Raw genomic sequence first — 72,089 nt, 5'->3', positions numbered from 1 at the left:
TCATTTCCTTGGCTACTATATGATTCTCATTTCTATGGAGTTACTGAATGGAATAGTACTTACTGTGATTAAGCCTATTTATTATTAATGATGTGATTGGTTTTTTTGTCCTCTCCCTCATTAAAATGACTTTAAATCCTGATCATGGAAGACACAGTCAAATTCTGATCATGTAAGACTGTCATAAGCTGAAATATTTAACTACATTGAGTGAAAGGAATCATTCCTAATACATAAAAGCACAAAATAAAAATCTGGCCAAGTATATCAAAGGTGACCAAACACAAAATTCATTGCTTCATCCTCATGAAAACATAGCAAACTTCAAAGATCAGTGGAGCTTCTTGAAGAAAACATAAATGAGTGGGTAACTGATCCAGAAACAAAACAAAATGAAACCAACCTTTACTAACAAACGTTCAAAAAGCACTGAACTACTCAGAACATAAAAACCATTACAGAGAGACAACATCTTCATTTTAAATTAAAAACTTATGAAATCATAGCCTCATGTGAACAAAAGGAGGTAAAAATAAACAAACCCCAGTCCTACCAAAATAGGGCAAGATATTGAACAGACCTAGGGAAGCAGGTAGAGTCTGGAGGTTGGACACAACACTGGTAAAATTAAATATAATTTTGAAACAATTAATTTCTAAACTTGAAAATTTAACCCTATTTTAGTGCATACTTCTTAAAGTATAAAGAGACTGTTGTTTCAGAACAACTGCAAGTAGTTAATTGGGGTTTATTTCCAATGCAAACACGGTAAAAAAAAAGGTTCTGCTTCTGAAAAGAGTGGCTGCTCTTCCCCTCTCCCCTTTTCCTTCACCCTCAAAATAAACTAAATGCAGCCATTTTTTTTTTGTTTGAAATTATTCAGATAATCATTGGTTTTGTAATCTTTTGCAGCCTATACTTCCACCCAAATTTTAACCTACTATGGATTACCTGAACTTTGGGACATCATCTATATACCATCATATGTAAAAAGCAATAGCAGATTGATGTGAGCTCTTCTGATAACTGTGGCACTTAGGAAATAAAATACTACTCAGCTGCCTGTGGTTCTCAGGAAAAAATCACACAAGGGCACATGGCACTCTAAAGTTGCATTCCTTTCTTCAGCTTGGAACTGCTAGGTGAGGAGTTTTATATACAGACATATAGAACAAAGTCTACAAAATGCTGCTCTTCCTGTCCTGGTTAGATTGGTAATCAGCTTTCCAAGATAATGTTCCTGACCTTCTGTGTCACTTAACACAGGCTTAAAAGACAGCAACGAAGTCAAAGACCTACAAGTCTCGGTAGGATCTTCTTTGGATTCCTGTAGCTGGAGATGTGCAGATGGAGGCTCTCAAAGCCAATCAAGATGCTGAAGTAGTGCGCTTGCTTGCTTCTGGGCTGCACTTTAGAGGTTAATATGGTTAACGTGTCTTCCTAATTTTCTAGAAATAGTTGACTGGTCTTGCTTGCAGATAGTGCAGAATGTAAGGATTCTCCTTTGGATACTGCACATTATCTCAGCATGAGCAATTTTTCTGCTGCCAAGATCCCCTTACTGTGATGAATTTTTAAATCTCCAGCACTTAGACGTCTCCTGGGACATCTTTAGATGGTTAGTTATCTTGACTTTCCAGGTTCCTTGCTTCACCACAGTCATTCAAAGAGAAGCCAAAGATCAGATCCCTGACGACTTAATATTGCTCATTGTGGTTTTTGTATTCAAACATTGTTTCTTCACTTTTTTTTTGTATACTTTTTTTAAGCACTTTCTCTAATTCAATGAAAATTATTTTCTTGTTTCTTAAATCTATTTATATTTTAATATTTACTATTTTCCAGCTTTGAAGAAATGAAATAGTATAATATAACTATCACTTCTTTATTAAAAGTCGGTCTGACGTGTTATGCATGTTTTGTACCATTAAGAAGGCATGATGCTATCCAAAATTTATTTAATTCTTGTTTTTAATGCCCTACACATGGTTTCCAGTCTGGGTTTTCCCATCTCTGATATTACAGTATATTCTATTCTTTCCTATACAGTAAAATGCAGATTATACTGCAGTTCTTTCACTCCAAGTCTAACAGGAACATATTTTAAAGCTGTTACTTTGTTAATCCTTTTGTAGAAGCTATAGCAACAGAGAGAATATTTTTTTTTGTTTCAGTTGGTTGTGGCAGACGTTATGAATTACTGTTTATGCATAACCTTTTCATCAGCAATGTTACAGCAACTTTAAATCAAGTGATAACATAGAACATATTATCTAATGCCTGCACCTGGGTTTTCAGGCAAAGCTGTCCTGACCGTTCTTCACTTGTAGAAAGCCCCAAATGCAGCAGTTGTGCTTTTACACCATCATCTAGTTGCAGTGGATGCAGTGCATCCAAGCAAGTTCCAAAAGCGGAAGCTCTGCAAACTTTCTCATCCTGACTTTGGGAAAATTTAACCTCCCTACTAGCACTGCCTAGTTCAGAATGTATTCTTGCATCCATAACAGTGAAAGTCAGGAGGACTTACACAAGGGGATCTTGGAGAACCCTTATGCACTTGAGCATGGTGTGATTGTTCTGTGATGTTATATAAATGGATAATTTATGGACATGTTATCATCCTTATCTCTTTGCATGGCTTGTGCTACGTGTGCAAGATAGGTAGCAAGCAGAACACAGGCTGACTACTGCTTCTTATCTTTCCTTGGGAATGGTCTTCCCCAAAAGCTCTGGGCTGGTGCTCACAGCAAAACTGAGAGGTTTACGAGGTTTAGCTCTAAGAGAGGTTTACTTTCTTTACATTTCTGAAGAAATGCACTAGACTCCTGTGTATGTCCACACTTCAGAAAGTATTAGAGGAAGGCACTATTGCTACAGCTGGAAGTCTCCATAGCAAGAAGCAAGTTCCAAAAGCGGAAGCTCTGCAAACTTTCTCATCCTGACTTTGGGAAAATTTAACCTCCCTACTGGCACTGTCTAGTTCAGAATGTATTCTTGCATCTATAACATGGTTTTAACCATGCAGCTGCACACCATTCTCCCCACTTCTTTTCTACAGCCTGATCAGGATGGCGTCCACCTGGCATAATGAATAACAAGTACCTCACATGGAAAACATACTCCATTTTTCATTCATTTAAGCATAGTACTTTGTTCCTGTATCAAAAAGAATAATGAATTCTGGAACTCATGTAGAAAATCCTGCTATTTTCTGTAAAAGGAAAATCTCATGCTATCTCACCTGTGTGCATAAGAATCTTGTTACTTTATCAAACTGGAGCTAACAGCAGCCATTTTGACTATATTTCTCAGCAGTAGAAAGGAAAGGTGAGCTTTGGCAGATCTCGCTGCAGTAGTTTAAGGCATGACACTGCTTAGCTATTTAATCCAGTCTCTTCTCTTAAAGTTATTGCTTTCTTCCCTCCAGCCCTCTGGCTGGCACAGGGGGTGGTTGTAATTCATATTCTTTCAGTTATTATTCAGCATCAGCACTGAAGGTGAGTTTGCACTGTGCCACCAGACTGCAATTCAAAGCAACCAGACTACGAGGACACACGAATGGTGTGACCTGCACCAGTAAAAGGCTGCATCACATTGCTTTGGTGCTGTGATATAAAGGGTTTTTTTTGGGAAATATATAAAAACATTCATATACTATAGATTTTGATTATGAGCCTAAAATATGATCTGTGGGACAAAAAGTTTTTTTGGTTTTTTTTTTCCCAAATCAGAGGCATAGAGCTGCTGACACTAGATCAGGATTAGAAAAATTCAGAAGGGAGAAGTTCTTTGGCTGCTACTAACACAGTTAGTTGGATGCAAACTTTAAATCAGGAAGGTGGCTAGAAGCTGGCAGATGGAGAATGATCATTCTGCTCTTGCCATGTTTCTTGCACTCTTTCCCAAAGCACCAAATACTGGCTACTGTCAGAAAGCAGATATGGAGCTCAATGGACACTGGTATTAAGCAGTTTGACAGTGCTGTGACTGCATTCTTTTGTTATCCTTATCATGCTTGTACTGGCATCATTAGGCTAATATGAATACACACAAAAGAATGTGCTTCTTTTTTTTTTTCTGCTGAATTGTTTGCAGTGATTTGTGGCAATAAAGACATGTGCAATGTCATATTCAAATCTAATTCAAAACCAGAAGAGATTACCAATGCCTAATATCTACTCTGGAGGTGTAAAAATCAGCTCAAGCCCATTCCCTCTTCTCCAAAGCCTGGAAAAGCATAATCCATTCTAGAACTATTTTAATTCTGTTCTAGAAGTTAGGAAACAGGACAACTGGACCACTCAGTTGATAAGGAACTGGCTGAATGACCGCACTCAAAGGGTTGTGGTCAACGGTTCAATGTCCAATTGGCAGCCAGTGACGACTGGAGTTCCTCAGGGGTCGGTACTGGGACCAGTGCTGTTCAACATACTTGTTGGAGACATGGACAGTAGGATAGAGTGCACCCTCAGCAAGTTTGCCGACGACACCAAGCTCGGTGTCATGATCGACACCTGGAGGGAAGGGATGCCATCCAGAGGGACCTAGACAGGCTTGAGAGATGGGCTCATGCAAATCGCATGAAGTTCAACCAGGCCAAGTGCAGGGTCCTGCACCTGGGACGTGGCAATCCCAGGCACAAATACAGGTTGGGCGGAGAATGGCTGGAGAGCAGCCCTGAGGAGAAGGACTCGGGGGTATTGGTGGATGAGAAGCTCAACATGAGCCAGCAATGTGCACTGGCAGCCCAGAAAGCCAACCGGATTCTGGGCTGCATCAAGAGAAGTATGGCCAGCAGGTCGCGGGAGGTGATTCTACCCCTCTACTCTGCACTCATGAGACCCCACATGGAATACTGTGTCCAGCTTTGGAGTCCTTAACACAGGAAGGACATGGACTTGTTGAAGCGTGTCCAGCGGAGGGCCACGAAGATGATCAGAGGGATGGAGCACCTCCCCTATGAGGGCAGACTGAAAGAGCTGGGGTTGTTCAGCCTGGAGAAGAGAAGGCTCCAGGGAGACCTCATAGCAGCCTTCTAATATCTGAAGGGAGCCTACAGGAGAGCCTGAGAGGGACTCTTTGTCAGGAAGTGTAGTGACAGGACCAGGGGTAATGGTTTTAAATTGGAAGAGGAGAGATTTAGATTAGATATTAGGAAGAAATTCTTTACTGTGAGGGTGATGAGGCACTGGAACAGGTTGCGGAGGGAAGTTGTGGATGCCCCATCCCTGGAAGTGTTTAAGGCCAGGCTGGATGGGGCTCTGAGCAACCTGCTCTAGTGGAGGTGTCCCTGCCCATGGCAGGGGGGTTGGAACTCGATGATCTTTAAGGTCCCTTCCAACTCTAACCATTCCGTGATTCTATGATTCTAACTAGTTTCCCATGTAACTGTCAGACAGAATTGAAAGTAAAAGTATTTATTGGGATATATCTGATTTGAAATCTAATGTTTGTGACGTGTGGAAATGCCTTAAAAAGCTTCTTTCCAGAAAGTATTATTTCAAGTCAAGCTCTAAATAGAATTGTAAAAGAAAAAAATAAAAAAAAAAAATCTGTATGAGTAATGGACATACTCATTCATTACACAAGAACTTGAGATGTGTATTTTATTGAGGTACATCTCAGCAAAAAAAGTTGGTTTTACAAAAATTCTATCTGAACACGGGGAAAGAAAAGGTGCCAAACTTAACATGTGACTCATTTGATATAACTTGGTAATTGTTCTGCTTTATGTTTACCATTGATAAACCGAGCCGTTCAATCTCTAAAACTCTTAAATACAGATTGGGTAAAAAGATCACTTTTTTTTAAAGCAGCAAAAGGCCACAGTTCTGCAAATGGCTTTGTGCTGGTGAGTTACTGTACCTATGCAGAGATCCAGCAACAAAGAATTGTGTAGAAAAATTTGCAGGATGAAGCTTTTGCTCTTTTACCAGTACATTTTGTTTAAGAATTAAGATTAAATTGCAGTTTATCCATATAATGAATGTTGGTTGCAACTTCTATAATTCCTTGTGATGTCAAAAACCCCATGCTTTTGTGGCATCCATCAAAGCTAGTGCACATTTGGAAACTTTTTTTGGGAGCCGGCAATTACAGTTTCTTCTGCATTCCCACTTTTATTCATTTATCTTAGCAGTTATGGTGTCTTAATAGAAAAATCCACATAAAACAGTTTACAGCTGTATTTGGATGAGAACAATGACATATAAGGTTAAATAGGAACAGACATTTTGAAAATTAATATTTTCAACAATGTAAAATGTATTGTATTAGAACAAAATAGATAAAAGTCTTCTTCTCTTTTGGTATTTTCTTGTGTGGCTACAGTTCATGCCATTATGCAAAAGGACAATGATTCCTCCAGCCTTTATTAACATTTATTGTTGAAGTAAAAATATTCACTTTTCCTGTGGATATTAACATTTTAACATTATAAATGTTTATCAAAACAGTCAGAAACTATGTTTTCTGTTGCTGAAAAAGCATGCAGACCAAATTAGTCCTGGGCAAAGGGTGTAAAACCATTTCTAAGAAGATTAATTTGCTCAAACAGTGCTTATAATCATGAACCTTTTTGTGTTTTACTATTACAGCAAACTTGCTTTTTGGCAGAAATATATAAAACATTGAACTTTAAGTGACCACTGGAGAATATTTGTGGAAAACAAACTGTGAATTCATAAACATAAATATTCCATTCCCATCATCAGTTAATCAGGATATGAAGTTTACCATCTGATCTGAATACACATTTTAAATCAACCAACACAGCACAAATTTCAGCTTTCAAATGCTTGTGATAAACTGCCTCTGCATAGTTTATGGACCAAGAAATACTAATGAGAATTTTTAGGATGTCTGAAGTATATAGATTTTGAGTTGTTTTGGCACTGCCTCTATTAGCAAACAGTACAACCCAGTTTGAGAGACCCACAGGGTGAAACCATTGGTGCTGAGAGTCCAATACCCACATCACATTTTTCAGAAGGTTTAAGCTGGCCCCTGATGAATGAATGACTAATGAGTACTCATTAATGGCTAGAGTGTGTTGAACACACTCCTCAGTCTCTTCTTCCAGGTTCATTACTTTGGAAAGGAACCCAGTTCATAGCTGTGAGACCACTCCAAAATGCAAACCAAAGGACAGAGAAATGGGACAACTGGAATTGCACTCCTGATCTGAACAAAAACAGGGCTGTAAGTGCATCTTATGCCGGCATTGTTTGTTGTCAGAGTTTATAATGTAAGGTACTTCTGTGCAAAATAAAACAAAAAATAATCAATGTTTCTATTTAGCATGTGAACTTCTGAAGCAGTCGTAAGTATCTTTGCGCGAGTCTAAAATACTAGCGCATATATGTACATGTATTTCAAAGAGTATAACTATGTATATGTATTTTATTTCAGGTCACAGTCTTCTTCAAACATAACACATACATTTATAAAACATATTTAAATGACTTTGTGATAACAATTTTTTCCCCCCAATAAAGCTAGAGCTCAGACTAGCTTACTTTTCTGAGAAATGGTGTGTTACTTTAATTTCACAGTATGTACTTTTCTGACATGGAGGAGAGATAATATTATGAAGTTTCTTCTAGGAAGATCTTTAAAGTCAATATCTAAATCACCAGGGTTATACATTTCAAAAAAATAAAAGCCTTGAATTATGTCAAGCAGCGATACGGCACCGGCAAACCTTTGGAGTTAGCAGTATGGTAGATTAGCTTTCTAGCTTTTCACCTCTACAGAAGTAGCTTCAGATTCTGGTGCCAGTTTAGCTCAGAAATAAAATTAGTTTGCAATTTTCCTGCTAATACCTAGTGGTTAGTCTCAAAGAACTGGTGCCTGGTTCTGGATGATTACCAGTGCTAGTTTAATAGAAACTTATCACAAGCATAGCAGGGCTAGTGCATTATTAGTGAGGTGCATTGCATGTCAAAATAAATTCATAGCATCAATAGCTAAAGTCAGTACTTCTAGTCACCGAGTCTCAAAAATAGTGTGCTAACGATTTACCTTAGCATGGCCAGTTTTCAAGAAGTCAGTAAAGAATTAGCATGCCGATGGAATTTCCTTCTCCTCCAGCAGATCAAATTTGAATCATGCTTTGGGAAAAGTATAGGAAAATTTACTGTCTTGATGTACCTCTTCTGTAGATAAACAGCAGTAGTTTTAGCATTCCACAAGGACAGAAAATGTATAAAAAGGTATAAAATTATCATCTGAAGAAATAATTAAAAGTCTGTGAGTGACATTTCTTTCTATGCAGATACTGACACACACAAGCTATTTTCTAGACTTAATCCAGACATAATAGATGGTAGATGTTAATCTCCATGTAAGCATGGAAACCCTTCCTGAACAAAAACTAACTAAACCATATGTTCATGGAACACTTCTGTGTGTGCAAAGGTTGTGGGCTCAGGTTAGTAGATATTAATTCACAAAGCATTCATTTTACCAAATATAGATACATATTCAAAGTTCAGATATTTGTAAGATAAAACTAAAAAAATCACCAAAGAAACATAGCTTCTCTTTTCTATTTATAGAACAAAAAGGAACTCTTATATAACAACTGTGTGAATGGCATCAAAAGTTTTCATTTCTTAAATTTGTTACATTTCACGTCCCCTTGGAAATGTCACTTCTAAGTGACAAAGGTTGATTCCTTCCTTGAATGTTATTTAAAATATTAGCATTTTTATAAAAGCTCACTTGAATCTGCAGTATTTCTTTATGAAATGTAGTATAATCAAATTGCTTATCCAGATCCACACTGCTTTACTCTTTTTGTAATGGTGTGATAGCTGCATTCATTAGAGTTATACTGGTATAAAAGCTAGACAAAAACAGTGAGAAATCAGGACCCTATTCTCTTTAATAACAGATCAGGTTTTGCTGGAAACAAAGCCTGAATGTTTTCTACTTTGCATATTTTAAATTATCTGTACCAAAAAAGGGAATAATGTCTATTGCCGAGACCTGTACACACTATTCATTATGTCAGGAAAGAGAGGACAAGCTTAGTTCATTAAAAAGTTGATAAATTTTTTATTAGACCCTAGCTAGTTAATCCATGAAAATGAACAAACCACTTTTTCTCAAAGTTTAATAGCATGCTTACATCACGCTGTGAAATATGTAAGAATATGCACAAGAGACAGCTCAAGTTTTGAAAAGTTTTATCTTTTCACATAGTTGCTTATCATATGAAACAGATGTAAATATATAGTAGTCTTGTTTAAGATACAGGCGTGCCTTTAATGAATATCTTGCATTATGTTTAGTGTCTTTTATACATTATTTTGATCTATGATTTGTTCTGAGTGCCCTCTACTGAAAAGTAAGATGAAGTGATTAATTATTTAGTACCCAAAGATACAATGCCTACAAAACACTTAGGCACTTGTATGTTATTAAAATATATGTCTACTGATATATGAAAGGCCTTAGAGCAAATTTACTGTTTCAAAGATAAGTGCATTATGCATATGTGTACTTATATTTTTAAAAATAGTGTTTGTTCCTTCTGCTTCCGATTTTCTGAAAAAATGTTTTTTTCATTATCTAGGGTTATATAACAGCAGAAATCCAGTGCATTTGTTAAGTAACAGATATCTCTTGAGAGCTTGTTCCAAAACCCCTGGAAGTCAATAAGAATCTTTTCATTAGTTCAAGTGTGTTTGAATTGGTCCTAAGTAGGTATTGCATTATATGAATCGGTTACACAGAGAACTTCAGGATGGTTCTGCTACTATAGGACAGTAATAAATTGAAGAAAGCAAAAGCAGTGGGTGTTCAAAATTTGGACACTGAGAAACCAGTTATAGATGTGTATATATATATGTTATATGTATATATACTAAAAATATGAATATCTCTCTCTCTACGACAGTTAAAATGAGATGTCCATCTTGAATGCTAATTGAATTCTTACTGTTCAACAAGTTTCCCATAAACCATGGTTCTACTCATGGTTCCCATCTTGGTTCTACTCAACTGAGATTAAACAAAATTCATACTTTAAAGTGCCATGTTATTCTAAATTTTAAAGTGTTGAATGCATCATTGTGCATAGTATTTTAATCAGTATTAACAAAAAACAATTGATCAAAACTGTAGACAAACACCTATTTTATTGGGATAATATAGACATGCATTCTGTTCTTTGTTTCAAAGAAATCAAGTCATCTCAGATACGGTCTAACATTGCTCCCAGCCAAAGGATGTACAGATCTTTTGGTTGAGATGATTGATAAAAACAGCAAATTATGATGCTTCCTCAGCATACAGTTTACTAAGTGTGGGTAAGAGTGAAAGCTCTCTGGTCCTGCCAAGCAAAATGAATGAGTTAGAGATCCCCTGCCAACAGAATGTAACCCCAACTCTCTCCATCATACTGTAATAAATATGATGTGTCACCAGCTCTTGGGTTGAAAGTAAGTGCCTCTGGACTTTATTGGCCAACTTCACTCAGTGCACTGTTCACTAATATATTGGTGTCAATCTCAGCCTCCTGTTCTAGCCTGCCTTTCTACTTTATTTCCTGTCTTATAATTAAGCTATGTTTGCTGCTTATTTTATGTTTTGGGTTTTTTACTAGTCAGAGCAGTCACAACTTTATGCATTCATTTATCTTTTATTTCCCCAGCTTACCTACCTTTTCTTTGAGTCTATCTTTTCAAATGTTTCTCCTTAGTTCCCCTGAAGAACCTCTTCTGGTTTGTAATTCTCAACACTCAAGTAGCTGACTGACAACAACTCATATTCATGCCAGTCTTTCTTCTATTTTACACTTTATTTTCATGAGCTTTGTTCATCAAATATCATGTCAACATTGTGTACTGCAAGTTTTTCTTAATGTTTTATAATAGATTCCTTAGATGTTAGTCTCCATTATGTCTGCATGCTGATTTTCTCATAAAAAACACTTTCATTTCATGAGTTTCACTATCACTTCCATTAAAAGTACCAGCGTAAAACAATTAGTTCACTAGCTTCCAGTCTTACTGACCTCTCTAATGAACTCAGATTACCTTACTATTTAGAAATTATATACTGTTATTTTATTTATGATGTGGAAAATTGCTACAAAGATAATGACTATTTAGGTTTGTTCCTCATGTGTGTAGCATATATACAAGTGCATTTACAAGTGTGGAGGCACACACATTGATTTTAGTCTTTTATCAAGGGTATTCCAGTCCAGCCTATTCCAGTTCATTCTTTGAATGGATTTACCACTTCTTAGAGGGCACATCTATACTCATTATAATAAGTAATTCCACATAACCGCTAGCAATACCAGCTGGATCCATTGATATGCTTCGTGCATCAGTTCTCATCTTCAGTCCAAACTCTGCTGTCATTCAGTCAGCTTAGCAGACTAGGGAATTTCTGGTTCTTCCTAATTGCTATTACACACTGCCATGTAACACCTAGAATACATGGGTTCAGGGCAAAGAACAGACTCCCAAATAAGGTAGTTCCCCTTAGTGAGCATGGGTTGTAATTGCAAAGCCACTATACAGACAGTGGGCTCTCTAAACATCTCAGAGCTGCCAATTGTAACGTGCTGCCCATGTGGACCCATGCATGTTCAGGAAATCTATCACTTTTTGACTGTTAGGTGCATGAGACTTGCATGAATCAACTGTTCATCACACGGACAGATAGTCATTGCCTGGGAGCTTTAGAAAGTATGTAGTCTCAATCATGTTTTGTAAGAGACCGAACCTTGCTCCTGTATGATCTATCAGAATATGCTTTCTCTTACATTAGATCACTCAAGCAACTGAGAAAGGAGGGTGTCTGTTCCCTGGTGAGGATGGGCAGTATGCAAATACCATATCGGTACTTAATAATTTAGTTTCTATAACAATCTTATGACCCACAATGGAGCCTCTGCATATTCTTTTGAGTCCCAGTTACACTCTCCAAAACCGAGGCATGGTTGCTCCACAGGAAGAAAAGTGAGGCAGGGAAAACATAATCTTTTTTAGTCTTTCCTCCCAAATCAGTCCTATTCCCACCCCATCTCCAGCCCTACCAACAAGCAGCTATTCCTCTGCCTTTCTATGGCAGGTTGCCAAAGCAGACACTGTGTCATGAGGTCCATGGAAGGGTTCTGGCTTCCCAGAAAATGACTAGCTGAAGGAGGAGATTGTCTTGGCCTGTGGCTTCCATCATGGATGATGTTCATCAGAGAACAAATCCAAGTACCCCCATGAAATCAGAGAACAAATCCAAGTACCCCCATGAAAGTACTATGCAAGGAACTGGGAAGCTAGTGAAGTGGAATCGCTTTCCCCAGAACCTCTTGGTTCTAGAGTTTCATGGTATACTGCAATATCTTGATGCTTTCTATGGGTGCCGTTATCTTAGAAAGCTGAAATTCTAAATCACAGCACTGGATTTATTGTCCTGCACTGGGATTCATGTGCCTGCCTGAGCTGGTCATCCCTTCACAGTCAATGGAGAAGAATAGGTACACTGAGGGACAAATTTATCTCCTCTTAAGCTAAACAAGTGAGATAAATCACAGTACAGTACCCACTTCTGACCATAAGCTACAAATAGATGACAGTTGAGATATATGCATATACACTGTACATATCTAAATTAGACATGATGAATCCTACCCATAAATTCTTCTACAACAATAGGCCTAGGTCTTAAGCACTCATGAGCTGTGATTTCTAGCTGACCTTTAGCTGATGGGCTATTACAATGGAGTCACAATCTGTTAATGTATTTTAAAAAAGGTTTTAGGCTGCTCTGAAATAGAACCAAACCTCAAAACCTCATCAAAACCAGAATATAGTACCAGTCTCACAACCAGGCCTACAAGCGGATTCTTTGTGGGCTTCTTCCTATTAAATCAAATGATGACTAGATAGGGAGAAAAGTTTGGCCTTATTTTTGTCTTCACTGGGAAGAGAAATTATGTCTACAGTGCCAGACTCAGAATTTGTGTAAGAGCTTTTAAGTTTACAAAAAAGCTTGCTTTTAAATTTTTTCTCCTTTTGCTTTAAAACCTGCATTTTTAAAGTTCCTCTTCTCAGATTTTTCTCCCTAAGGGCATCATTCACTGTTAAGAAAGGAACACTCAATGCTCACAGCCATTTGGCAATGATTCTACCCTAAAACTGTGGTTTGATTTCTGAATTTTACAGTGAAGGGGAGAATAGTGTAAATAGAGTACTCCAGACATTAGTTCTCGGTCAGTTAAGATATGACTGGTTCAAAACATCATTATATTATTTTACCATTACATTTATTGGCTTTGAGTGTGTGTATTGTAAACCATTTGGAAAAAGCTCATATTTTTAAGATACTTGTAGCAACTAATTCTTAAAAAATCTAGGACTGACATTTTACACATATAGATTTTCGTAAGGGACTTTGAAATGGTAAAGCATCCTCTACAACTTTGTCATGTTCTTTCTCAGATATGTATTTTGTGAATGAAGTAGATATTATGACACCTTCCTGTAAGGACACAGAGAACAGATATCAAGAGAAGCTGCCAGTGAAAGTTAATGAACCACACGTCCTAGACGCTCAGATGGACTAGCAAGAATGTTTGGCTCTGCTCCCACCCCTTTAACTTTGTGCCCCACTGTGATTTATTTATTTAAATACTGTTCATTTATATGCACAATGATTGAATGAAAATTTAGAAATCCTGAGATGAAATCTTGGTAAGAATATTCATGATTCAGCTACATCTGAAACATGTTAGTTTACATGCTTGAGTTTTTACTATAGGTGTGCTGTCTTATATCCCAATCCATCCCTACATCTGTGTAAACATCACAAGACTCCTATCAGTGTGGTGGGTCAAGAAAGTTGAAAAAATCAATTTTTTTTCCATAAACATGGAAAAAAAAATATAGTGTACTCAAAATAAAATACCCCTGATATGTCTTTCACAATTTTTAATAGCTGAGCTGTGATCTTTAGGCAGGTTCTGCTGCTGTCAGTTTCTGCAATGCTCACACACTAGATCAAGAAGTTTGTAAATCTTGTACTTCAAGATATGATAATTAATTCAGGACAGGTAACCAGAGTTTGGGGTGGGGTGCAGGGAATCAGCATTCCTGGCATTCATTTATGCCATTTGCAAACCCACAACTATTGTATAAGGAAGAGTCCACCAGGAAATCCAACTTCCCTCAGGCCAAGTGAATGGGAAAAGACAACCTGCCATAGAGGTGCAGCACATTTCTTCCAGTTCATCACACTTGCCAATTTTATCAGTCAGTGCTGGAGGAAAAACTGATGCCATGGCCCTATGTGATCCCTTCCCATCCCTTATGGGAAGTCATGAACACTGCCAGCCCCCATTCCTACCAAATTCTTCAATCTGCAGCAACTGCACTCAGCTTGCTAATGAAAGACCCTAGAAACGGGTCTCTGTACGGTGCTAAGACGTTGTCTTTGAGCATTGTTTCTGGCTTATTCCTCTGACTGTAAACTAAAGGGAGAGCAGTGATTAAGGGCTAGGAAGAAATCCCTGAAATAGCTGATTACGCAAAATTGAAGCTGTGTCAATTAGAATTACCAGAGATTAGTTCCTTTCTCTCACTGAAAAAAAAATAAATTACAAATTATTAGAGAATAGCAAACATCTCTCTAAGCCTAACAGAATTTACCATGACCTAGGTGGGAAACAGGGTCTCTCAGAATCAGCACGTGATATATCAATTCATGATTGGGTGCATTACTATGGTCCCATGATCTAGCCAAACTATTATGCAGCAGTTGATGAAGTGCAAAAGACTTGAGCGTAGCAGGGAGAATGTGATTAATTTTCAATTACTTAAGGGGGCAGCTTTGGCTGAGGATGGCCAAGGAGTACTGCATTCCTGCTGCTACCATCAGACCTTCAAAGAACATATCTCATTGTGCAAATTGCAAACCTGGCTTGTAGGACACCAGACACCCTGTTAGGGCAGCTATTTTTTTCCCCAGCAGAATAAGGGCAGGTGGTAAGGAGAAGAGGAAGATAGCAGGGTGAGACTTATACACAGATGTGTATTAAATGGCATCTCATTGTAAAAATTAGTTTTCTGAGTTCATTTTCCAGCATCTGCTCTGAACAAGAAAAGTGAATCATGAGCCACTGGTTAAGAGCTGAGAATTAAGCTCAGTTCTGACACAAATGGACATAATTTCTGTTGTGAGTAAATGGCATTGTATCCACTTAAGTCAAAGCTGAATTCGGCCAGTAACATACACCAAGCTCGAAACTAGTAATGACAGAGATAATTAAGAAATAATTACAGTGGAATAGAACAATGTCACAGGATAAAGGTCTCCTGCCACTCAACAAATGCTGAAATGAGGCTCATTTATCATGAATGAATGTTGAGGCAGAGCTGGTGTCTTTTAAAAGCATGCAGCTTTACTCTTTTGACAATGCTGAGTAGTAATTATTTGTTTCTATTATGTGGAACTAAATGATTGACATAGATGTAATAATTTTGTTCAGTGGCTATTGATAGCATAGATGAACAGGTGTTCACTTCATAAATAGTTGACCTATTTTATTCTAATTAGCTTGGACAGGAGATGTCTTAATGTATTTTAGCAAAAGAGCATAGTCCTTCAAAACAAATGTTTCTGCTGTATTTGCACTACCACAAATTATTTCAGTGAGTTTTGTATTGCTTGATTAGGACCTAATCATATATTCACCAAATAGTGTTGCTGTGAGAGGGGGATACAACATAATGGGCCGCAAAATCCTTAATTTATTAGGCTTTTTAACAAAATATTTAGGAAGGAAATTTTGGAGCTGTTATAGGAGGCACTCTACCATGAAAAGTACAGAGGAACAAAACCAGAACAAAAATTATAATCACCAAATAAACTGCTTGTGTCTGAGTTCAAGTTGATAACAGCTTTTGGAAATCAGTAAGGAGCAATGCTCATAGCCATCTCACTAGAAGGCACACAGAGACATAAATTCATTAGAATTCATCAGTAAAATCTGGCTGCTTTGAACTGTTCTAGCAGCAAAACATACCTGATTTCTCCAAGGCTCATGGTTGGCTTGTATTACCAGAAACAGAGTGTTCTGAGGAAGCTGGCTTTGAGGAAAAACTATGAAGTCTGCTGAGAAAGAAAAAAATCATGATTATTCTGAGTTCTTCAAACCCACCTACTTCACAAATCACGAGATTATTTCAGCATGACTTCTTATCCACAGCTGAAGAAAACTAATGCCAGTCACAACCTCATTCCTCTATAAGTAAAACTAAGAGAAAGAAGGGAAGGTAATAGGAAGAAAAGAAGGCAACAGAGATTGTTAACATGCTACCATTCAATAGAAATGTCATTTTAAAGCACACCATCACACGCACATGCTTGAACACGTTGCTTCTGTGTGACCTTGTCTTTCTTCTGTTTCAAAAAGTAGGTGAAAAATGATAAAAATGAGAGGCTGTGTGATACGGGTGATACAGCTAACTGTCACAGAGCAGAGACAAGGACTAACCCTTCAACTGAGAAATGGCAGATATAAAACGCTTATTAGTTTCAAAAATACTTATCTGATAAAAAAAAAAATATCAGAGAAGGAAACTGTTTCCACCCCCACTCTTCTCACTTCTTCCAACATATAATTAGCCATCATACAACAGGAGTTACTGCTACCTTGCTCTACTGCCTGTCACCAGTCTAGAGCCTCTTCCTCACAGAGCACCGCATCTTCAACCACTGTCGCACCTGACGTAGGACGGAAGATGAGCCAGATAAAGTCTTCTAAGCACCCTTTACTTCCATCTAATAATAATTGTCTATCAACTTTCAGGGCCCTGAGGGCACAGCAAGGCCAGACCATCCCTGCCCATGCTCTGGAGCTCCCCTCACCCTGCCCACAGCCCAGGTCTCCATATTAGCTCCTGCACGAGGGACACTGCAGCAAAGCCTGCCTCCAGCTTCCCACAGCCCTGCCCTGCCTGGCCATGGGCCCCACCAAGCCAGGCCCACGTTCTGGCTCAGCCTCAGCCCATCCCTGTCCCCAGAGAGGTGCCATTTGCCTGGGACTGGGGCTGCCTCCACTGTCCCTCTTGGCTGCCCTGCCCCTGAGCCACCATCGCTCCAGGGTCCATGGCCCTCAGCGAGCTGCCGGCCTTTCCTGCACCCTGGCAGCAACATACTTACTCATTTTGTGGTCATTAATCAATGAACGTTCACAGCTCTTTTCTATATAACTGGTTAGGCAGGCCTTAAAATCTTCATAGGGGACAAATGGCATGCCAGGCCAGACAGCCATTCCCTTAGACAGCCAGGATGAGCTCTTGGGATTTGATGGCTTCTCGATTGATTGCTTCACTATTCCTTCTGCTCAAATAGCCACAGAAAAGACTATATCACATGCTTATGACTTTGCAGTGAAAAAAACCCAACCAAACAAACCCCAAAGTATTTTATTTCATTACTAGCTAGTAGCTGAGAAGTAAACAATTCACGGTGGATTCAGGACTCTGAGACACCAAAAACTTCCCCATCCCATGTATCACTAACAAAGCATGATTGGAAATAAAATAGAATAGTAATTACTTTGCCCTCTGTCCCCAACCAATTATTCTTGAAGAATTATAACATCTTAAATCTCCATAAATTATTCCATGCCATACATCTTTTAAAAAACATTTCCACAAATCTGCAAACGCTATTTGCTGCTGACTGTCAGAAGTTGCTTCAGCTCTCTGTGCAGGTCCTGGAGGGCTCTTTCTGCTCAGACTTGTAGTCTTCAGTATCAACGACATGCAATTAAGCAAAAAAAAAAGTAACGGTTCCTCAGCATTTCTGTAAATTGAAGACATCTGTTTGGACCAAATGTGGTGGGCTCTCTTTATGATTACAGTTTTTATTCATAGTGAATTAAAAGCTGGAAAAAGCAACCCAGATGAGGGCTGCATTGTACCAGATACTATGAAAGTATGGAACTGAGAAGAGCAAATTGAGAAGAATGGTAGAAAAGAAAAGAAATTTAAATTTTTTTGTATTACTCTAAAACTAAGACAGGGTTCCTGTTCATAAGTGTTCAAACCTTACACAGGAAAAAAAAATAAAGGATACCAGAAAAAGTTACTGTCCTGATGTTATAGTTTGTAACTCAGACTAATTAAGGGTCTCTCTCAAAGACACAGGGACAGCCTGAAGACTGTTGAAAAACAGGAATGCATACCATGGCCCTTCACTGCTGTAGCCACACAGCCTCAGTCCTCTTCCAAGGAGGCAGCTCTGAATATCCAAAAAGCTGGAAACTCTCTCCCAACTTATTTAATATCTGCTCTGATGACAAAATGATGCCAAGCAGTTACCTTTTCATGTCACAAGGAGGAAGGGCGTGATTTCCTGCATTAGATACCTGTGCTAGCCTTTCACCTCATAAGCGGAGGCCAAATTCTTACCAAAATGATCTCATTGTCATTCAACTAGGATGCAAAGAACAGCAGCATTCCCATATCCAGCTGACATAATGTTTCAGTCTGTTATTATGGGCACCTTTACACAGCTCATGGCACTCTTCCTCTCTATTGGCAGGTTAGGAATGTTCCGCTTTGACTGTCTCCTGGATTGCTGTATAACTGTAATAATGCCTGTCAGACAGTCAGAAAGCTCTCTTTTTTTTATTTTCTTTTTTTTTACAGTAGGACTGAAAGGCACTTCTTAATGAAAATTAGAGAGTTAAAATATGCAACTAGACTAAAACAATCTTTAATTTTTCAGGGTTTATTTTGCTGTTTAAAAGCAATTTAAAGGTTAAGGAGATACTATGAGGAAAAAACTGTATCTGAAATTTTGTTACAAACAAAACCTGCATTTGTAACCTGTGTTTTCACTTTCTTCTTCTACTCATAGCTTCTTAAAAGCTGAATGCTGACGTGTTTCTTTTCCCCCAACTCCATTGCTTTTTTGGTATCCTTATTTAATTCTAAATCAAGATACCAAAGCCAAACTCTCAGCTGAGGTAAAAAGACACAGAAATACTTGAAGGTTCCAGCTAAGACTCAGGTGCCATCTTGTTAAAATATAGTGAGTCCTTATGCAAAAAAGTGAACTGGCATGATATACAAGAAGCACAGGGGGGAGCTGTTGAAGACTGGACAAGTCAAGAGCAAATCCTGGTTCTCCCTGGGTATATCTACAAAGCCTCCACGTGGCCGTGCCCAGCAATACCCTCAGAGCCAGCCTCCGCTTGCAAGCATAGCTGCAAATGCAATCCAAGTCTACTTTCTGTTGCAGACATCTTTGGTACACTGCCACTCTAGCTGAATTTCAGACAGGAATTCACTTCATTAAATGGTCAAAAGCTATGAACTGTGGACTATACCATTACTATGGATATTCTTACACCTGCTTATCATCACCTGCAGCAGAAAGACTACTTTTGACCTGATACTCACTACACCAGCCCATTCCTCCTTTGCAAATTACTAGACCTTCACTCATTTATACCAGATAATTTGTGGCCTTACACTTAGTAATGCAGCTTAACTCTGAAAGACATCTGAACCTTATCTGCCTTTAGGCTACCCATATTGACTCAACCTAAAAAATCCTAATACAGTGTTTGTTAAAGGATACATCTTACAAAACTGGGTATTTATCCCATGTTTTTACAGTCCAAAGTATAGTAACCCTAGCCACTGGTTGGATATTGCATAGACAATATGAAAATGACCTGCTTTGGCAGGGGGGTTGGACTAGATGATCTCCACAGGTCCCTTCCAATCATTCTGCGATTCTGTGAAAATGTAAATACGTACAACTGATGTGAAAGAAATGAAATATTTTCCCTTAGTCAACATCAATCAACAGAAAGCAGTCAAGCCAGTATGAACTTGCTAATGAGCAGCAGTCAGCATAGCAAGGGTGGATAATGTCTGGTGTGATCCCAGCAGCTGGAACTCATGAGGTATGAATCCACTGTGTCTTCACAAATCACATGTCGTGAGACAGCCTGAGACCACTTCCAAAGGGGAAATAAGTCGTTTGTGGATACAAAGATACATGTGGATAAACCATGCAACTGCATATTCATTTAAAAACTGCCAGGCTATTGAAAATCCAAGCAGTGGGAGCTGAAGCTAGAAAACAAGCTTTTATATCCTTTCACATGCAGAAAAAGTAGTTTTCCACTGAAAGAACACTTTGGAGAAAATGCCATGATTCCTAATCTGAATTCACATTTTGGACTAAACTCCTCAATACAAAAGTGAAGAACTTCCTTCATCATTAACTTGACCCCAACAACAAAAGACATGTCTGGATCTAGTTTAGGACAAGTATTGTGGTTTGGGCCAAACTGACCACTGAAGTGAGCAACAGCTGCTCTCCCCCGTGACCCTGAGATTAAGAGTCTCATGCTCTACTGACTGAGCTAGCCGGGCAGGAGACTCTTAATTCATATCTCACCAGCAGAATCATTTATCTCCTAGTGAAACTCGTCTCATAGTACTTAGGCTGAGAAAAAGTGTTCTGTTGATGAAATGAAAGTTTATATCCATGCTGCTTACTGAAGAACAGGATTTAGATGGTGATGCATTTGATAAAGACACAGTGATACTACTTACTGTGGCTGGTATTTTCTGTAAACCTAAAAGCATTGTTAAAGTACTTAGGACAGCTAAGAGAGGTACCAGTTGGGTACCTGTCTCCAGACATCTACCTGAAAATCGCAGTAATTTTATTTTTTTTAATTACTAATGTAGAATATACCTGTTTGTGCTTTTCTGCATCTATGTACTTATCAATACTATCAACAATAATAGGTAGAAATAAGATGGTGTGATCTTCACTGAAATGAAGTTCCTGTGTGCAAAGGCAAACAATATAAGAATGTACCAAAGTCCCACAACATAAGCAAGCAGGGTGGCAAAGCGATCTATGCATGAAATTTTGACCCTATTATAACCAATGGAAAAACTGCCAGTAAGATCAGAAACAAAAAATTTCACTCATGGACTGCATGATACATCTATGGGCACAAAGTCTGTAAAAAGGCTCAGGAATAGAACAGCTTAGCTCTCAACCTTTTAATGCAGTCCTTACTCTCATTAAAACCAATTTCTGTTAAAGACCCTTCCTTCATCAGTCTGTATAGGTATCTCCTGTTAGCTTCTGCTAGAGTTCTGAATATGTCTCAAAGATAAACAGACTGCTTAATTATTAGTTGGTGGTGCATGACAGAAATTTGGGAACAGGACTGTAAATGTCACATGAACAGTAAATATGTTCATATTTTGAAGTTTGGAAGTAGGCATCAGTTGCCTTCACTGAAATGAAAATATGTACATACCTTTTTTATTGCTGGCAAGCCTATTTTCATGAGATAATTACACAGATTTAGGTCCCTATGAGGCTTAAATCAGACTTCAAATAGTATTACACAGTTCTGTGTCCTGGACTAGTTATAGTCTAAACATTCTAGGATTTGTCAGAACATTTTGTAGAAATAACACAGAGTTTTGACAATGCTCATCTCAGGAAATCCATTGAACAGGGAATGATTTCTTCAGCAGCATCTGATATTTCTGAAATGCCTGCTGTATCTATGAAAAAGCTTTATGGAACAGAATTTCTGTTGGTTTTACAGTTTGTATACAACAGAGTTTATTACTTTCCTAAGATTTTGAAAAATACACGTGCATGAATTCACATTCATAAATACATGAGGCTTCAAAATGCCTAGTGACTGATTCTTGGAGTATCATCTTGTGTTTTTCACAAGTAGCTATATTATGTAAAGTATAGAAATTCAGAATTAAAACTGGAATACACGTTTCTGTAATATTTCATAATTTACAGTTATTGATTAATGGTTATAAAGTTTTCAAATGTTAAACTTTGCAGTTTGTGGAGAGAGTTATTAATTTTCAGGTAACAAATTAAAAAGTCTAAATCTGGAGAAGAAAAAAGCACAGCAGTACACAAGTTAACATCTCATGCTTATGAAACCAAGACACTCTAGCAGCGGACTACAGGCAGTGCTGTTAAGCAAACTGCTAGCAGACTTCCTTTCAACTATGCCTAATTAGAATTAAGTATTGAAAGACATATATATGCCATGGAAGTAGAAGCATTTTTCTTCACCAATGTAAAAATGTATCAGAATTTCAGTAAGTATATGAACAAGTTAACAGATAAAGTCTTGTTCGGCTATGCAGCCAATAACTGAAACAACCACTAGCAGTATATGCTGTACTGATTTAAAAAGTATATTCAAGCACACGCAGTACCTGGAACTTTCATATCTATAAAAAAAAAAAACCAAAAAGAACTTCACAGAACTTGTTGAGGAAATAGACCGGGCAATCGTAAGGTTACTCTAACTCCTTTATAAGTTAAAGAAATAGCCGAAGTCAACTGTTCCATAACTCTGCTGCTGAAAAGTGTAGTGGAGATGGTGAATTTGGTTAATGAAGTTAACTGACGTTGCTCGGTAGACCGTACTGAAGATTAAATGCCCAGGTCACCTAAGAAATTTTCCACGTTTCGGGAAAAAAGACCGGAGCGCTGAGGAACAATCTCTGCTTCGTCCTGCTGGCGCGATGAGCGACCGAGAAGCTCCGCTGCCGTCGGGGGTCCCCGGGGCTCGGGGGTCCCGCCGTGGGGAGGAAGGCAGGACTCCGCCCGCCGGCACCAGCGCAGCCCCCGCACCGCTCCGCACCCCACCGCTCCTCCCCGCGCAGCCCCTGACCGAGATCGCCGCCCTCGCCGCCGCGCTCCGACCGGGACCGTCACCCCGGGAGCCGTCCCGGCCGCGGGGCGGGGGAAGGAAAAGTTTCCCCGGGGGAGGCGAGGAGCCCCCCCCGCCGCCTGCGCCCCCCCGCGCCGGGCTGCCATTGGCCGAGCCGCCTACCGAAGCCCGCTAGGCACAAAAGGCGTTGCTAAGTGGATGCTTATTTCCCCCCCCTTTTTATTTTTTTTTCCCTCTTCCCCCCCCCCCCCCTTTTTTTTTTGTCTCTCCCTCCCCCCCCTCTTCCCCCTTCACTACTTCTTCGGATGAGAGCGCGGGTTCACTCACACCGCGCCCGCCGCTCCGCTCCCGCCGCCGCCGCCGCCGCTCCGCCCCGCTCCGCTCCCCGCGGGAGGTTGCGCGGGTCGGGCGCGGAGCCGTCCCGCGCCGGCCATGGCCTAGCGGGCGGCCGGGGCCGGGACAGAAGATGAGTTTCCCCGCGGAGGACGGCGTGGGCAGCCTCTGCCATAAGGCCCTGCAGATCATCTCGGAGCTGTGCCTGGGCGGGCAGGTGGAGCGGGAGAAGTGCGCCGGCATCTTCCCCCTGGAGACCGCCCGTCAGGGCATCGGCGGCACAGGTACCGGTACCGGACCCGCCGCTCCGCTGCTCCGCCGCACCGCCTCCCGCCGGTCCCCGTCCTGCCGCCGCCGCGGGGCGGGCAGCGCCGGCGTGGGCGGCCGGAGAGCGCAACTTTTTCCTTTGCTTTCCCTGCGCGCGGAGGGGGCGGAAGGCGCGGGGGGGGGGGGGGGGGCAGTCACACAGCCCGCTTTAAAATCGTCTCCCTCTCGCAGCCCGCGGAGGCTCCCGCGCCCGGGAAGGAGCGAGGGAAGCGTCGCGGGGGATCGCCGCCGCGGGGTCATTCCCCGCGCCTGGGGGGGGGGACGGCGCTTCGGGGGAAACGTGGGGCCAGGGGCGCAGGCGTGGGGACGGGGAGCGAGGAGAGGCGCCGAAGGGAGACAGATCGCCGCCGACGTGCGAGCCCGGCCGCCGGCTGGAGCCGCGCCGCCGGGGACGGCCCCCGTCCCCCGCAGCTCGCTCGTTTGCCACCCGCCGCTCCGCTTCTGCAAGGTTTTCCCCGCGAGTGGGAGTTTCCCTTTATGCAAACCCGGGCTGTTGGATGTGTTTGTGCGGCCGTGGGGAAGAGGGCAGTGTTTGTTGCCCTTGTCACGGGTGGGCAGCGGTTCCGTGCGACGGGCGCGCCCCGCGTGGTTTGCGCGCCGTCGCCCTCTCTCCCTCCATCCCAGCCGTCCTTCGGTGTTTGGCGTGTCGTGCCGGCGGCGCCGCGGCAGCAGGTTGCGCGGGGGGAGCGGTGGGGGGGGGACTCGGGTCAGGGCCGCTCGGCGTGGGGCGGTGGGGCGGGCAGGAGAGTGGCCGCCACAGCCTGGGGCGCAGCGTCGGCTCAGGGGACAGCTCGCCGAGCCGCGGCTCAGAGTAGCCCTGGGATGAAAGTTGACAGAGGCCCCGGCTCTTTCTGAGCGGGGTTTGAGATATTTTACATCCCCGCCCTTGGTCGCTGAGGGCGGCAGGAGAGCTCTGACAGCCAGTGGGAACCTGTAGAGTCAGGGCAGCCCTCCTCCGGTGCGGTGCGGTGCGGTCCGGGACTCGTCCAGGAAAATTTGGGGGAGGCGGGGGGGAGAGGTGGAGGAGGGAATTCGGGCTCATTTAAATATTCCGAAGCCAGAAAAATCGTCGGGCTGGAAAGCAAGATTTTGACTCCTAACGGTGGTGTGTTTGGTCACTGATGTCTGGATTGTCTGGATCTTTCGGAACCTTTGCGTTATTCTGTGCCTTTGGTTATTCTGTACAGTACAAGCGGGACCCCCTTGTTTTCCATGGTATTTATTTTTGGGGCGGGGCTTGAAAATTAGTCCGAGGTCTGCGCTTAATTCCTGCCAGAAGGGCATTCCATATGTGCAAATGGACAGCTTGCATTATGGCCAACAAATAACAAGCGTAGAGTGCAAATTAAAGAAATTAACACCAAGTCATGAAAAGCAGCAGGTCCTCAGCGTGTGCCCCAGCTGCGCTGTAGCTACCGCCGCAGCTGTTACTTTTTTTTCTTTCCTCCTAACGCCCACTGATTTTACCGCACATTCGGGGTTATTGGTAGTATCTCAGAACAAAAAAACCCACCACCCTGCTGTCTGAAAGAGAAGCGATTCTTCTTTCGGGCCCCGGCACCTGTAGCGTGGTTCTGCCGGGGCTTTGCGCTTGAGGCGAGCGCTGAGTTTCCAGCCGGTGAAGGCGGGCGCGTCCCGGAGCGGCAACGGGGAGGGGACACGGGGGACAGGGGACGGGGACGACCCTGCCCGACTCGACTCGACTCGACCCGACCCGTCCCGGGGGAGCTCGGTCCGCAGCGGGGGTTGCGGGGGTCGTAGCGGGGGGGTCCGCCAGCACGGGCCGTGGATTTGTTGTGCTTTGTAAACGCTAATTACTGACTGCGTTCTGATCGCGCACTGTGTTAGTTGCCTTGGTCTGAATCGTAGAAGGTTGCATGAAAATACGGAGCTTGGGAAATTGAGCGCTGAAGCGATTATTTTCTCTGTCTGATTTTTAGAGAGTACTGCACAGGGGAGCCAGGTGCCATGTAAAAACAAAGTTGATGTGTAAAGAGGTGGGATCTGAAGGATACAAAAATGTCACAGGAGGTAAACCAAGGTTTGCTGTTTGGAAAATGTGACTCTTCAACACTTGCCTTGATATTGTGTTATGTACAGTAGCAGGAGCTTCTTTTTAGGCTTTTCTTCAAAGTCAACCATCTTCCTGTTTTTTCATTTGCAAACCCTAACTAAATTGCAATTGTTGGATTAAAAAAAATCCCTGATATTTAACAGATCAGAGGCTTAAACCACTGGTTCCCACATCTCAGCTGAGTTCCTAAATCTCACTTTTTTCTCCTTGAAAGGAAACCATTATTAGATGATGGGTGTCGACTTTATAGGCACAAATATTAAATTAAACATTAATAACACTGCCAGTGAGCATTTATTAATACTTTCTGGCTCCAGACGAGGAACAGACACACTGTTGTTGATGATAATTGACAACATTTTAATATGTAAACACTTGGATAAGCAAAACATAAATATCACTGACATGAATTTTAGGGACTGCAAGATTGTAAATACAGTGTCTAGGCTGAGAGAAATGTTGTAATTGAAAGGTGAATCATGCCATCTCTTCTGCTCTTCAAATGCACGTAGAGTTCCTTATCATCTCTATGGATAAAGTTAGTGTTGTCCACAGTGTTGAACATCCCTAGTTCCTATTCATTGAAGGTAGAAATGTTGTGTTCTCCATCACCATTCTGAGAATGAAGCCATAAATGTTTCTGTTTTCCTAAACTTTCTCACACATAGGGTGGTAGCATTTGGCATGAGAGTCTATATCATGTAGCCATATCCTTCTGTGGCTGAGTAAATTCTGCACAGTTCTGGTGTCATGCAGCTGTAGCTGTATAGGAGTGGGGAGGAATGGCTAATTTAGCCCTATCAGTTTTGCTGTATCTCCTAAACAATGATACAGAAAGCACTTTCCCAGTGTATGCCCATGCTGGGTAATACACATCATGGAACCGGTTCAGTTCTTTGCTGTCTGGGGCTCAAGCTAGAGCAGTGTGTTGGGAATTAGCTCCTGCAACAAGCACTAAAGTGTGTGGAGAAGAAACTACTATAGTGAGAGTAAGAAGATACTTGAGTTGTCAATAGGACTTCTGGAAGGTATGGAGAAGATAAAGGACTGTGAGAGGGTTCTTACAGAATAATGTTTTATTATTGTATTTTGTTATCACAGTTAAGCTTGCAGTAAAAATCCAAAAAGGAAATAGTCCAGGAGACAGTATAAAGAGGAGAAAAAAGAAAATAATAGTTACCTGTATAGGGATAATGTAATGTCTCTTTAAATGGTGGGTTCAATCAGTTTTCCTGGTTTGAAAAAGAAGACACCTAAAACTGCCACAAAGACAGCAGAAGTAAAAATCACTGATGAGATTTCATTGAAGGAGAGAAGGCTAAAACATGAGGAGACCCATATTTGGAAAGGAAATCATAGTGCAAGAAACATTTCAGAAAGTAGAAGAGTAGATAGTAGAAAGGAAAGCAGACCATTTCTGTTTAATACAAGAATAAAAACATGCTCTGGAAGTTGAAAACATTAAAAAAGGCAACGAGAACTCTGTGATACTGTTATGTTGGCAGGTGTGATGGTTGCTTTCTGTTCAGCTAGACCGTGAAAAGCAGCCAAGCTTCTCCAAGGAATCAGCTGCTCGAGACAGAAGGTACACCACCCAATCACAGCAAATATATGAGGCAATATTGACCTCATGACCCAAGAAGTTTCACTGGCAATTGGAGAGGCTGGGTACTGATTTTTTTGATAGTGTAGGTGTCTAGGTATGGAAAAGCAGCATAACAAAGGTAACCAAATCAAACATGAAGGAGAGCCAGAGACACAGCCAGAACAAAAAATGGAGAGGATGGCTTTGGGAAAGCAAAGTACAACAAAATGAGGCAACAAAGCAGAAAGGAGAGTTATTCAGGTTTGCTGCTAACAAAAAAAAAATAACCTCCATGTGTTTGACTCCTCTTATTCTCAGAGAAATAAGAGTTTGGATATTCTTTGTAGACAAACAGGATTACATCAAAGAAATGACTGATTCTTCAATAGTTTTTTCCTCTCAGTGACGCCACCACCACCTTAGGACCCTCAATTACTACTCACTGCTTGGGTCAAGAAGGGGTAATCATATTTAGTGTAATGGGTAATTAATCTATGGAACTTATAGCAAAGAATCTTAGTGAGATAAATAATTTTGTACATTTCTAAGAGCTGTAGACAATTAGTGACGATACGACATCTGCTGCTATATTTTCTGCCCTGGTAATTACAAGGACTGTTAATTCTCTCATCTCAGGGGAATGCTCAAGTGAAAAGATTAGGAAGCTGTTTACATTTATGGTACCTTTATATAGTTAGATGACTATGTGAGCTTTCTTCTGAAGGGTATAACATTTTTGGCAAAATGCTGAATTAGTTGTGCCACTTTTCTGGGTTTTTTTGTTTATTTTTTTACATCTCCTTTATTTGCAGTAGATTTGAGCAAAATGATTAAGATGTTTGTCAACTAATAGGAAGAGTTCATGTGGAAAATAAATGAGAGCTGGATGTGTGGGATTGCATCTAACAAAATTTATCTCTAATCCAAGTAAATTATTTTCTAGAAGTATCCAAAATTCATATATGCAGCTTGGTTATACCTGTATTTTGACCCAGGTTATCTGATTAATAAAGGGCTCTAATTCACTTTTGCCAGTTAAGCATCCCTTCTCATTTTCAAAGGAACCAAGCACATCAAAGTCCCAGTTGGGAGCATTTCTGAAGGTCAAGCCAACTGCATGGAGTGTAATGAGGGGAGCTTTGACATCCAGCTCTAGGGACACGTTTAAAATTCATTGCATGTCCTCTGTAAATGGTGGGCACTTTCTGCTCTCTTTGCATTTTTTTAGGCCTACTGGTCCTGCAGAACTTCACTATCTCATTACCAGTTCTCATGGGGAACCGATGTTTATAACAGAGCTGGGAACCCAGTTGCTTCTCTGCCAGGAGGGCATATTTTAGCCATCTAGAGAGTTCTAGAGAGTGACGTTCGCTCTTGCTCTTTTGCTTGTCAGACAATGAATTTTTTTAAGTTGATCATGCAAAGAGTCTCAGCTTCTAGAGGATTTTTTTTTGTCTAAATATTCTACTCACAACTATTCCATTACCACAAAAGCTTAACCTATCAAGTTTGCAACCCTACCCTTGATCAACAGTTTACTGTAGAGGTATAGAGAGAGTAAGAAAACACTGAAGTATCCTGCACATGGCCATTCTGTAATGTAGTCTTGCTCTTCCCTGAAAAGCAGTGTCATGGGTCCTGCTGCTGTAGTTGGCATGAGTCTCCCATTGGCACGCACACTCACAGACACACACACACACACACACTTAGAGGGGAGAAAAAACACATTTACCCCATAGTGTGCTTGCAAGTCTTCTCAACTGTGCCAGAGAAAGCATGAAGGGGACCAGAAATGGCTTGAATGAATGTGAAGACTACTGTCATGAGTGCAGGACTGTCATACAAGAAAGGAACATTTTTTTGTTCGTGAGAAAGTAACTGTTGTGCGAAACAACCGAGCATTCCGTTACAGAGAAATGTGATAAAATTAAATAATAAACATTTGAACAGTTAACAGACTGATCAAATTTTTTATGATACAGCTCATCACCTGGTCAGAACAAAGTTATTACCAGAGGGAAATAAGGGTTTGGGGGAAAATCTTGCAGGGTTACTGAAAAATATGCTTTCCAAAATCAGTGTTAACAAGCTGTGAAAACCAGAAATGCATCTAGTTCAGCAGCGTAAAGGTACAACAGAGAGGTAATCATACCACAGAGGCCAGGTTTATTTGCAGTAAATGTGAAGGCAGTCACAACAATGCAGAACTACTCAACATGCAGACCAGTGGTGAAACACAGTAAAAGCAAGAGCTTTACGAAATAATCTTCCACCATACAGGTTTTGCAAAGAAATAAACATGAAAAATACAGAAACAGTTATAACAGCTGGAGGACAAATCTGTAATGATGAAGATAAAGAGACACAGTGTTTTGCTGGGTCTCATCATCTGTGTGAGATGTTCGTTATATAATGCTGGGTAAGAATAAACATAACCATGACAATTCAGAAAAGACACTTGAGCTGTGTGAACCTTGTTACACTATGGTATGCTTATGATTAATGGCAGTCCAGTGGGTTTATGATGTGTTTTCATTTCATTTTCTTGTCTGAAAGAGGATAATGAGGTGTTCTTGCAGATGCTTACAGAGACGTCCTTGCAAGTGTGAGAGCAGCATGGGACCAAGTCCAAAGCTGGGTTTTTGTTTGATGGAAGGCAAGGGGGGTAGGTGTGGGTTGAGCAGAGATGGGAGTTGCCTCCTATTGAGATTAAGTGAGAGTTAACAAGTAGGAAAGTAGGTAGGCCAGAAAAAGCCTTGGAAGTGGAGGCAAATAATTTACACTTGGTGTGTTAGAGAGGAGAGGCCAGTGTAATGTCTTTTGCTTCCTACACTGCAGGCAAAACACAATGACCCAGTCAGGCAAAAGTGAGAGCCATCTTCTCTGGTCACATACAGCACGCAAATCATGTACTGAGGCTCATGAATACACAGCTGTTGTGGCAAATTCCTTCTGATTTCTGGAAGAGAGAAGGTAGTGTGGGCTAGAAGGCTAATAAGGTTTGGGCAAATATCCTGTATCTGCTGTATGTCACGTAATCTAAAGTCCTGTACATGGAGTTTGAAATGGCAAAAGAGCATCTTCCACTTGTGGTTGGACAGACATAGATGCATTAGTAAATAATATAACCTAGATAAAATTATTTTGACAAGAGATTAATAATTTTATGTGCTGTAAAGATGTAGTAAATCACAGTGATACCTGACTCCATTTAAATCCCTTTCTTTCAAGAACTGTGCTACCACAGAGCTCTGTTACCATTAAGAAGTGATACACCAGCCAGTAGATGGTGATGGCTGTTTTCATCAGGCTGAGTTCACAGCATAGGAGGGATCACATTCTCAGTAGGGCTAGAGTCAAAAGATTTGAGGAAGATCTTCAAAGTATGTTTCTCCATGAGAAGAGCAGAGATCACATGTAGGCTTTTAAGTGAAAGGCTATTTTTGCAGTTTGAAATTTAAGTTGGGTGTTTTGACAGGTTCAGGTTATTAGAGAAAATACGAGACTCTACACCTGCCACTTTCTGAGGCATGCTAAAGCATTGCATCCCCATCTGCAGGGATTTGGGTGAAACAGAGGTAATTGTGGAAGATCTGCTATTGCTGAATAAAAATGGACACCAGCAACTCTTTTATGTTCTTCAAATTTCCCCAAGGAAAACTGAACAGCAGAAATGATGGGTTGGACCAACTAGTTCATATACATGGGGATAAGGAAGATTTATTGGACCCAGGCCTTTTATAATTAATAAAGCTCCTGCTTTCCTCCAAATCCTAGAAAATCAGAGACATATTAATTTATCTGATTGAGCTGACTCCTGATATTCCAGACAGAAGAGTTCCCTTTAGAGTGGTTGCTATGGAAAGAGTGAAGTTCCTTATGGCTGATGAACAAGAGAACAAATTAAAAGTTAAAGAAAAATATTTTTGAGAAAAGTTACAGAGACATTGTGCTTTCAATACTTAAGGGAACCAAGATCAGATATAGACAAAGAGGGTTCAAAGGAGAATATAATCCTCTTTTTCTCCAGGCATTCCTTTCCCCCAGTTGCTTTGCTGGCAAGAGTACTTTCTCTTTAGCATGGTCCACATCAGAGACATGCCTGCCCCTTATACACATGGGCAGCTATGTCATGGCACCGCCTGGCCTCTCTCTCCATTCAAGACCATGGGTTTATGGAGTATGTTTTTCCAAAGTTAAGCATCAAGGGGTCTATGCTATGAGGGCACTGACAAAAATGTAAATGAACTTAATTTGGTTTGGAGATGGAAAGTCTGCCAATGTGCATGTTTGTAAATGGATTCATGGGCAGAACTTCTCTGAGGCAGGTTTCAAACAACAGATTATTGGAAGCCATAGTACAGAAACCATTGCTCAAAACATTCCCTGCCATTCAGAAGAAAGGTGGGGATGTTTCTGGAGTACTTGCCTAGTATGAAAGATGGGCTATCAAGGAGACTCTTATGGTGGAAATGTTTCTAAGGATATTTATAAAAAAATGCAGAGATATTTTGAAGTAAATAGAATTCACGCACTTCCCAAATAGACATGCCTTTCTCAAATAAGAAATATAAAATTGTCCAAAATTCCATATCTTAAAAGAGTGGTTTTAATTTGAAAATCGTGAGGAAACAGGATGCTTTCTTTCAGTTATGAAATTGTATCAAGGCTATGAAGATAACATTAAGGACAGAGGTCAGTAAAGGAAAATCACCAGGAGTGAAATGTTCACTCCATTGAAGTCAGTGCAAGATTTCCCATTGATCAGAAGTGGGTGTGTTGAGAAAGAAGATTTTCTTCACATTCCCAAGATTACCCAGCATGTGAACAGGAATGGCATAATGCTGCATGAATATTCAGAAAGGTGTCCTGTTCTGTGCAAGTGTGTAGCATTGAAGACAAACTGCAATTACCAGCTGAGAAAATGATTGTCAAACAACTGCTTGTAGTTTGAGATAATTTTTCTCTTCCTTCATACCGGTGAGAACGTTGTTTACCATGCTAGCAATTAACGTTGCCCCAGCAGAGTGAGTGTATCTCCTTCTGCCTCTAAAAACTTAGGCAATCTTTGAATTTGCCACCTGTTCTGCATCTTTAAATAATACTATCATATGTGAAGTGCAACCCTGGTCTGATGACACATCCATCCTTCAGTACTCACCAAGTTTCCTTGGCAGTGAGGTGAAGAAACTCCTAGTTTGCAGAACTGTCTCTTAATTCTTAAACCAAACTTCCCATAAAAAGGTGATATAAGGGACATATCCAGTCCAACATGCAAAGGGGCTGGAAAGCTCAATTTGTCTGCTCTTCTATAGATGATGTCAGTCTTCACATAACAGCAAATCTCTCATGATTGCTCAACTGAGTGAGTGTCACAAGTGATGAAATGAAACAATATGCTTTTCATTTCAATTTATATGGCATATTGATTGCTTTTCAGCAATTATGGCAGTAAATGTAATTAAAGTAATTTTTTTTTTATAATGAAGTATTTTTTGGTCAGATTCCTGACAAAATATTTCACGTTTCTGTTTAAGAATTTGTTGTATTATGAAGTACAGTATTTGAGGCTGTTTAATTCGGTAGTAAAATAGCAAAAATGGAAACGATAATTTGTACAACTGCTTGTAGAACTAGCCTCTACATCTTTTCTCTGCTATTGAGACTTCAGATGTTTCATGTGATTTTTTAGGGCTACAAAACATACATTTTCTGTAAAGATTTGTGACTGACTTAGAATTTGAAATAGTTTAATGGAAATATACCAAAAAATCTAAGAGAAACTTGAAGTACAGGAGTAGGTGTTGAAAAGAGACACCAAGTTATTCGAAGGCTTGAAAAATGTGTTGCAGTGAAAAACTTGATAGGATTGGCTAGAAATACTTTGATGGAATGTTTTTCAGCTGATAGTATCTATTAATCAAATTGAAACTCTGCTGGAAAGGATCAATTTTCATATTTCTGGTTTTGAAATGTTTCCAGCAGTTTCAGAGTTCTTAAAACATCCTGTTTCAACATTTTCTAAATGAAAAAAACAATATAATTTTCAATTCTAAAAGCTTTCCTCTCAAAGTGTAATCTAATTATGGCAGCCATCTCTAAGCTGAGCTGGAAATACTGCAAATGACCCAAAACTGAATTGCTTTTTTCTTTTTTTTTTTTTTTTTTAATTTCTGATACATGACCAACATTTTCAAGGGTTCTAGTTTTTATCAGGCTCTGAGAATGGAAAAATATTTTGTTCGGCTTGATTGGAAATCCAGCTGGGTCAGTTTATCAAGAAAGTTCCTTCAGTGGAGCATACTTCTGTATTCACATATTAAATTCACTTAAAACCATTCTCTAGCTCTAAGGCCAACTCGCATGTAAGAGCCCCTCTCCATGCTAGTAAAGCCTGTCATCTGCTGAAACAGGAGACGCATCCAAACCGCCTATTAAGAATGACCATTGCCCTGCTCTAATTCCTGATCCTAGCCCAGGAATTGGCTAGCAGGGTATGAACTGGCCCAGTTTAAAATCATTCCAGGGACTGGTATAGGCAATTGAGTTTCAAGTCCTGGGTTTCTTCCCTGGCACTGTTTAGTTTATTTGTATTTTGTATAGGCATGTCTTATGAAGCACATAATATCTTTTAATCTCATACAAAGACATGAAAGAAGCAATGACTGTAAATTAGAACAACAAAAATACAAATCAGAAATACAGATTTGCAACAAAAGTGATTAACCATTGAAACATACAGTAAACTCAGCATCTCTTAATGTCTTGTTGTTGAGATTGGACAGTCTGCTGCAGAACATGCACAAGCCAAGTAAAAATTACTGGGCTCAGGAAGGATATCAGAGTAAACAGCAGATTAAACCAAATAGCCTAATAATCCCTACTGGGGATAAATTACCTAGAAAAATGGTATGCAAAAGTATTGTTTGCTTCTTGTGTTACATTATTATTAGAAATAATTATGCATCCATTCATTTTATGGAAACATTGTAAATGAGAATTTGCCGTGTGAATTTCTCATTAAGCTGACATGCATATTCCAAGGGCTACATTTTGACATTTAACTACAGGCAGAAAAGGAGGACACCTTTCTCAGCATTGTCAGGAAATGGTCAAGGCAGCATATTTCTGTTCAAGGCAGGGCAGCAGTTTGTGCCCGACTGTTTAAATCAAGAGCACATCCTCTGCCAATTGCCCCATGACACTGGCCAGGGTATATATGAAGTAAGGTTGAGCAGGACTGTATCTATTAAATCTCCAGACTGCAAACATTCTTTATTTGCTTTTGCTATTCTCACACATTTTCCTGTTGAATGGGCTTTAAGCTCAGTGTTTGTTATTGACATATATATATGGATATTATATATTAATAAAGAAAACATTCCCAAATTTTCTACTGGAAACTTCATCTCGCAAAGGGGCCTGTGAGCTACATACAGTTCCATGGAGTTAATACATACCTAGAGGACTATTTTTCTTCCTGTGATCCTCTACAAAAAATATGTTCAAACTCTTGTTGGACTTTTCCACTGGTTCAGTTTAGTAGTCAGCAGCCTGGAGCTATGGATACAAAATATTAGCTGTTAAACTGTCAAAACTTGTTGTAACAAGCAGCAGCAGCAGCCATTGCTTGAGGGACATTTAAGCAGGGTTTACTGAATACTTTTAAATTGTACAAAAGGCTCTTTTCAAAACGAAAGGGATCTTTTTAGTTATGTTTTATAATATTACATGATACTGGAAAAATCAAACTGAAACATGTCACATAGAATAAAACTCCTAATTAGGGCTCCACTGGCATTTCTGGTGATCCACCATCTCCTAAAATACAAGTATGTCCACATAATTTCATTGGTATGAAATCTGTTCCCCTATCTTTGTCCGTGCTATTGGATATGCTAACTGATTGTGGCAGAAAAAGTCAAATACAGGGCAGCAGTCAAACACATAGCCAAGTGTCTCTTACTATGGTCTCTGTACAAGTCAGGGCATTGTATAGCGAAGCCAGCTGCATTTTCAAAGCAGAATTTTAGATACTAATGTATATGTACTGGCTTGGTCTAACACAGTCTTGGTCCAGAGTTTAAGATTTAACTCTATAAGTTTCTTATCTGTGACAGACTATATCCTATCTTTATTTATGCCACCTAAATGTTAGATTTTAACATGTTTCGTTTCAACATGTTTCTGAAGCAGTTAGCACACAGAGTCAAAAGTTTGGCAAGTCTTCAAGAAATGTGTGTATCAGCCTGGAGGTTTAGAACTGGTCTGTCTTCATGTGCACTTACAGAAAGTTTTGACTGGGGTTTAACTTTTTGAGCAAGATGTGGTCCTGAGCAGACACCCTTTGACAGCAATGGGTAGGTGTATTTGGGACCATTTCGGTAGTCCCTTACTGCCTGAGAAGTCTGACTGAGTGTGTGGCTAGTGATACAGATACTGGCACCTGGTCTGAACAACAATTAATGGGTTATTTGTGAAATAGATAGTAGAGTATGATGACATTTTAAAGGTACAGGCTTAGATATCAATAAAGAAAAAAACAAGTGCTAAATAGGACTTTAAAGGTCTATGCAAGTTAATGATCAAAATGCTTCTATCTCCTTACCTGTGTAATTTTTTAATTTTTTTTTTCTCTCCATGTTTGTCTGTCATGATCATCTTTGTTTCTAATTCCTTGCAGACATCTCAGTCAGTCTGTTAGCAGTAGTCGTCAGCTTCTGCGGGCTCGCCTTGCTGGTAGTCTCACTTTTTGTCTTTTGGAAGTTGTGTTGGCCCTGCTGGAGAAGTAAACCTCTCACTTCCAATGCCAGTAATGTCCCTCAGAGCAACTCCAGTGCTCCTACGGAGGTTTTTGAGACCAGTGAGAAAAAGGAAGTTAAAGAAAATGGGAAACCTACCACGAAGGTACTTGAAGCTGCATTGAAAATTAGCCACACTTCACCTGATATACCAGCAGAGGTCCAGAATGCACTGAAAGAGCATCTGATCAGACATGCACGCATGCAGAGGCAGATCACTGAGCCCACATCCTCATCAAGGTAAGTCAGGGGCACTTGCATTTGTGGCAGGTTTCCCGGGAACAGGTAGAGCCAGAGCACTCCGCTGAAAATTTCCAGGATCCTGGTTTATTCACTGACTTCTTAGCAGCAATGGGTGGAACAGCAGTCACATGAAGGGGAAGCCTCAGTGTCCTTTGAACAGAATGTTCTGAAACATTCGGTGTACCTTTAGTTACATCACTATTTTAGCATATGAAGATCAAATCTATGTCTTCTGCTACTTTGTAAATACATATGTTGCTACTTTAAGCATTTCCATTTTAGGATTTGTGTACAGGAAAATCTATTTTGATGTTATTTTTTTAAAGTACTGCAAGTCTGGCTTTTGACAGAGCTATTTTTATAGATATAGCAGTTGCTTTTGCAGATGAAGGTTTCCCCCTCCACTAAATAAATGACAGATTTTTTTGTTGATGGCACATTTCTTAAAGACGTGGTTTGCCACTTCTAAAGGAACTAAAATTCCAGCCTAAGAATGTGGATCCTTATGGACTGGTCTTAAAGCAGTACAGATTTTATATGGATCCTTAAATAAATTGCTGAAGTGATTTCTTTTTTATTAAAGTGGAGGACACAAACTTTTATTTTATCTCAGGTGAAGAGATTTGCAGTGACCTATAGTTTCAAACAAGGTTTTCTTCAAATACTGTCAGCAAATTTAATGCATGGAAAACAAATAGCGAACTGCAAAGATCACTATCTACACCAGAAAAAAAAATAGAAGAAAAGTTTGTAGACAAAGAATGGGAAAATGAAGGCTAGAGGAGGCACTTAAAGTGTTGCATAATGCCATAAGTAAGAACACAGATACTTTATAGGAAATAGCTTTCCCTCAATAAAACATTTGCTAAATGAACACATGCTACCAAAGAAGAAAAAATAAATAAAAGAGTTCACATTCACAATAATCACTGGAGGCACAAGACTGGAGAAGACATGTGCTTTACATTTCGTGGGCACATACTTTACATACTTTGCTGGACTTCTGTGAGTCCCTAAGACAGCGGTTTGCCAGCTCAGTGCCCTCATTGCCACCTCATTGCGGTGGTGAGTGCTGAAGTGGTTTTTCCCAGCTATTCCAGCAGTGTGGAACAGCCAGCAGGCAACTACAGGAGGTTCCCAAAAATGACAGCACTCCAGCCAGGGGGAGGTCTAACTGACTTTAGCAGCTGAACCATCTCCTGAATTACGAGACTCTACAGCTGGCTTTAAGCCACATTGCCCTGGCTATGCCTGGCTCCAGCTACTGCATCCATCTGCGAAGAGAGGGAGCACAGTATCCAAGCCACTCTGAGGAACATTTCCAAAATACTGGGAAGACAACTTTGAAATTGTAACTGTTACGCTAAACACAGAGGGACCAAAACTGATGCAGCTTAGCATGACAAGGATGTTACACAACTTGCTATTACCTAATAGGAAGAGTTTTATCTGTCACGTACCAACAGGTAAATCTGTAGGTAATCAGACTGTCTGACTTTCTGAACAGACAGAAGAAATAGCTGGCTGGCAAATGGACTTGAATAGTCCCTGTGGTACTATAGGGGAAGAAAGAAGTTCCAGGGACATGATCCAGAGCTACTTCAGGCGGTGAAAGTATTCCCACAAGCCTCTAGAGTGATTTGGACTGGGATCTAAATGCATATAAAATATCTGTGAAGCCAAGAACAGTTTTACAAAATTAAAACCTGCCATCAATCCTATTCTTTCTGCACATTGGTAACTTTGTAAGGGTGTGTTTTCTTTTTATCACCTCTAGATTAACAGGGTTAAATCTCTCCTGAGAGGACAGTTCCTTTGTTTTGAGTAACCTTAGTTGTCCCACCTTAGCCAATTAATAGCAGGGTGTTTGAAGACATCACCTTCCTTTACAGTTTGCTGAAAAACTCTGCACCCTTGCTACAAAACATGTTTAGAATGACGTATCTTAAAAGTCACCCAGAAATGGTCCTTTCTGTGTTTGTAAATGCATTTTTTTCTATACCCCTGCCTGCCTTAAGTGAGTTTAACCTTCCAACAGCCCATATTAGTTATTTCTGCCAAGAATATAATGTATGAGATGAAGGCCAGATATTTAGACCAGCTTTCTGGATTACTCCTCCATTGTGCTGCAGAATGTTGGATTACAGAAAGATTAAAAACTGTCTCTGATGTCCTTCATTGGGGACTTCTAAACAAAGGGGAGCCATTAGCAGGCACAGAGGTAGCATAACTTTCTCTTGCACCACCTTCAATGCAGCACCACTTTGTTGTACTCAAGGGTCCTGAGTGACCCAAATGCACCATCTCCTAACTGTATTCCATTGACAAAGAACCTAACAGAAATGTTTGCCATCTGAATTGTCTTCTCTACACTGATCTCACCTGAGCTGGGGCAAAGAAAAGGATTGTAACCAGTTCTGTGATAATTTCTTGCAGCCATCAGCTCTTAATAAAAGAAATAGAATCATATTAAGTCATTGTAATTGAAGCATAAGGATGATAAGAAGCCATTCAGAGCAATAATAAAATGTGCCTGATCACTTTTTATAGACTGTACATTTAACATGAAGACATGTTAGTGTAGGGAAATGAGGAATTTCTGCTTAATCAGAACTATATCATTTTCATTGTTCCTGGTAATATGAGAAGATCTGCTTGTTAAAAAAAAAAAAAAGGCTCTTTAGTCCTTGATCCCAATTAACCAGTAAACTATGATAGGAGAAGTGCTGTGTCAGTGGTTTTCATTTACAAATATTTTTGCTTTGTGTTATTGAGAACCACTCTTCCAAGTACTTTGTGAAAGTATTCTGCAATATAGTTTATTGCTTCTATGATAATTCCTTCCTTCAAATGTTCACCTGTATTTTCAAAGGCCATGCTTTTTGCTCTTTAGCATTAGGTTGGAGAGGAGCTTGTCATTCAGTTCTGCAAAGAGTAATTTGATTCCCAAGAGGCAAAAAGGCAAAAGTGAGGTGCTTGGGAATCATAGAATGGTTTGTGTTGGAAGGGGCCTTAAAGATCATCTAGTTTCTGTCCCTTGCCATGGACAGGGACACCTACCACTAGACCATATTGCTCAAAGCTCCATCCAGCCTGGCCTTGAACACTTCCAGGGATGGGGCATCCACAGCTTCTCTGGGCAACCTGTCGCAGTGCCTCACCACCCTCACAGTAAAGAATTTCTTCCTAATATCTAACCTAAATCTACCCTCTTTCAGTTTAAAACCATTACCCTTCGTCCTATCCCTGATAAAGAGTCCTTTCCCGTCTTTCCTGTAGGCCACCTTTAATTATGGGTAGGCCACTGTAAGGTCTCCTGGGAGCCTTCTCTTCTCCAGGCTGAACAACCCCAACTCTCTTAGCCTGTCTTCATAGAAGAGGTAGGAGAGGTGCTCCAGCCCTCTCACCATCTTTGTGGCCCTCCTCTGGACCCGTTCCAACAGGTCCACAGCCTTCTTATGTTGGGGGGCCCAGAGCTGGATGCAGTACTCCAGGTGGGGTACTCACCAGAGTGGAGCAGAATCAGCTGCCTCAACCTATTGGACATACTTCTTTTGATGCATCCCAGGATGCAGTTGGCTTTCTGGGCTGCAAGCACAAATTGATGGCTCACGTTGAGCTTCTCATCAATCAACACACCCAAGGCCTTCTTCTCAGGCTTGTTCTCAGTCCATTCTCCACCACCAGCCTGTATTTGTGCATGGGATTGCCCCGACCCATGTGCAGGACCTTGCACTTGGCCTTGTTGATCTTCATGAGGTTTGCACAGGCCTACCTCTCAAGCATGTGCAGGTCCCTCTGGATTGCATCCCTTTCCTCCAGTATGTCGACTGCACCACACGGCTTGGTGTCATCAGCAAACTTGCTGAGGATGCCCTCTATCCCACTGTCCATATTGTCAACAAAGATGTTAAACATCACCGGTCCCAATACCAGCTCCTGAGGAATGCCACTCATCACTGGTCTCTTTTTGGACATTGAGCCATTCACCACAACTCTTGGAGTGTGACCATCTAAGCCAGTTCCTTATCCTCAGAGTGGTCCATCTCTCAAATCCATGTCTCTCCAATTTAGAGAGAAGGATGTCGTGCAGATCAGTGTCAAATGCTTTGCTCAAGTCCAGGTAGATGACATCAGTTTTTCTTCCCTTATCCACCGATGTTGTAACCCTGTTGTAGAAGGCTACAAAATTTGCCAGACATGATTTGCCTTAAGTGAAGCCATGTTGGCTGTCACCAGTCACCTCCTTATTTTCCATGTGCCTTAGCATAGTTACCAGTAGGATCTTGCTGGGCACAGGATACAGACTGACTAGCCGGTAGTTCCCCGGGTCTTCCTTTTTTCTCTTTTTAAAAATGGGGTTATGTTTCCCCTTTTCTGGTCAGTGGGAACTTCACCAGACTGCCACAACTTCTCAAATATGATGGACAGTAGCTTAGCAACTTCATCCACCAGTTCTCTCAGGACCCGTGAATGGATTTCTTCAGGTCCCATGGACTTATGCATCTTCGGGTTCCTTAGATGGTTTTGTACCTGATCTTCTATAGTGGGCAGTTCTTCATTTTCTCAGTCCCTACCTTTGCTTTCTGTGACTTGGGCAGTGTGGCTAGAGCCCTTGCCAGTAAAGACTGAAGCAAAAAAGTCATTGAGTTCTGCAGCCTTCTCTATATCCTGGGTAAATAGGTCTCTTGTTTCCTTCTGGAGTGTTTGAATGGAATGGAAGGATACAGGCTCTTTAGGAAGGACAGGCAGGGGAGATGAGGAGAGGGTGTTGCCCTCTACGTCAATGAGCAGCTGCAGTGCATGGAGGACAGACGAGGGGCTGACCAAGAGGTTATGGGTCAAGATTAAAGGGAGGGCAGGGACAAATGATGTCACAGTGGGGGGTCTGCTACAGGCCACGGGACCAGGAAGACAGAGCGGATGAGGCCCTCTATAGACAGATAAGAGCAGCCTCACATTCACAAGCCCTGGTCCTCATGGGGGACTTCAACCACCCCGACATCTGTTAGAGGGGCAACACAGCTGGGCATAAGCAATCTGAGGAGTTTCCTGGAATGCATTGGTGATAAATTCCTTCTCCAAGTGATAGAGGAGCCAATGAGGAGAGGTCCTATGCTGGACCTTGTGCTCATCAACAAGGAGGGGCTGGTAGGGAATGTGAAGCTCGTTAAAGAAAAACAAGCAGGTCTTCTGACTTTAGTGATTGCAAGGAGGAGACAGCAGCCTCTGTTCTAAATACCACAAGTGCTGGTATCCATTCCTGGATTTGATCCAAAAGTTTGGTGTAATGTCACCTGGGAAAGCTAGTTCAGAGCCATCCCTCATAAATCTTGTCATATCATAAATCAGCATCCTGTCCCCCTTTTTTGTCTTATATGTGGCAATCTTACTGAGTTAAAAATCAGCTTCATATTATCATTATTCCTATGCAAGCACAATTTTATATTAGATATTTAAATACAGATTTACTGTCACTCAAAATGTATTTTTTCTGAGTTATGGAAGGCATGTCTATTATAGGAGTGCTACGTAAAGGGGTTGAATTACCTGGATTTGCACACGTTAGTAACTTCGCAACATTTTCACAACCTGGTTGCCTGACATCCTTGTACTTCATTATCACAGTCATTAATTCCTTTGTTATTACAGAACAAAGGAAGATAAATATGTTGCCATGACAACAATGAAGCATCTTAATAATTAACAAACCAATTAGCTATCTTGGTGAAATGCTGTGACTCAGAACAGATTCTAGGCACTATGTAATTAGAACTTGGCTTACTAGAGCAAAAGTGCTGCTGTTTCCCATGGGGAACAGCCATACAGCTGCACTGTTTTACTTAGTGACATCTCACAACAATGACTACGTTTACTAGAGGAGCTTACATGCCTGAAGTTCAAAAATTTGAAAGAAGGTTGGTACCTTAGAAGTCATAGATGTGGGGTTTATATGTTACTTTTACAAGTATTAACTCAGATCTTCATAAATGCAAGAGGAGTTGAGGAAAAGAGAATTTGTCACATAGCCACTCAAACTGGAAATGCCATACAGTCAGCTTCACTGTTTCCTCCGCATAGGTGGTTTTCTCTACTGCTTGTCTATGGCAGGGTTTGAACATGATTATCAGGGCATCTCAGTACTACAGCTGCAGGTGTGAGGAGCACTCAGGAAGGCCTACCTGCACAGGTTTTATTAGCACAGATAGAAGTAGCAGTAACACAGGTCTTCCTGGACTTCATTATGAGTCAAAGATACTAGAGAGCCAGTGCCTAAATTACTGCATGCCCAATCATTTATTGCCACTACCCTTTGGATGGAGTTCAGTTCCTTCCCTGTGTTTAGCACACCTATGAGGCTGGACTTCTCTGAGGACAAAGGAACAAGGACAGCCCTCAAACTCCCTGAGGACAATATTGTACTTTTCTGACTAGTTGGGGCCTTTTGACCCCTTACTCCATTCCAGTGTAGACATCGTATGCTATGAATTGGGTGAGTTTTAACATTTAAGAGAAAAGAAAATCTTTCAACTTGTTCATAAAAAAAAAGAAAGGTAGAATGTGTTATGAGAGGGGTGTATTGTTCATCTAAATTTGAGATCAAAACACCTGGATTTTTTGGAGCTACTTCAAATCTAGACTATGAAGTTCTCCCTCTCCTATTCTTGTGTTACGATGGGACTGCTCCGTGCACTTACCAGTACTGAAACAGCTGAAAAGGGAAACGTTCTTGTCTATTATTTAATGGCCGCAGATTACCCTCTTGTATCTCTGCTCAGCTGAGCTGCAGTAGTTTTGTGCTTCATGCCTTCTGCAACCACTTCACTTACAGCAAAAATACAAATAATATCTATTAAATGAGTCCTGGTTGCTTTCAAATGGACAATTTGCATTTCTGATTTAAAGAAAGAAACACACAGCTGTGACACCTCTTGTTTTCAGAACACAACACCACAGGGAAACCAAGCAATAAGGCAAGGCTGCATTTGGCATTAATAAGCAATTGATTGCAAAAAGCAGAGGAAATTCTGACAATTAAATTGGTTTTTAATGGCAACTAAGTATGCTCACAGAAGGAGGTAGTGAGCTTTTCCAGTACAAATTGTTGGCGTAGTGAAGTACCAAGGAAATGGGAAAATGTCCAAAAAATAAACTGGACAGTGGGATCATCTGCTGATGCTTAATTCTATGAAGCTTTTTGACCCGTGTTTTTGTACTACTGTAAGGCTGTATGGCATACCAAGGGTTTGATTTCACTCTTAGTAGGAAAAGCACAAATTTCTGTTGATGTTCATGAGTCAAGATAAGCCCATAAATACATATGCTTAAGCAACACTGTATTCAGAATTACAAGGATTTAAGCATATTGTTTCTTGCTAGGAGTACAGGAATCCGCTTTCTAATACACCACACAGCAGTGTGAGAACAGAAGGAAAAAAACCTGTAACAGAAAAAGTTGACTAAAACTTTGAAGTGTGTTGTAACCAGAAAAAAATGTTCCCATTGTGACTGGGCAGCCTGTACCTCAGTCTAGAAAATGCCAAGCAGGTGTATGTAAAATGTTGTAGGATGGCAAAGCACTACGCTGAAAACCTCCAGACATAGCTCTGCGTGGCCTTTTCAGGTGCCTTTCACAGTGATCAGTGTGAAGCTTGGTAAATATTTAATTGGAAACCCACCAAGGAATGCCTCCAAAAATGAGGAAGTACTGATGACAATTCTGCAAGGGATTGTTTTTCTACCTGACTATACTTTACTCAGGCCCTAGCAAAGTGGGATCAAGCAATGTTGGAACTGTCAACTTGCTTTGTGAAAGAACCCGAGTTCAGTTTCAGCTGCATAGCCTGAAAACAAGGTTATGAATATATGTATTGCAGGACACTGGGTGTTTCTTAGGCCAAGTAGTTCATTCTGAATGATCGTTTCCTCTCAAGGATGTTTTAACACTCGCAAAACATTGGGGGTGATTATTTTAAATATATTTTAAAGAGACTAAACCTTACTAATTTGGTCTTCTTGTATTTTCTACTTAGTAATCGACAAGTCTTTTCCTGGAGATAACCATGGCTCGTTTTGTGTGTGTGTATGTGTATGTGTGCAGGCACAATTCTTTCAGGAGGCACTTGCCAAGGCAGATGCAAGTGTCCAGTGTTGATTTTAACATGGGGACAGATCCGATTTTGCAAAGGGGAGAGACAACAACCAGCATTGGGAGAATAAAACCTGAACTCTACAAACAGAAGTCTGTGGATTCTGATGGGCAACAAGAAGATGTGAAAACATGTGGAAAACTTAACTTTACTCTCCGGTATGATTATGAGAATGAACTTCTGGCTGTCACAATAGTCAAAGCCTTAGATCTGCCTGCTAAAGACTTCACAGGAACATCTGACCCCTACGTTAAGATTTATCTGCTTCCAGATAGGAAAAAGAAGTTTCAGACACGAGTTCACAGAAAGACATTAAATCCTGTCTTTGATGAAACCTTTCAGTTTCCTGTAGCCTATGATCAACTCAGCAACAGGAAGTTGCATTTCAGTGTTTATGATTTTGACAGATTTTCTAGACATGACATGATTGGGGAAGTTATTCTTGATAACCTTTTTGAAGTCTCAGATCTCTCCAGGGAAGCCAATGTATGGAAAGACATCCACTGTGCCACCACAGTAAGTAATGTGTTCCAAAAGCATTAATGTGGTATTTTCATTTCTCTTTTGTAGTTTGTGGTAGAGCATCTGGTTTATCAGCAGAGTCTGGGAAAAAAAAAAAAAAAAAAAGCTGTCAATATTTTCCTTTAAGTATACAGAATATGATGCTTAGAAAGCTATAAGATTTAATTACTAAAAAATCTGGGAACATACTGTCACCCTTATGGCTCACTGTGCAAATATAAATTAGGTTTACCGATTAAATAGTACATCACGAAAATCACTGCTTAACAAGAAATTAACATTTGTTAATTGTTAGCAAAATACCCTGTCTTTCAAAATTACCATTTATTAAGGAAGAGGGCCTGTCCTGCTCTTGTTAGCAGATTTTTTCGTAGTTTGGATATCTTGTGAAGGAAGAGAGGCTAAAAATGCTTGAAGTCTAAAAAGTTCTTTGCTGGCTGCCCTGTGCTTAGGGTGCCCAGTAGATGTATCTTTGTTGCTGCTGATTACTAGCAAAACTCAAGAGACACAAGCAAGTAGAGTTAGGAAATGGAAGTTCTTTGTTCATTTTTGCAAGCAATTAAAGGAGGCCTGTGCATGGATGACAGGCTACCAGCAGGAAAAACACCAGTTTCCAAACATTGTCTTATTAACCTTCAAATCCAAACTCATCTTCCCTGGCTGGAATTTGGAAGGTGATGGTGGGGAAATTAAGTGGTGGGGTATGGAGTTTTTTGTTTGGTTTTTGTTTGTTTTTTTTTTTTAAATACTATGCTATTTATAAAGAATTTCTCCCATCTTGTTCTGTGGAGATAGCCCAAACAGTCTGAGTCATCCCTGGGTTTGAGTATGGGCTGGACTTCCACAGCGGGGATGAACAAAGGACAGGGCAGTACTAGACACTGCTTCAGTGACAGAAGCTTCATACCATGTTTTCAATAGAGCCAAAGACTTCCCATACCTCTTTTCCTAAATGTTTTTGTGCTGTTCATACTTGATAGACACGGCAGTCTAAGGCTGTATGACTAGGAGCACAAAGAGGACTGGCATTTTCTCACTGGTTTAAGCATAAGCAACATGTTTCCTAAGGAAAGAGAAATATTAGGGAGTGGAGCATAGCGAAGACAGTTTTTGAATGTGAAGTCACAAAAACAGCTATTTATTTTAACTGCTGGGTCTACCAAACTGATCTGAACAGCCTCCGGCACACCTCCAGAAAACCGCATCTGTATATGCTTAGTTTGATCAAGCTCAGATTTCAGGTAAATTTAAGAACTGTATTCTCAAGCTTAAAATTAAATCTTTGTTTAAGGTCTTGGAATAATCACCCAGTAACAATTTTTTAAAGTTTCTTCTAGCTTTGATATTATTTTTAATAATTTAGTAATTATTTAAATGTTCACTGGTCCTTTGCAACAGGCTTGTGTGTGAGATTTTTAGCTGATAACTAGAATGGTTTCAGCAAATTAGAATCCCTGGACTGTTCATCACTGGTTTTGAGCAGATTGAAATGCCATATCAAATCATGCATTTGGGAGAGATACTGATATACATCTGGATGAAAATGGTTGCTAATCTTGGCGCTGAATTCTAATTCAAGTTTCTTCCTCACTAAGGGTTAGTACATGCAGTTATAGTGCTTAATTCACCCTGCTGGTGTTTTACTATGTATGAAGTTTAAGAAAAAGCATGAAGGTTTTGGATTTCAGCCTTTCAGCCAGTATACTTTACAGTATTCCATGTGTCTACATAAGTTGTCTCCACTTAAACCATTAACAATAAACACATAAAACTGAGATATCTTCTAGCATTGGGTGACTGCATCAGCTTTCACAACCCTTACACTGTCCTCAGAAAATCGTGTAAGAAACTGACTGAATTGATTTTTCCTGGCAAAATGAAACCCTCCTATAAGATATCCCGTTACTATGTGTGCAGTGTGCTGCCTTGTGTTTTACTTCAGCTGTTTCACATAGATTAAAACTGGTTAGTAATAAAGGTTTCTAGTTCTGCCATTTCAGAAACTGTAAGATAAGGGAGCCAATCCTACACAGAAATAAGCAGTGTATAAGATGTTGATCAATGGAGAAATACAGCTTTAAGTACAAGATCTAAAGTTTACCAAAGTCACTAACTAGAATTAAATAACTAACTAATGCTTGTCAGACTCAATTGGACTTGGATTAAGCTTTAAAAAAAAAAAAAAGATCTAGCTAGTTCTACAATTAGTGCAAAATAATTTTACTCCAGGCAAGCATGCTTTGGTGTTCATAAAGAATGTTTAAGAAACAAACTAGTTGTCTCAGTGGGAAGGTCCTTACTTACACAGTAGAGCATAGGAAACGATGCCATTCTGCAAATGTATTTCTCTCATGCCTTTTTCTTCTTCACCTCTGCTCTGTTTTGTTGTATGTTCTGTGAAGTTTTTCAGCCTTTTGTTCAGACATGCTTCCTACACCCAGTGGTTTGCTCATGTTGTTGCTAAATGATAGATGGTAGAAAATGGTAGAAGTGAAAGAACAAAAGATTGGTCCAAAACGGTAAAAACACAGCAGAAGTAGCCTCTCCACAGCTTTAAGTCTTTTACATCTCTTCTATAGCCAAGAATTTTCTATTCAGAAGGTAGAATGAGGGTATAAACAATTCCTATTACCTGCTCAGAAAGAACCTTTTTTATGACACAAGGCTCTGCAGTCTTGAACACCAACTAGATAGATTTACCAAGGAAATGAACTGCGACATTTTACCAGTGAAGGAAGTTACCACAGGAGATTGGGAGATTCTCTGCTGTGCGAAGACTCTCTGTCAGTAGTTAACTTAATTTTGAAAAGTTTTGCTTGCACATCCATAAAGAGTTTTTATTTGGTACCAGAAATGCAGAGTCTGGGGAAAATCAGACTAGATGGTTGCTCTGGGTCCTTTTGGCCATAAAAAAATTGACTCTGTGGGAATCTACGTTTGGAATACTTTTTTTTCCTTGTAATAGTACTTTGAAACTATTTTATAGAAGTGCAGGATTGGCCCCTCACATGCTCATTTTTATTCTTATGGTTTTCAACTGTTGATATTTATACATCTTTTGTAGTTTGTATTTTGTTCCTTTATTTTTTCATTCATATCATTGTTTATCTGTTATATGTTATGTAGAAAACCTACAGCTATTGTATAGTATGTAGCATGTACCTGTTGTAAGTGCTAAAACATTTTCATTTCTTAATGTTAAATTATTGAAGTAAATTTGGTGTAAAATCGGTTGTGGAAAAGAAGTATCCTAGATATCTGATGTTATTAATATCCCCAAATTTTGCTTATTCATGGGTGATTGAATTCTCAATAAATATTCCATCATTTACTTCTGTTCGTTTGATTAATTAAAAAAAAAGAAAACCTCAAGAGGCAGCTTTGGACCACCTGTGAAGGTTGTTCAGTATATTGGAATACTGTAATTCTTAATACGCTTTAGGAAATTAATCCATAGTATCAGAGGCAAACAAATAATATCAAATCGATTGTTTAGTCAACATATCTAGCTTCTGTTTTGGAAAGGCATTTGTGAGTTCTGCATACATTTCTGAGGTTTTGTTACTGTCAAAATATACCATATACTTTCAAAAAGGAAAACTCATTTATTGGAATTGCTAACAAGCACTTAAGTGCAAATATTCAGTGTTGTAAAATTGTTTAGGCAAAAAAAAACACCTCTTGTGATCTAACGCTTTCTGGAAGTAAAAGTTTATTAACTTCCTATCATACTTTTTAAAATGATTGGTTGCTTTGTAAATCTCTGCCTCTAACATCATTGCCTAAAAAAATTGGCAAGTGATTGTCAGAAACATTTTTTTTCCAATGGTACTCTGTGAACTCTATTAGTGTAACCAATTATAGGAAACTATGTAATTGGGGGAAAAAAAAAAAAAAAATAGGGCTCAGGATTTAGATTAAAGCCATTTCCAGCACAGTGGTAGTCTCTTGGGGATGTTAGTCATGGAGCTGTCACATCTTTGTAGCCTCTTGAATTATCTCACGTAGACAGATGGAACTTGATTATTATTTAGTTTTCCAGCACCAGGCATTTCAGTGCTGGAGTTTTCTGATTTGTGAAGTGGGATATAAAAGAAGGTTCTATAAGGACACAGACTTCATGTGATGCCCACGATGTGTGATTGGTGTTTCTAGAGCACTTGGAATATAAGTGAATAGCATTGCTGGAAAAGACAGAAGTGCTTAAATATCTTTTTTTAATAAGTGGGACAGTAACATTTGTCTCAGTTCATTTATCTCAAACACTTGCTAGAGTAGGATGTCACATGGGTAATCCTGCTAGCAGTTGGCCTCTGTTACGGAAAGACATTCTTCTGACTTCCTGATCAAACAAGAATAAAGGCCGCCTTTGCAGTTCACCCAGAGTAATTGCAGGCATTATCTGTGCTTAGTTATCTCCATAGTTCACTATTTCGTAAGTGGACAAAAGACAGCACACTAGACTTTACTCTGAGTAAGGCAATAGTGGTATAGAGCTGACAAAGGTACATCTTATGGTAGTCTTTGAGGCTACACTATAAGGATTGTCCTATTTCTTGGTGTTCAGAGCAGCACTATCAGGAAATGTTTTATCACCAGCAGTGTGGACTGTGCCCTGCAGTAAGTCATCCTCCTCAGAATGGACTTAGACTATTAGTGTTTCTGGAAATGTACATAAAAGCTTTAACACAATGTTAGACAGATGTGAAAGAGTAAAAGCTTGTCAGTATAGAAACATTTATTTTCTCTATAATGGGAACAGCCCCTTTAAAGCCAAGAACAGCTGGCACTTGTCATTTCTGCTCAGGGCCAGTGATATAGAGGATTCAGGTAATCACCTGCTCCTGAGTAGATGAGAGAATACCAATACCCTGGGTCAGTCTTTACAGGAAATGTGTTGAGATTTTCCATTTAGGTTTGGGACTGCTTTAGGTCTGGGTAATAATTAGAAAAGACAATGGAGAAAGGGTGGGTTTCTGTCCAGTTACTGAAAGCAGGGAAGATTTCTATTATTATTGAATGCTTCTTTTCATTTGAAACAGCAAATGATTTGAATATTCTGCTTTGCTAGAGGCAAACTGCTAGTTTCAGTCTACCTTAAAAGTAAGAAATATTAGATGAACGAAGAATATGGTTTACTCAAGGGAAATTAATATCTTTGTGTCCAGGTGGTACCGTGGTAGCTATGCTAAGGTACACAGCTTGACTGACCTGCTGTGCCCTAAGTGCTTTCTGAGTTTTTCACTGCAAATAGTCTCTTTGCAGTCAATGCATTGCTGCTTCGGAAGAGCATCTTTATATGGGAAGCCACATACATTTTGGTTCATTCATGTGCCAGTAGATGCCACAGTTAGTTCACAGAAGTACCTCTGTTCTCAGCTGTTCTGAAGCAGGAATGGGCTTCCTTGCTGCCTGGCAAGATGAAACAACCCCCATGCTCCATAAGACGGATGGTTATGCACAGAGGGAGTGACAGAAGAAGGACCCAGGAAGCTTCCCCAGGCATGTAGCCTGCTGGAGCCAGTGTGCTATCTCAGGGAGTCCTCTCCAGGCCATCAGGACTGCAATCAGCAGCTGTGCTTACCCAGAGCAATGAGGATGTCAGGCGAAAACAAGCAGTAGGCCCCCCCAAGCAGAAGATGCAGTCATTATGGAGCAAGAGGCCCCACTGCTTCCATACTGTCTTCCACAGAGGCAAGAACAAACACAAACTTCATTGATTCATTTCCCAGGACAACAGCTCAATCAATAAGTGGTGCTGGGAGGGAGAAAAAGTGTTCGATTTGTTATGCAAAGAGTAACAGGAAAGGAAAATAAATATTAGCTATGGGGACAAGGTTTCCAAAGTAAAATCCCCTTGAGAGGTGGTAGAATTAGCTCTCCAGTTTGAGCTTCCAGCAACTTTTGACAGCATCTGTGATAGCATAAATACCATCAAAGTCTACATGCGTAGGTGAGAAAATAGACTGATAGTTTTCTGTACTGGTCTTTCCTATCATTCTTTTAACTCTTGATCTGTACCTCAAAACCAGAGATGTCTTAATATATTCTTAGCTAACTGTCTGAGGGGGCATATTTCCCTCTTTTTTTTTCCATCCAACCCCCAACATTTATAGTTATGTTTTATTTTATCCCTGATTCTTAAAGCTTGATGTTAGTAGTTTTTATTGGAAGCAGCAATATATGTAATATGTTTCAAAACAGAACAAGAAAAAGAGAGAGAGAGAAATCTGTCCTTTGGGGGAATTATCTTTCTGCAGTATTCAAGTCTAGTTCTGCCAATGCATTTTCCTTTAAATTTCCACACTACACAGAAAAGCAATTGTCAGTTTGACTAAAGGAAGCAGCTAAAAATCTAGGAATGTAAATGCCTGAATAACTTCTTTTATATCTAGAAAATTATTATTCATTAGTACAGATGCTTAATCAAAATATAGCAGGAAAATGAAGGGAAAAAAAATTTGCAAATCTTTTGTTTAGGAATCAAGTACAATATAAATTCATGCCATCCTTAGTATTTTTGCTATGCTACTCTCACAAACAATCTTTAAAACAAAATTTAAATTACAATTAATAGGAAAGTAGGTCTGGATATTAAAATTGAGTTTAAGAATTAAAATGATTACTTATTCTGGATTATGATAATCTGAATGATAATGAAAGTAACAAAAAGGAAGTTTTTGAGGTAATTTCCCTTCTAATGGAGTATTAATTACACAAATACCTGTTATTTTAACCATGAAAATTAATTACACACTAGTAACAAAGGAAGTGTATAAATTTTTTTGTTCCAGTAACATTTATATAGTTCATTGTAAGAATCCATAGCGAGTTGCTCTTTTAAGACTTTGTTTGAACTGCAAGACTTTAAAACATAGGGGAAAAGAAGAAGAAACAAACATCAGTAAAAAAAATGGCCTGGAGTTCATTTGTGATCAAAAAATGACACAAGAATGACACCTTATTTCATATATCAGCTGCCTATAAGCTTTTCACTCCTCATAGCATAGGAAACCAGTTAAGATCTTGGAGTATAGAAGGGAGACTGTGGAAATTCTTACACTCAGTATAGTCAGTTAATAACTTGTACTGTTCAGTTCAGAATTATGGGTGGTGATATGTGAGAAGAAGCTACCCTGAAGACAGAAGGATCTCTATCTAACTTCCTCACTGAATTTGTGGAGGTACTTAGCTAAAAGTTGTCTCTTCTATTGAATTTAATGGAAACAACTCGAAAAATTTACTGCAGTAAGAGACAGCAAAACTTTCTCCAGCAACAGGGGTTCTAAAAACTCAATCAGGCTAACTGATGCTCCCCTACAAGGACTTCAAACTCACATCCCTCTCCTTTTATTGCTACTCTCCTTTGAGTAGGGAGAATAGCCTCTGTAGAAATGCTGCTACTTCTACAGGCATACATGTGAAAATGAGAGCACTGGTGTCCATTTGGTTTGATAACAAAAATAGAATAGGGACCTTTTTTCATCTGACTTTGCCAACCCCTGGGCTGATTTTCTAAGAGCCCATAAATCAGGGAATGCGGACATATCCTTGGTGACCTAATGGAAAAAAAATTATTAACACGACCATTCAGGTGTGGTTGCTTGTGTAGGATGAGAATTATGCTATTTGAAGGAGCTGCATTCTGAGCTAAAAATCCCCAAGTTCATCTGAATAGCTGACATATGCATTTCAGATCAGTGTTTGTTTTATTTTGTTCTAGCATTGCTGTACCAGAAAATGGATTGGATAGTGAGGTAAACTGGGAGCCATAAAAATAACAGAAGCTAGTATAGCACTTACCACTATTCCAGTTCCTTAGTTCTGTATGATGGCTTGTGTGCACAAAAGGGAAATAAATAAAGAAGAGATATGCAGTACCAACAAATGCTTCCTTTTGCATTAGTACAGCTGTGCTTGATGCTGGTTTTTCTGTACCCAACATTGGAAGTTGATGAGGGGGAATCATTATGAACATCTCTAAAGCTAGCTGTTAATTGAAATCTAAGTTTAATTTAAAAAGAAATAGAAAAACTCAAAATAGGCCTTGGAAAGAGATAAAATTTCATGGGAGTTACTTAAGTAACGTGCAATTATATGATACATGTAAGACAATCTGAAGCATAGCTAAAATTTGCATGAAAGGAAACCACTGGGTCCAGGCTTGTGTCTTCTGAGTTGCATTTTGTTTGAGGTGGACTGTAACGCAGATGTGACTGTTGAGGGTAGTTTGTTCCTTGGCTTCCTCAGATTTGCTGTGCTGAAGGGTTCTTGTCAGATGACTTGTATGGTCTTAGCTATCTAGTGTATTATGAAGTGAGAAAAATATGAATTTTCTAGAGCACTGGGATTCTGAAGTAACATAAAGCTTATTTTTAAATCTCAATTAAAATCAATAATACTTAAGGATCCAGGTCATTTGATATGGTACTCGTGATAATCAATGTGGTAGACAAAGATTGCCATGAGAAGGATCATGGGATCTTCTAGTCTGTGGTGGCAATCTGTACCAGCCAGTTCTGTCCACTGGGAGGAGAATTAAATAGTGTCTACAGAATACTGCAGGGTAACTACTAATTTTATTTCTAGCCCTTTGATCTTACAATAAGTGACTCATAAATGCATTTGATACAGACAACAGTGTTTATTTGAAACAATATCTATGCTAGTCTATTGCAGAATTTATCTATTGAAATAGTGCATAGAGCAACATGAGTGTTGTTCTACAACAAGAAAATAAGACATTTCAGGGCAGCACCATTTTTCCCAGGCATAGGTCATAGGTTTCAGAAAATGCCTGCATAAACAGTGGAGTGGTAGAGATTCTTTTCCGAATCCTAAAACCATCCCTTACCATTTCAAACTGAGTAGTCAGTACACCTGGTACAGAGCTCCGGTAACTTCAGTACATCTGCCCTTTGGACAGTCTGCTGTGTGGAACAAAAAGATTCCCCTCATTTATTGTCCAAGCATTTCTTTTTGCATTAAGGCATCTTGCTTATTCATTGCATGGTCAAAAACACTGAGTTTGATTGCAGGGCATTTTCCAAGCTCTTTTTTGATATAACTTCAGTACACAGATTTCAGAAAGGAAAGAAAAAGAACTGAGTGTAAGCCTCAAATGGTTGCCATTTTCTTAAGCACCGATGCTTTTCTCTGCTCTTCAAAAACATGCAGTAGAGTAATCACCATATGGAGTTTTCAAATATTTTAAGAAATGTTTCTTTTAAAGTATTTAAGTCATGGTAATAGTCCTATCTGTATTCTTGTTTATCATTTGAGCTCACCCAAACCTTTGAGTGTCTATTCAATTTCTCTTCAACAAGAAATAATACAATACTCAAGTTCATACTACCGTCTTGCAAAAATGATTTTTTCTCTATTCACCTACACAAGTCATCTCTCTGAAGAAGGAAGAATTAGTCCTTTTTATCAGCTGCCCCTTGTGCTTAATTACCTGACCCATCTTCATCACCTCTCTCAAAATAGACCTCAAACTTTGAAGTACTGATGTGGGGGAATTGTATTTCCTTTCCAAAGCAAAGAGTGAGATCTCTTTGACATATGGATAAGAGGAACAAAAATCAGCCTCTGAATTCAGAAAGTAGTGCTTAGTAACAGAAGCTGTGCTTAAAACAGATTTCAGGTATGACAAAAACTGTAAAATATAACCGAGAGCATTCACCACTGTAACAAATGAGTGAAAAGAATTACACTTAATTTGTTCAAGTTTTATTTATATTTTGTGAAATAGAAAAATGAGTTTGTTAATGTAGTTTGTGGTACAAAATTCTGCATGCTGTATGGCAAAGTAAGGGGTCAGACTACGGAGATGTCAAATAGCTGTATTTATCCTATGTGGACTGAATGAGCTAAATAATTTTGAAATTCTGAGAAATCTGAAATTCTAGAAAAGATGAAATTTGCCCACAGTGCATATTCACATGCTTATCAAGCTATTGACTGAACATGTAAATTTATCCACCTTCACAAAGTCAATAATTAACAGTGCAACAGATAATTTAAAGCTATTCTAAAACTGCATTCTTCAATTTTAAAGTCTGCAATGCAGAGGGAAAAAAAAAAACTAAAAAAAAACCCTGAAGCATGTGATTAAGTCCATCTTTGCTCAAGAAAGATCTGAAGTACCTATTTCAATTTAGACAGAGCATTAACCTGGAGGAAGTCAATAAAACTGTTCATACAAGCAGCTGAAAAATGTGAACAAGAAGCCCAAGTCTGTCTCATAACTATAAGCAATATATTTGCCATCTACACAGCAATCATTAATTTAGTGTGTATCATTTAAAAATATATCATGCTTCCCTTCTGATATTCGAACAGCTGTGCCATAAATCAAGCAGTTCTCAAACAAATTTGTACTCTCGGGGTAGCTCTAGGTTTGACAGAGAAAACACTGAAGATAAGATATTAAAAATAAGCTTTTTAGTAGCACTCAAAGAAAAGTCCTACGAGATCGTATGAGCATGCTTGAGAGTGGCTGCCTTACAGAAGTTACATGCTCCTTACATGCTCCTTACAAACTCATATTTAAAAGTCCTGAATTGTTCTTAATATGCAATTTTCTTTGGGCTTTTTTATAATCAATTTAATCCAATTTTTAATCAAAAAGAAATTCTAAATTTTTGCATGATCTGAACTGAACTGTTGGCTATATGGTCAGATTTCTAATCATCGCTTTTCTTTTTCAGGAAAGCATAGATTTGGGTGAGATCATGTTTTCCCTTTGCTATTTGCCTACTGCTGGGAGAATGACATTAACAGTCATCAAATGTAGGAATCTCAAAGCAATGGATATAACCGGCGCATCAGGTGAATCTACTTTTTTAAATAAAAAGGCAGAGTCTGTTCAGGAAAGGGACAAATAGGAACTCCTTGGTTTTTGTGTGTTTAACATGGTTGTGAAATGGAAGTGGCAAGAGAATGAGTATAAGCCCTGTTCAGATCTACTAGCTATCTTTGGTCTGGCAGTCGGTATGTCTGTTCAGAATGCCTGTACCTTTCCTTTGCATTGACAGCATATTGAAAGCAGCATATTTGCCAGCATCCCTAAAATCCTTGTAATTTTTTTGTCTTATCAATATGACATTGCAACAAAAAAATATTGCTTTTATGCTACACATTTGCATGACTTTGAGTCCAAATGCACACAACTGATTATCTGTTACTCAGATCCATATGTCAAAGTGTCACTGATGTGTGAGGGTCGAAGACTGAAAAAGCGGAAAACTACCACTAAGAAGAACACGCTCAATCCCGTTTATAATGAGGCCATCATCTTTGATATCCCTCCAGAGAATGTGGACCAGGTCAGCCTCTCCATTGCAGTGATGGATTACGATCGGTAAGCACAGTTTGCTTTCTGACCATTAATCTTCAATGAGAAGTTATCTGATCATTGCAAGCAACTGCTTTCTACCTCCTTGAACTTTCAAGTAGGTTCAGTGTCACAAAAGATAAAGCCTTTGGGTCTTTTCCAGAAGATGTTTAAAGCTTCCACACCTTTTAGAGCTCAGTCCATTTTATCTGCATCATAAATAACTGTGATGAGGAAGAAATGTGGCTCAGTCTTCTCATGGGCCACTAGCCTTGGCATACATTTCTGTCCCCATCTGGTGGCTGGACTATGTAAATTTTTGTAAATCAGGTATGTCTCACAGTTTAAAAAAGGCCCTCACACCTCTAATTTCTATTTACGTGACAGATACTTGAAGTCAAAGAAAATGTGGATGACTAAAAAAGAATTAGATGCTAATTACTTCATTGAATTAAGTCATAATTAATTCCTCGGTTGACTCAATAAAGAAGCTTTCTAACCTTTGGGTTCTGCCCTCACTGATAACACATCTGAGCCTCAATTATCTATGTCCTCATGGAGAACCGACAGGAAGAGACTCCTGCTTAGAGTGGCTCAAGGACTGCATTTAAACTAGACAGTGACTGACAGAATCATGCCCAAGCCAAGTCTTCTTCATTCAAGTGCTGTTAGTAATGAGCTCTTGAGGTTGCAGAGCAAATAAACAGTGAAAGTCCAATTTAATAATGTGAACCTTCAGATTGTTTTTCCTTGCCATCAGATTTCTGATCATCTTCCAACTTCTGTCAGGAAGACTTTCTCAGTCAGATGTGAAAGGGGCACTGCTGTGCTGTTAGAGGGAGAAGAGCACAGCAACTTGTACACTTTCAGTCCTTTTCAGCTGCTCCTTTCAAAGCATTTGCTACGAGGAAGTTAGGTAACATTATTCTAAGGTACATACAGGCAAGGGACAGAAAATTACTTGCTGGAGTCCCTCAACAAGTCTATGGCACTGCCAGGAGTATGAAGTATTAAAGGTATAGCCTGTTCTGGCTATGCCTCTTGCCTTTCACATTTTTGACTGAAGTTCCAATGACCACAACAGTTAAAACTAGGAAATACAGTGTGAAATGATGTCTGATGGATTCACAGCAGGAAATGTATTCCCCACCATTTTCCTTCACCTTCCTCTCCCACAAAATTTTAGCATGCTTTCCTTCTAGATCATTTGGTGTATTAAGGTCTTTTTCTGTCCTTGTGTCTTTTGGGTTGTAACCTTTTAATGACAAGGGTTAAGTCTTCATTGCTATTTTTATAGCTGCTAGAAGCACTCTGGTAGTGGCTGGAGGTTTTTGATGCTACCATTACAGAACTTAATATTACTATACTACCACTAAAACTAATAACTGTAATATATAATGTGAAAACTTTGGGCACGCATTCTGTGCTCCACTAAACCAGTAAACAGAATTATACATCAGATGTTATTAAAACTATTTTTATTTTAAAAATTCTGCCTCTGCAATTCTCAGAGTAGGGCACAATGAGGTCATCGGGGTATGTCGGACAGGAATTGATGCTGAAGGACTTGGAAGAGATCATTGGAATGAAATGTTGGCTTACCCACGTAAACCAATAACTCACTGGCATCCACTAGTAGAGGTAAGAAGTAGTGAAAATTTCTTCTCAGTATATTGAATATTTTTGTCTCTCTCACATGTTTCTGAGAATCATGAAAATCAGTGCAGCATCTATGAAGAAGCCATGAGATCCTTAGCACAATGTAAATCTTATTGCATGGCTTTATTGATTACTTAAATGTACCATTTCAAAAATTTCCATGATGTACTGATGGCATTGTAAGAATAAATTAAGACATTTAAAATTTCCAGAGATTATGATAAGGAACTTTACGTCCACTTAGAAGAGATCATTTGCAAGTATTTCAAAAGCAATCATGTCGTATTCAAAAATCTTTAGCATGAATAGTTATGTTGCTAAAACATTAATCTGGAACTGGCCTGCTAATTAGGCTAAATTGAGGCAACATACCAGCAGCTAGCTTCAGTTACTCAAACAGACACCTATTAGAAGCTTATTCAAATATGGGTGATTATACCTAAAAGTCCCTGGGCTTGGACTCCCTCTTCAACCTGCTGTGGCCACATCTTACTGTCTTTCTGTATGCAAAATGCTCTCAGCTTTGGATTCGGAAAGATTCATGTTCAAGCATCAAGAAGCAGCAGGCCCTGTTTGGGGACACAGAGGAGACACTGCTTATCCCTTCCAAAAGTAATCTCTGCAGAAAAATGAGTTGCTGTCTGAGGCTTCACAGGCCATTTGGTTTCCCCACTGTGTAGCACATGGCTGCACAACATGTCCAGTGACAGGTGGGAAAAACCCAACAGCAAGGCTTCAGTAAAACACCTGAAGAAGAGTATGAGGGCAAGGAAGCTGAGTCAATGCAGCAGAGAAACCTCTTTTTAGAGGTTTGTGGCTCTCTCTGGATTACGTAAACTTGGAGACAGAGATATCACCTCTGATTGATTGGTGAAATAAACCCACTTATGTGAAACAAGTCAGAGGCATTTTTAGGAGATCACTTTAGGAATTTTCTTTCCATTATTAGTTCTGTTGGAGACTTTGATCCAGAAAGGTTCTAGATGTGATTTGGGTTCTGTTTTGAGGGAGTCTCTTGTCCTCTGAAATGAGTGTGATGCACAGCCAGATATGATGACATTTGTAAAACTAACACTTTTCTTGCAGTTACCTGGCCGAGCAACCAGTTTTGATAGCCAGGGATCTTGTTCATCACCAAAACCACCTCTTACACCCTAGTGAACAAGAGTGGATTCATCGTGTTCAGTGTCCAAAGCTCCATTGTAGCTCACATCTACATAAACAGAAGGTTTGGCTTCTGCAGATGAACTGTATCCATATTTTTTTATTAAAATACATTTTTCCTATTCTAAGTCTTATAATACGGTTTATAATAATTTCTTAACGTATGAATGAAGTTGACTTGAGCCAAATATAACCCTTCCTCATACAAATTCATTTACCTGTTGTCTCACTGGCGTATATCCAGTGTCATATCCAAGCAATGTTTTCATATGACCTATATCTTTGCATAGACAAAGAAATCAGAAAAAAAAATCCCTTAAGCACTTCAAAACCACTGCAGCTTGTAACGCCTGATTCTTTTGAGGGAGAGTAAATAGTCATCTATAGCTCATGTAGTAAATTTCTTCTGAATTGCACTAAATTCTGTATGACTTCTTAAGATAACACTTAAAATGGAATGTTGCATGAAAGCAACAACTGTTGTCATGTTTTGACTGCTTGGAAAATCTGTTCATTCCTTGGGCAGGGAGGAAGGACTGATCAAAAGCCCACTGAAGCCAATGAGAAGGACCCTACTGGCTTCACTGGGTTTTAGTTCAGCCTTTATGGAACAGGTCTCACAACTGGATCTATGCAGTTACATCTTCCAGCAATCACCATGTTGGCTGCCCCTCCAGGAACCTGTTAGCCTGTCCAGCAAAACCACCAGGCACGTGTGCCCAGGCAGGTGGCTGTACTCAGTGGTTGCTTTGCTTCAGCTACCCACTGGCTGATGAAGAGCTAGCTCCGATGTCTCTGCATGTCACTGAACGGTGCATGTATGGGTATCGTTGTGGAAAACTAATGTGTCTGCAATGAGTTGTGTGGAAGTTGATGCAGCTCCGCAGAGATGTAGGTGTCTCCTGATGAGGTGCATCCAGCCCCTTCGAAGCAGCCCATTTGCTGCTGGCATCATGCAGTCCTTACTTGGTCTTTACACAGGTCAAACTGTAGATGAGAGAATGCACTGAGGCAAAGGAATTGATTTAATGTATTTTAGCTGTTCAAAAAATTGACAAAAAACTGCTGTTACACACAATATTTTTCTGATTCTTGATTTAATGTCACAATATTACATTTCTTTGAAGTTATTTTGACTAAGTGCATAGCTCACGTGGAATAGTTTCTGGTGCCTGGCTGGATGTCTCTAGAATTATACACTAAATATGAATTTGAGATACATTTTGTGTCAATAAATAGAGAGAAAAATTGAAATTTAACAAATTTATAAACTTGTAAACTCATTTATTAGAATACACAATGACAGCAAATGCAAAAAAAAGTATTAGCTGAAGTGAGCTGCTTTAAAAACTGGAAGAAAACTACACATTATTTTGTGGATTTAGCTCTTTTTAACACTGCAGTTTACCTCAATTGGGTATTTTTTTCTTTTCTTCTGTTTTTCTTTTCTTTCTGCAAAGAGCATGGCAAAGACTGCATGATTGGGACTGAGATTTTGAAAACTGCAAGTAGAAAAAAGTTGAGGTGGTGGCTCTTTTTGTACCCTTGTAATATATAAAGAAAACTGAGAAGCCAGTATTTTCCAAAACAGCACTTTTACAGAAGAAAGTGTCTGTAAATGCCACGATAAAAATGCCAGTGTAAGACTGCTTTATGATGATGGAAGATTTTGTTAGAATTAATCTAGTTATGAAGGGAAAAGGCTGTTTGGATAGACTTTTGAAGAACCATTTTGGCTTGTTTAATTTGGCTTGTTTGACACAGAATATGTTTATGAAGATCCAGTTTCTCCACTCCACTAAGACAGTCCTCTAAGACAGTCAAAGACACCTTGAAGTGTTTTAACTGCTCCAGGAAAGCTAGAAAGGCTGGTCTTGATATTATAAGTGTTTCTAAGGCAAAAACGGAGGCAGGTTAGGTTTTACACCTTGCCTTCTGTGCCTACAAACACAGTAAGCAAGCAAACCAATAAATAAAACTTTCCCACATTCTTTACAAATCAAAAAAAAAAAAAAAAAAAGGCTCTAGCCCAAGTTTTTGAATGTCCGTTCCAGGTTGCTATTCATGGCCTCTAGATAGAAACAGTTTTTCCCAGAGAGGGTTGGTAATGCTGAACACTGATCCTCCCTCCTCAAGATTGTATTTTCATCACATAAATACAGATCAGCCTTGCAGAATTTCATTCTTCCGTTGCTCTGGGTGAGTAATTTTTTTAATCGGAGAACAAGCTCTCCTCTGTGAGGTTTTTTTCCTCCCATCATTGTTATCATCATGAGATTCTGTGGCCTAGATCGTTTACATCCTGATTTTGCAAGGTTGATATAGAAACAGATTATATATATATATATATATGTATGTATGTGGAGATTGAAAAACTATTTTGTGTATGCATTTATCTTAATATAAATTATATCGGCAGTGGCCTTTGTGGCCTAGAAAATACTTTTTGTAATGTGGTACTGTAACAGTTACCTAAATATTCTTTGCACTTTTTTGCACCTAATATCCAAAAAGCTAACAATTCACAATCAAATGTAGCATAAGTGTTCAACAATGAGCAACATCTTTTTAACTATTTTTTTGTTCTCTATGAGTATCTTGTATGTTTCATCATAAGTAGAAAAGTATTTCAGGATTTGTTTTCTTCAATTTAAATTGTTGTCAAACACCAAAGGAATAATAGCTCAGTTTGTGCCCTCTTGTTGTGTTATTTTTGGTATTGTTAATAACAATAGTGAACGACTTCTGAGTCTAAACTTGATTTATGGGTGCTCTGCATCTAGGATAAAATCAGGCTGCAAAATTATCAGGACATCTGACTTCAAAAATGATCCCCCAATTAATTATTTTTAGTCCCTTATCAGTGATTAATAGAATTCATGCAAAAGATTATATATTTTAATTTTTTTCTACTGCTTGCTTAGCTGTCTCACAAGACAGGGTATATATTTAGTACAATCAACCCATTGGCTTTAAAGCCTGGTTCACAAATTACTCTCTGACCATAGTCACAGAAGCACCGAGTAAAAGCTTAGCATGGTTTTAGTCAATGAATATGTTTCTTTATGAATGTCTTTATTAAGGAATATAAAATATTTTAATTTGTAGAAGTTGTAAACTCCCTGCTTCCATCCTGAATGTTTTTTTGTTGCTTATCCACATTTCTGCCATATCACAAGCATTAGCCTAATTTGAGCAAAATAAAATCTGGCAAATGGTTGGTGTAAAATATATTGTAGTAATTTTACAACAGTTTGAAAAAAATCACATTCCTAAAAGCTACTTTATTGAAATGATTTACTGGAAACAGTAACAGTACTTAATAAGAATTGTATTTTGCACTGCAGAGCTTTTTTATACTTTCACAACAGTAAACCACAGAACTGTACAGAGAAAGTACATGATGGATTAAGTGGTTCCAGGGGAGCTGTTAAATTTTTGTATTTATTTTCAATAATGCACTGTAAAGTGAAAAAGCCCACATACAAATGTATCTAATGAGCCATTCTAGTCTTTGGGGTAAATATTGTTTTCAAGCAACTGTTTCCCTTCCCCACATTAAATAAGTTTTCAGGGACCATTAGATTTGCTCTAAGCAACCATAAAATTGTTATTAGGTCTATGCAAAATGTTAAGTAGGACCCTAAACTGCAGGTAGATTTAGGATTCTAGTGGCACTGCAGACAGTAGCATAGGTGAGCATATGCTCAATAAGATGTAGGTCACGTATTGTACTCCATGATCTCAACTTTAGATCACTGTATTGTATACTTCTACCAATATGGCCCTTCCCTTCACTCTCCCAGCAAGTAACAATCTCTTTTCCCACCTTTTGTCTATGTTGAGCTTCTGTTCAAGCAGTAGAGACCTGACCCTAACTTTTTTCTGCAGTGCTGAAAGCTGAATCCTGGCCTTAAAAAAGTAGTAATATGAAACCTGTGGGGTCTTGACCAAAAGGTGTAGGTAGGATAGCTACATCGCTCATTTTGATTCTATAAAGAGCTGTCAAGGAAGTAACTTCCCTTCTTTGCAATCCCCTTATGATCATCAGACATTCAGAAATCAGTAATCCTGACTGGTTTTTTGCTTCTAGCAAGCATTAAAAGAGTAATATACATATCTCAGGGGTATGTATATTGGTCAGGGGCAGAGAAAGTGGCCAGAACCAATAAGATAAAACTTAGTGTATCAGGACAAAAGTTCCCCTGCAAAATTTCTTCTTCAATATATAGAAATGTTTTACCTTCTTACATTTAAGTAACAAAACTATACATTTTTCTTAAAGAATCTTGAAGAATATTTTGAGAAAATACGATCTGTTTTCGTTGGATTGATTTTTTTTTTCCAAGGAAAAAGCAATTTCTTCCTAATTTCTTTCTATGGATGCATTTTTCAAGCAATACTAAGAAAACTTTAAGTTTCCAAAAAGACTTTTTTGTTCCATCCATTTCTCCTAGTTCTTTTTTTTGTTGTTGTTGTTGTTGGCTTCAATGTAATCCTTTTAAAAGTTTTTAACATGATGTTGCACAACAAATACATGATAATCTAGTTCCAAGATTATTTTGCTATGTCTTTTTAATCAATTAACTGCTTGTATCTTATAAACTTTTATATGTAACTTTTTATTACAATCCATTAATTTAACAAGCTTTATACGTCTGAAATGATTTGCCTATATTTTTAAAGTGTGGAAACATTTAAAAGAAGGGTAACTATTTTAGAACTCAGTAATAGAGTTCTTCTCCTGCTGAAAATGTCATTTTTTTTCATAAATGTGCCTGTAAAATTTGAAAACCACCTTATTAGAGCATCTAAAAACCTAGATTTGCACATAGAAGTATTTGCACTTGCAAAATGTATAATCGTTATTATTTAGCGCTTCTGTTACAACAGAACACCCACACCTAATCAGAAATATGTTTCAGTTTGTGATAAATACTGGATAAATCTGTACTGAATGACAGTTCCTTGACCTGAAAAGTTCATATGACTTTATTTCTACAAATGAATATGCTTGAAAATTCTGTAGGTGTTAAAATATAAATTATATGTTAATTAGACAGCAAGGTGACTTTTGGACAAAGCTCATACAATATCTGTTAGACCATCCAAAATATAGATAATATATAGTACATATGACAGGAATAATAATGCATGTTTTGATGGAAAATTTTCTCTCTCTTTCACATCACAGCTGAGACTCTGTTTAACCCTTTGCTCAAGATACACTTTCGCTTAGCTTCTGAGGCTTGCCATTCTAAACTGAGCTCTCTGGTGTCAGAAAGTAGCTAAATCATGGCACAGAGCAGACCTCAGAGCTAAGAAAGACAAAGGAAAATGTGGCAGCAGGCGCACAGCTATTCAATGCAACGGCAGACACTCTGAAACTAAAAGCTCCTTTCAAAACTTGTAATCATTACAATACTCATAGCACTTGTCTTTTCTTTCTGTACTGTAAAGCAGGAAGAAAGAGGGGCGTTCCTGAAGAAGAGTCAACATTAGGCATAAGAGTTAATCGAGGTGCTGATCACAGCCATTTGCTATTTCCAAGGCAAATAATACCTTAACTTCAAAAAGCTTCTTTTGTTTACTCGTCCAAGTGAATAAGTATCTCCTGCACAATTCCCCTTTTCCTTAGCCCCAGCTGGAAACTGGCAGTTTTTTAACAGCATGCAGGAAACCAAAAGCTGAAACTCTTACGAGAAGGTGAAGCTGCAGGTGGGATTTAAATATCACAGGGGAATCTGCCCAGAAAAATGGAACTAACACCTTCAGTCTTGTGCTGAGTGCTAGGGGATGCTTGATGATAGCAAGTGCTCAGGGCTGTGATTTTATGTTTTATCTGATAGTACCTCTACAATGTTGCTGTTGCTGGGAAACCTCTTCTTTACTGACTCAGAGAGGAGAATGCCTCTGGTATTGCTATGTAAAATTTTTCAACCAAAGTATAGACTGTGACTCTTATGTTATGTGGGACTCAGTCCTCTGGAAAGGCACAAAACATGTTAAACTTGCAGAACAGGAAAAATCAATTAAAGCTTTGCGCTGTATCCTCACGAGGTCTATCCACTTTGTTGATACTAAGGGCAAGTGTAGGTGCCTTACTGATCCAAGGGAGGACATTTTGTACAGTACTCTGTATTGCTAAGCCCACGTGGGTGAACCATGTTATCATTGTTGAAGACCCTCTGTATCAACATTGTCAAAATATAACTAATAAACATAAAAACGGGTTATATAAGTTATCAGAGTACCAAAGCTCTCTCCAGCGGGAAAGACATACCGACTCCCTGATGCATAATTCAAGACAGTGTGCTCCGAAAGTTGGATCTGCAGGAAGTCACATAACTGCTGTGATGAAAGTGGAGCTTCTCTGTAATAATTTATGAATACAATATGTCAACTTGGTTATTGGTCTTGAATTAGGTGAGTTCAATAAGTAGGCTTTAGGGGAAAAAGAACAACAGGCAGAAAATGTTTGACAAGGGAGCACCTCTTAGAAGAAAGTGAGATTTGCAAAACATTAATGTCCATCCTCGCGGCCTGGGAGATTCTACCGATGCTACAGCCATCTGAAAAATGCATCTCATCTAAAATGGTGAAAACCCAAGCAGGTATAGGAAAAAAAACAGAGGAAAGATCAAGAGATCTATTTCAAAATAGACAGGATTTATGTCTGAGCAGGCTGGGATGCAAGCTGTTGCTACGGTTAACAGAGAAATTAGGATGGGTTACTTCCCATTAATAGATGAGAAGGCTTGACGCAGGACAGATATGCATATAGACTGCTATTTAAAAATCCATTTATTTGAAATATGAAATATTTAAGTTTACATATTTAAGCTTAAATATTTAAATAGTATTCTGTTTTTAATGAGTGGAGTATTCACAGACTCCCTGAAAGAAAAGTTGCAAATCCATTCAGACTGTCTGGGTTAGCACAGTTACTACAGACACATACAGTGTTCCAGAGCCCAGCATAACTATAGAAGAACTGTGAAATTCTATTCTATTCAGCACTGGTAGTGGCTCATGGCACATCCTCCTCCTCCGGTCTTTCTCTTGCAGCATAATTGAGGCAAAAAAAGGCACATTGCTGGCATGCACTCAGACACATTCCTCTCTAGATTCTGCAATGGTCTCCTATTTATTCACACCTGGCATAGGTTGGAAAATCTCCAATAGGTGAAAAAATCTTTTTTGTATAATGTCACCTCTTCACTTTTTCAAAGCTTCTGACAATCAGTACTTGAATTACCAATAGGAAACACCTCTGAAAATGCTGTGATACACAAGGTACTGGTTTTGTTTTCAAGACAAGCCAAAACTAATGTCACATAATGGTGGAGGAGTCACTGGGCTGTTGCAGGTGCTAATTCTCTGATGACTCACAAAACTGAGGTCATGATTATGGTGTGTTTCTCACTTAATATCCCCCAGGTCTTTGTGTATGAATAGGGTCCTGGAACTGATGTTCCAGACAAATCCCATCTCCTCCTGTTCTTACTATTCCTGGAGATTCAGCTGAATAATGAAGTCTTATTCCTTTGTCCTAAATTGTCACATAGTACTGGGTGTACTGTGATTGTTTCACCCTGCGAGTGGATGCCTCTTACTGAAAATCAGTAATCAATAGAGGACCATTACTTCCCTCACCACGTTTTTTTAAGGTTTAATTGCATAATAATAGTTATGAGGGAGATGACTGCATAGTTGAACAAGACATAGAATTGCCATCTGTAATTATTTCTGGCAAGTGGGTATGTGTGGATGGGTGTGTCTTTCTTTTTTATGTAAATGGAGATTTGGCTACCACAAAAAATTAAAAGGAGATTTCATAGACTCTCCAAAGAGCACTTTACCCTCTTACATTTATTCCTTTCAAGCTTTATGTAGTATAAGTGTTTAATGATCTAAATTATCCTTATAGCATAAGAACCTGATTCATCTATTTAAATGTACAGCCTTTTCAGCTCTTAGTCTACCAGGGTAACTTTGGGCCAGAGAATCAAATCAGTAATGAAAAAGTATAGCTTTATCTTAGCCAGCAACTGGATCTGCACAGCTAGACTTTTTCTGCATTATTCTGAAAGGGAGCCTGGCACTATTGCACTTTAGCTACTTGCCAGTAGCAAACAGACAATTGTAGGTCATAGCCAGGTTTCAGAGAAGCTCTGAGGATTAACCTCTAAAATTTTGGGTCTAATTCTGCATGCCCTCCAGAAACAGGGCAGCCTATGAAATCAAAGAGCAGTCCTACCTTAAGAAGGCTTGATAATGAGCAATCCGTGGTGAGAAAAGAGATTTCATTCAAATTATTCCAAGACGTCTTTTAGAATATTTTGCCTCGTTTTATGTACTGTTCATGAAAATGAACTTTTTCATAAAACAAAACTTTATAATTTAATCTCTAGCAGGGCAAAAAGTGGTACTAAAGTACCAATCTCCTCATGCACTGAAAATAATATTGACGCAAAAAAAATTAAAAAGCCTTTTAGCAAAAATATCTGTGGCAGCAAAATATAAAGATGCTGATGAAAAGACATTTTTCTTTTTCTGTGATTTTTTTAAAAATAAAATTAGAATACTTCACCTACATTTTTTGGGCTATCTGAAGAAAAACATAAAATGGTAAATGCATCTAATGTAGCTTTAATATTTATTGAAATAATATAGCACAAAAAAAGTGATTCAATTGAGCTTTTAAGATGTAGTTTTAACAATACACATTTATATATTTTGCATTACTACAAAAGCTTACCAAAATCTATTCATTACCTTATTTCCAATAAATAAAAATTATATCATGCTTCCAAAAGGAGCTTTCTTTTAGGTTTGTTGCTTGCTACTTTATATGGCAACTGTTCTTGTGTTAGTTAAAATAAATATATTTTTTTAATATCATGGCAATAGACCATTATTTCCAGCAAAATTACTCTGTAGGTCTTTTTAATATGTCGTTTCATTTCAAAGCACAACATTACATACTTGACCAGCCCACTACTGAAATCAAGCAGAAGCACTGCTGTTGATTTCAGTTGGCTTTGCATTAGGTTGCATGTGATGATGCATCGTAGCATCTTATGAAATGAACCCAGTAAGGAGCCTCAAGGCAAGCAGAATGAATTCTCTTATATCCACCATGAATATTTGTGGCTTGCTGACAATTCAGACTACATTAAAAGTCTTCAGTGCATCTCTAGGGTATGAACTACTATTGCAAATGCTGATTTTACTAATACCAGTAAGAAATATGAGCCTCAGCTGCCCGATTTGGTCAATAAAATGTCTGGTCTCTGCGATCAGGCATGGAGGTCAGATGTATTTTTACTGGATTTTTCCTTTTTAATAGTGGCCTCCAGTTTTCCACAAGATGCTGTCTTGCTATTGAAGCTCAGAGAGTGTCCGTATAGACAAAACTTTTAATACATAAAGTTTAGATAGTCCTGTTGCACATCAGATATAAAGCACTTCTTTTCACTCTATATTTCTACGGAAAAATATTGAACAAAATTTACTTTTGTTAAATAAATAGAAAACTATTTCTCAAGAAAAGTAACAAGTAAGTATAGATATATATTTCATATTGTTTCTTTTTCTTCTGAGCGTGAGTCTAAATTCTTTCTATTCTTCTCTATTTAGGTGAGTAGTCTCAGTAGGATACATCGGACTTAAATGCACATGTCTAAGGATGGGATATGGCTAGTTTTCTACCCTACAAGTAGGCACTGTTGGCGTCCTGATTTGGAGACGCATTTCTGACTTGTGCTTTCTCCCCTTTCTGGTGGAGATCACATGGGCCTTTGTTCAGCAAACCATAGGAAATATTTTTTAAATATGACCTGCTAATCAAGTCCCTGTGAAGTCACAATGGCTTAGGCACGCACCCTGAGCAGAGCAGCTGCTCAGGTGCTTTGCTGGCTAGGAATTGGGTGGTGTGGGGAGTCTCATGGCAAGTCTATGCTAAAAGCACATCTCAGCACCCTCCAGGCTAGCATAGTTGTGCCAGCCAGGATGAGAGTGGGCAAAGCCAAACTGCATTTCTTCATTGTCCTGCTCTGCCCAGTCCTCACCACCTCAGGCAGCAGGACTGCAATGCCGGCTCCTCTGTGCGCCAGCCAAATGCTCCTCTAGCCACTGCAAGGGGAGTCCCCAAAAGCTTCTCCTTTCTTCTCATGAGCTTGTAGTCTGCACTGCTTTCAAGCCAACTGGCTTCAGTGTGCTTCTCATGAGAACTGAAGTGGGGGGAGTAGAACACAGAAATTAGCCACATCTTTTCTTCAGCACAGAACATTATGTTTTTCTAGTATATGCTTGTTTGTGGGGAAGGCATTCTCCAGAGTGTATGCTTCAAAAGGTAGGAAGTTAAATTGGAGTTCCTGGCCATAGGAAACATTGACAGCTAAAAAAAACCCAAAACCACTCAATGTTTTAACACTTAATATTTTGAAATATTAAAAGAAAGCACCCAGTACAATAAGAATGTCAGAATAAGCATCTTTGCTATGACAACGTGGGGTTCTGGATTAGGCCCTAACTGGCCCAAACTCTAGTAGAACTCCCTACCTTTAAAATAATCTTTATGATTAGATCAGAAATGTTGCCAAGTCTATGTAGCTTACAAAGAACTGCAGAGTTCTTCTAAGATTTTGTCTCTTCTTGCTATGTGGTGTTGGCTGACCAAGATCTAATATTGAATACCTGACTGTTTTAGTACCCTTTATTCAGTGTTCATGATGTGACTTTTTAAATGAAGTCTGTGATTTGGTACCTAGCCATTGTTCAAGTCAATATCCTTGGCTTCTGCATTATAGAGACAAGAAAACAAAACTTTTTGAACTTGTGTTACTGCTTTTTGTATGCGCTAAATGGCCATTTGTGAAACTTGACAGCATAAAATTGTACTACTGATAGTAAATGGGTTTTTTTGCACTAGCCTTTGAGAACTGTAACACATTTCAGTATTTTTACAATGTATTCTCTATAAAGTGTGAATCTATTTGTCAGTTCTGAAAAAAATATGTAACAATGAAACCTCAAAAGATGTTATGAAGTGTACAGTTTGTGATAATTTTATATTTAAAAAGACAAGAAAAAGAAAACTCATTTGAAATAATTTTATTCTAATTGTTTCATATGTATTTTGAACAAGAAATAAAGTGATTAAAATTATTCTTTTTTTTTTGTCTTTCTTACAAAAACAAACTATTCAAAAGTAAATAGATATCAGTAGGTAATAATTGCAGAAATCATCTTTTCCTATTTATTCTCTCCCCTTTCCACACTGGAATTCCCTGTGCACCTACAGCATATTTCTGTTGACTTGATGCCTTAAGATCAACTCTAAAACAGAAATATCAGTTCATTTTCATTTCCATGGTTGGGAAGAGCAACCTTCTTAACCTTTTGGCCCCAGGCTGAACACCCCTTTCTATATCCAAGTATCATTACAAAATCTTTTCTTTTCATGAACCTGTTACTTTAAAATTTTACAACATGACGAGGTGTAGGACCTTTTTGCCACCAGCTTTGCAGGGTTGAAGGCACAGTATCTTTAAACGAAAACAATTAAATCAAGCAGCCCCATTGTTAACTAGTACTTTGTGTAATGCTTTTCACATTATCTTCCATTTCCTGCTATGATATTGTTTACTGTAATCTTCAAAGTCATTAGACCATATTTTAAATAATGAGTTAATTATTCAATTTAAGATTATTAAAGTATTTAAGATTATTGAAGTATTTTATTTAAGAGACATAAGCCTAATCTCCAACTTCCTTGTTCCTAGTTCCCTAATCACAATGATTAGAGAGACAAGAATTTTACCACCATGCAAAGGAAAAGAAGGCAGATTTGGACAGGGCTTAATTTATGTTTAAGTTGAATTGGTGCTAATGACAACATGTTATGAAGCAAAGATGATCCAGGGTAGACAGACTCAAGCATGTCAGATACTTTCTTGGCACTTAGCAGGAAAGCACTGTTTAAACAGGAAACCTAAGCTGCAAGTGTTCAGTTTTAGCTGGATGTAATCTTTTTTTCATTCTACCTATTGCTTAATTCCATCTGATAAAAACTGGGAAAAAACACCATTGTAGTATATCTGCAGGACTGGAAAATATTGTCTGGAGAAAACTAGTATCCAAGTGCAACATACAAGCAATTGCCCCTTGGCAGGCTTTTGTAATTCTCCTGAAGTGAAACTAGATATATACTATTGAGGTTCCAATCCTATTTCTGATCTCTGCTGGGTGGACATTAATCTATCCTAAGTCAAATTTCTGCTAAGATATTAAATGCAGTTCTGTTCTCCACTTCAATTCTGGGACTTGGTTTACATCCGTGATTTAAAGATTCACTCTTCTTTGAAAAACTGCTTGCCTTTCTTTATCTAGCAAGAGTAATGTCATTCCAGTTTGCCATTGGCTTTAATCTTAATATTTCCTCTTCAATATATCAAATAATCATTTTCATTAGAGGCATGGGTTCTGATGGTTATGAGTAGTACAGTTTATTTTGGAAAATTAGCTGTAATTCACACAGAAGCAATACCACCTTCTCTAAGATTTCATTGCAGTCTGTGCAATATTATTTCCTCTTAAAGTCCCAATTCTTCTACTTCAATCATTCCTGAATGTTTCTGCATTCCTTACAATAATCAAATTTACTAGACCACAGAGGAGCTGAAGAACATACAACTAAAAATGGTACAAGAACTGGAGGGGAAACCAGGACATTTGTCAGGAAAGAGGAGAAGAAAGGAGGGCAAACAAAGCTCTGAGAGATTTAGCCTTCCTATGAGTTCTGCTCCAATCAAGAAGCAAGAAATAGGCATCCCCCAGGGCAGTGTGGTGGGTTCTCTGCCCCCCAGCACAGGCTGCATGGGGAGGAGTGTTGGGCTGGTGGTACAGATGTCTCCCCCTTCTGCAGTGCCACGTCCCCAGCCTGGTCCCAGCTCAGGGCTCAGGTTGTGCTGTCTGGTGGGAGGCTTTGCCCTTACCCCTCTCCAGCTCCTGCAAGTGAAAGGTCTCATGATGCACCACAATATGTTGTTTCCAAAATTCAATGTGTTTTCAGGCAACCTTACGGTTTGGGGAAACTTTTGGCAGCTATCGCCTCCCTTTCCAGCTTACCTCAGAAATGCACTAAAACATCCTATTAAC

General features: G+C 39.2%; 1 protein-coding gene across 1 annotated transcript; it reads left to right on the top strand.

Annotated features, from left to right (window-relative positions):
• The first annotated feature begins 23,195 nt into the window (after positions 1-23,195).
• On the top strand, positions 23,196-59,045 carry SYT10 (synaptotagmin 10). Its single transcript, XM_074167941.1, has 7 exons — positions 23,196-23,346; positions 35,732-36,089; positions 44,194-44,758; positions 55,477-55,597; positions 55,958-56,129; positions 57,614-57,743; positions 58,848-59,045. The coding sequence occupies exons 1-7, from the start codon at positions 23,196-23,198 to the stop codon at positions 58,917-58,919; spliced, it is 1,569 nt and encodes a 522-aa protein (XP_074024042.1). The 3' UTR covers positions 58,920-59,045.
• Positions 59,046-72,089: the final 13,044 nt, after the last annotated feature.

Source organism: Numenius arquata, chromosome 2 (assembly GCF_964106895.1).
Source record: "Numenius arquata chromosome 2, bNumArq3.hap1.1, whole genome shotgun sequence".
Lineage (NCBI taxonomy): Eukaryota > Metazoa > Chordata > Aves > Charadriiformes > Scolopacidae > Numenius > Numenius arquata.
Note: the sequence above shows the minus strand (reverse complement) of the source record. Positions and strands in the feature narration are given on the sequence as shown.

What these genes read in the sequence shown, in the direction of transcription:
- SYT10 (XM_074167941.1), top strand. Translation starts at nt 23,196, where the DNA reads ATGAGTTTCCCCGCGGAGGACGGCGTGGGCAGCCTCTGCCATAAGGCC. An exon ending in TCAGGGCATCGGCGGCACAG is followed by an intron (nt 23,347 to 35,731) that starts GTACCGGTACCG and finishes AATTCCTTGCAG; the next exon opens with ACATCTCAGTCAGTCTGTTA. An exon ending in ACATCCACTGTGCCACCACA is followed by an intron (nt 44,759 to 55,476) that starts GTAAGTAATGTG and finishes TTTCTTTTTCAG; the next exon opens with GAAAGCATAGATTTGGGTGA.